Source organism: Zingiber officinale, chromosome 6A, assembly GCF_018446385.1.
Source record: "Zingiber officinale cultivar Zhangliang chromosome 6A, Zo_v1.1, whole genome shotgun sequence".
NCBI classification, from domain to species: domain Eukaryota; kingdom Viridiplantae; phylum Streptophyta; class Magnoliopsida; order Zingiberales; family Zingiberaceae; genus Zingiber; species Zingiber officinale.
Window position 1 is genome coordinate 60,729,770 of NC_055997.1, and position 72,089 is coordinate 60,801,858.

At 39.1% G+C, this 72,089-nt stretch overlaps 3 protein-coding genes, 1 long non-coding RNA gene and 1 pseudogene across 6 annotated transcripts; 3 read left to right on the forward strand and 2 right to left on the reverse strand.

Annotated features, from left to right (window-relative positions):
* Positions 1–12,380: 12,380 nt before the first annotated feature.
* On the reverse strand, positions 12,381–15,240 carry LOC121996427. 2 transcript variants are annotated; one of them, XR_006116078.1, is made up of 3 exons: positions 14,582–15,240; positions 13,471–13,620; positions 12,381–12,440 (listed from the first exon to the last, which is right to left on the reverse strand). It is a non-coding gene; the product is annotated as an uncharacterized LOC121996427 (long non-coding RNA). The 2 variants fall into 2 exon arrangements; XR_006116079.1 differs by having other exon boundaries at positions 12,382–12,440; positions 13,474–13,620.
* A 5,695-nt stretch (positions 15,241–20,935) lies between these two features.
* On the forward strand, positions 20,936–23,234 carry LOC121996428. The gene is made up of 2 exons (XM_042550402.1): positions 20,936–22,573; positions 22,886–23,234. Exon 1 carries the CDS (start codon positions 21,091–21,093, stop codon positions 22,546–22,548), a length of 1,458 nt encoding a protein of 485 aa, XP_042406336.1. The 5' UTR covers positions 20,936–21,090; the 3' UTR covers positions 22,549–22,573; positions 22,886–23,234.
* Positions 23,235–25,058: 1,824 nt separating this feature from the next.
* On the forward strand, positions 25,059–25,206 carry LOC121999037 (annotated as a pseudogene).
* A 431-nt stretch (positions 25,207–25,637) lies between these two features.
* LOC121993997 (chalcone isomerase-like protein 1) lies at positions 25,638–27,292 on the reverse strand. Of its 2 annotated transcripts, none has more exons than XM_042548203.1 (4): positions 27,038–27,292; positions 26,705–26,948; positions 26,524–26,615; positions 25,638–25,997 (listed from the first exon to the last, which is right to left on the reverse strand). In XM_042548203.1, exons 1-4 carry the CDS (start codon positions 27,264–27,266, stop codon positions 25,870–25,872), a joined length of 693 nt encoding a protein of 230 aa, XP_042404137.1. In that variant the 5' UTR covers positions 27,267–27,292; the 3' UTR covers positions 25,638–25,869. The 2 variants fall into 2 exon arrangements, with proteins under 2 accessions (XP_042404137.1, XP_042404136.1); XM_042548202.1 differs by having other exon boundaries at positions 25,638–26,003.
* A 31,926-nt stretch (positions 27,293–59,218) lies between these two features.
* Positions 59,219–62,336, forward strand: LOC121993999 (alpha-humulene synthase-like). Its single transcript, XM_042548204.1, has 7 exons — positions 59,219–59,365; positions 59,558–59,801; positions 59,979–60,351; positions 60,525–60,743; positions 61,318–61,453; positions 61,544–61,792; positions 61,878–62,336. Exons 1-7 carry the CDS (start codon positions 59,240–59,242, stop codon positions 62,169–62,171), a joined length of 1,641 nt encoding a protein of 546 aa, XP_042404138.1. The 5' UTR covers positions 59,219–59,239; the 3' UTR covers positions 62,172–62,336.
* Positions 62,337–72,089: the final 9,753 nt, after the last annotated feature.

Genomic DNA, 72,089 nt, shown 5'->3' on the forward strand with positions numbered 1-72,089 from the left:
CTATTGTAAATTAGTTTAGACTCGAATGTAACTCGAGTTTCACTTTTGTAATGTACAAAATGGAGCGGTGGAAGCTCCACTCGAGACGGAGTTACGAGGAGGGTGCGAGCAACACAAGGTGGTCAAAGGAAGGAGCTTGAGAAGCTATTGACCTTAGGTTGACCATCCGATCTTCTCATTGGCTTGAGAAGATCGTAGTAGGGCCATGACTAATTACAAAATATTTAATTAATTTCTTGTGTATGTATATGTGATGCATGCTAGAATAGTAATTAATTAGCGCCTTGACGATTAGATTAGATCTAAATCGCGTACATGATGCGCCCTAACGATTAGATTAGATATAAATCGCGTATATGATACACCTCGTCGATTAGATTAGATCTCAATCGCGTCAACTCAAAATGCCTATCATGCCGTGATACCCATCACTACCTCGATCGCATGTTGTTGTTGAATCTGCCAAAGCAAAACAACGTATACTATCTTGGTAGGGTGCGGAGGGACAATCTTGGCCCCGCTTATCAACGCATGGGTGAGTACAACTCAATTAGATTGAGTAACTAGTTAACTTAATTGGACCGAGTTTAACTATAGACATTTTCCAATTGTTGGTAGATAGGACAAAATCCTGTTTATATTAACTCTTGGGTGTATTAGTCAAAGCTAACTCGAGTTTTAATATAAATGCGGATCTTGATCCTATAAACAAGAGTTGCATAGAGATGTAATTGGTAATTAGTTACCTACAGATCATACTAAGTCTTGGGCGATTTAGCCAAAGCTAACTCAGGGCATAGTATGATGTGGATCTTGTCCCACATAAATTATAGAATTCAGTGGGAGCATCATTTAGTTAAAGGTCTAATTAAATGATTAATAGAATATTTATTTTTTTCTGCATTTTTCTGTTGTAGATTACCATGTCGTCAAACACGAACTCCTTCTCCCTACGTTCTGTTCTCGATAAGGACAAGCTCAATGGAGCAAACTTCCTAGATTGGTACAGGAACCTGAGAATCGTTCTCACACAGGAACGTAAACTGTACGTTCTGGAGCAGCCCATTCCGGAGACTGCTCCTGCCAATGCCACGCGAGTAGACAAAGATGCTTACAAGAAGCATCAAGATGACGCATTAGATGTATCATGTCTAATGCTCGCGACCATGAACTCTGAGCTTCAGAAGCAATATGAGTTAATGAGTGCTTATGATATGGTTGAACATCTTCGTCAACTATATCAAGGACAAGCGCGACACGAGAGATTTGAGATCTCAATGGCACTATTTCAGTGCAAGATGTCAGATGGGGCTCCCGTAGGTCCATATGTACTCAAAATGATTGGGTATATAGAGAATCTACAGAGGTTGGGATTCCCACTTGGCCAAGAGCTGGCCACTGACCTAATCTTGCAGTCTTTGCCAGAGAGCTACAGTCAATTTGTCATGAACTACAACATGAATGAAATTGACAAGCCACTGCCCGAACTGCTTAGTATGTTACGAACTGCTAAGCTCAACCTTAAGAAGGTTAAGCCCAACACTATTCTGATGGTTCAGAAACACAAGGGCAAGGGCAAGCCTAAAGGCAAGGGAAAGTCCCAAGCCAAGGGCAAAGGCAAGGCACTGAAGCCTAATGGAGGGGTCACCAAGGATGCTACCTGCTTCCACTGTGGTTAGACCGGACACTAGAAGAGGAACTACAAAGTGTACCTGGAAGATCTTAAGAAGAAGAGAAGTGAGGCTTCCACTTTAGGTATATATGTTAGAGAAGTCAATCTATCTATTTCTTCATCATGGGTATTAGATACCGGATGTGCTTCTCACATTTGTACTAATGTGCAGGCGCTGAGAAATAGCAGGGCATTGACAAAGGGTGAGGTGGACCTACGAGTAGACAATAGAGCACGGGTTGCTGCTGTTGGTGCAATTTCCAGTAGGTCAAGGTTGACCTAGTTGACCAAGCGTAAACCTTGGTCATGGTTTCGATGTTTGACAATACAGAAAGACATGTAGACATGGACAATGCAGGTGCAGTTGTCCATACGGAGAGATACTGATCAGGGTCTGATCAGGTTGGATGAAGAAGAGTCAAGTAGGTCAAGGTTGACCGGATACTTGACTGGGAAGTCCTAACTGGGATGTTAGGCAGTTCGGAAAGTCCTGGTGAGTGAAGCCAGGCAGTTCGGAAAGTCCTGGTGAGTGAAGCCAGGCAGTCGGGAAATCCTGGTGAGTAAAGCCAGGTGAAAATCCTAGTGAGTGAAGCTAGGTGAAAGTGAAAGTCCTGGTGAGTGAAGCCAGGCAGGGGAAAGACCTAGTGAGTGAAGCTAGGCAGTTTGGAAGTCCTGGTGAGTGAAGCCAGGCAGATGGAAAGTCCTGGTGAGTGAAGCCAGGCAGTTGGAAAGTCCTGGTGAGTGAAGCCAGGCAGTTGGAAAGTCCTGGTGAGTGAAGCCAGGCAAGGGAAATCCAGATAAGTCAAGGTTGACCAGACATCTGGTGAAAAGTCCAAGCAGGGAGCTTGGCACGAGAAAAGTCCAAGTATGGAGACTTGGCACGGAAAAGTCCAAGCAGGGAGCTTGGCACGGGAGAAGTCCAAGTATGGAAGCTTGGCATGGGAAGTTAGAGAGGGCTCGGTAGCTCGTAGCTCGACAGCTCGCTCTCCGGACTAGGTCAGAGAGGGCTCGGTAGCTCGTTCTCTGGACCGGATGGAGTCAGAGAGGGCTCGGTAGCTCGGTAGCTCGGTAGCTCGGTAGCTCGGTAGCTCGTAGCTCGGCAGCTCGCTCTCCGGACTAGGTCAGAGAGGGCTCGGTAGCTCGTTCTCTGGACCGGATGGAGTCGGAGAGGGCTCGGTAGCTCGTAGCTCGGTAGCTCATTCTCTGGACCGGACGAAGTCGGAGAGGGCTCGGCAGCTCGTTCTCCGGACTAGGTCAGAGAGGGCTCGGTAGCTCGGTAGCTCGGTCTGGTGACCGATCAGTAACCAAACAGAATGCTTCTGTGGATTATCTGATCGGTCTGGAGACCGATCAGAAAGCAAACAGAAGAAGAAGAAGAAGGAGAAAGGCTGATCGGTCCAGGGACCGATCAGACTCCTCCTGGACCGATCAGGACATAGCCTGATCGGTCCAGGCTTAGCCTGATCGGTCCAGGCTTAGCCTGATCGGTCCCCAATACCGATCAGAACACTCCTGGACCGATCAGGAGTGTGCCTGATCGGTCCAGGCCCTAGCCGTTGCGACACAACGGCTAGTTTATGTGTCTTCTTCTTCGCAGGTTATATATCGAGATAGAGGGCCTCTATAGAAACAACACTTCTTCTTCCTCCTAGAGCTGCTGTTCTTCTGACTGCTGTAATTTGAGCTTTGCTGAGCTCGCTTTTGCTTGAAGCTTCGTGTGAGCTTCATCGGCTGGTTCCTGCTGTTGTAGGCGTCCCGTGAAGTTGCTGCTTCATCCAGTCGACAAGAAGGCAAGCTAGGGTTATTACTTTTGTATTGTACTTAGTTTCTTGCTGTATTCTTGTACACTCTGATCTTGCTGTTGCAAGAAAGTATTGTGGCGAGGTTTCTCCACCCAGAAGGAGTTTGTTTTAGCCGGTTTTCCGGGGACTCATCCACCGACGGATTGATAGGGCTCGTCCACCTTACGGACACGCCGAGGAGTAGGAGTTTCATCTCCGAACCTCGTTACATCGTCGAGTTCGAGTTTGAGGTTTGCTCTTCCTTATTTTCGTTTTTATTGGTTTATTTTCCGCTGCGCTAACCTGGTTTGTAGAAAGAAACGAACGATTTGGGGCGGCTATTCACACCCCCCTCTCTAGCCGAGGACCATCGATCCTAACAGCTGCTGTTGCTATAGGGACTTATTTTCTATCTTTGCCCTCTGGGCTTGTACTAGAGTTGGATGATTGTTGTTATGTGTCTGCTTTGACTAAGAACATAATTTCAGTTTCTTGTTTGGACAAGAAAGGTTTTTCATTTATAATAAAGAACAAATGTTGTTCAGTTTATTTAAATGATATGTTCTATTGTAGTGCACCTCTGATGAACGGATTCTATATTCTAGACCTTGAGAGCCCTATCTATAACATAAGTACCAAGAGGTTCAAGTCAAATGACATGAACCCAACCTATCTCTGGCACTGTCGCTTAGGTCATATAAATGACAAATGCTTATCCCAGCTCCATAAAGATGGTTTGCTGGGCTCATTTGATTTTGAATCATATGAGACATGCGAGTCATGCCTTCTTGGCAAGATGACCAAGACTCCCTTTAGTGGACACAGTGAGAGAGCGACTGACTTGTTAGGTCTTATACATAGTGATGTATGTGGCCCTTTTAATGTCACTGCTAGAGGTGGTTTATAGGTACTTCATTACAGTAGATATGGTTATGTGTACCTGATGACACATAAGTCAGAATCCTTTGAAAAGTTCAAAGAATTCAAGAATGAAGTACAAAACCAGCTTGGCAAAAGTATTAAGATACTTCGATCAGATTGAGGTGGTGAATACCTTAGCCATGAGTTTCGTGACTATCTAGCTGAGTGTGAGATTCTATCTCAACTCACTCCTCCTGGAACACCACAGTGGAATGGTGTATCCGAAAGGAGAAATCGTATCTTATTAGATATGGTACGATCTATGATGAGTCATACAGATCTTCCTATGTATCTTTGGGGCTATGCTCTAGACACAACAACCTTCATTCTCAATCGAGTTCCATCTAAGGCTGTAATAAAGACACCATATAGGATATGGACTGGGAGAGATGCCTAGGTGTCTTTTATGAGGATTTGGGGTTATGAGGCTTACGTTCGACGTCAAGTCTCAGACAAATTGAGACCCAAATCTGACAAGTGTTATTTCATTGGATATCCCAAGGAAACGAAGGGATATTACTTCTACATTCCCAGTCAACACAAGGTGGTTGTGGCTAAGACTGGGGTATTTCTAGAAAGGGATTTTGTTTCTAGAAAGACTAGTGGGAGTATGTTCGATCTTAAAGAAGTTCAAGATGCGAACAATAGCACTAAAGCCTCGATGGAAGTTGAACTGGAACCACAAAGTGTTGTGGATGATGTTGTTCCACAAGGAGTTGAGGAACAACAACCAGTTCAAGTAGGCATACCTCTTCGCAGGTCTGATAGGGTACTTCGTCAGCATGAGAGATACTCATTTTTCTTGTCTGGTCATGATGACGTTGTTCTCATAGAGGATGAGCCCACCTCCTATCAGGAAGCTGTGATGAGACCAGATTCTGAGAAATGGCTAGAAGCCATGAGATCCGAGATGGAATCCATGTACACTAACCAAGTCTGGACTTTGGTTGATCCACCTGAAGAGGTAAAACCCAGGGTGTAAGTGGGTCTTTAAGAGAAAGACTGACATGAATGGACTTATCTATAAGGGTCACTTGGTAGCTAAAGGTTTCAAGCAGATTCATGGTATTGACTATAATGAAACCTTTTCTCCAGTAGCGATGTTTAAGTCCATTCGGATCATGCTTGCTATTGCAGCATACCATGACTATGAGATATGGCAGATGGATGTCAAAACCGCGTTTCTGAATGGAAACCTGCTTGAGGATGTGTACATGACACAACCTGAGGGTTTTGTAGATCCACAACATACTAGCAGAGTATGCAAGCTGTATAGGTCCATTTATGGACTAAAGCAAGCTTCTCGGAGCTGGAATATTCGATTCGATGATGCAATCAAACAGTTTGGTTTCATCAAGAATGAAGATGAACCTTGTGTCTACAAGAAGGTTGTTGGAAGCACAGTTGTCTTCCTTATATTGTATGTGGGTGACATACTACTCATTGGAAAAGACATCCCTTTGCTACAGTCTGTCAAGACTTGGCTAGGGACTTGTTTCTCAATGAAGGACTTAGGTGAAGCATCCCACATTCTAGGCATACAGATCTATAGAGATAGATCTAAGAGATTGCTTGGCCTAAGTCAGAGTACATACATTGACAAGGTACTCCTTCGGTTTGCCATGCAGAACTCCAAGAAGGGATTTCTGCCGATGTCACATGGTGTGAGTCTTTCAAAGACTCAAGGTCCCTCTTCTAGAGAGGAGAGAGATCGCATGGATCAGATCCCTTATGCCTCAGCCATAGGATCTATCATGTACGTCATGCTATGTACTCGTCTTGATGTCTCGTATGCTTTGAGCATGACGAGCAGATACCAGTCAGATCCAGGTGAAAGTCACTGAATAGCGGTCAAGAATATTCTTAAGTACTTAAGAAGTGTTGGAGCAATCTGGGTACCCTAAGTTTTGGTGTTTGGGCAAAGGTTTAAGTTAGGTTTATTATTGTATTTGATATGCATTGTGAGTGTGCAGGATACAGGTACAATAAGGAAAGTCCAGGTGTGATCTTGGCAAAGGAGGAAAGTCCAAGGATGAGTCTTGGCGGTGCAAGTCCAAGCATGTAGTCTTGGCAACATAAGTCCAAATGTGACTTGGTAATGGATGAAGTCCGGGAGGCGCGACCTCTTGGCAAAGGAAGACCCGACAACAATGACAAAGTCGATGGAAGCTCTAAAAGGCAAGACGTAAAGGATGGGGAGGCATCCGAGGGACGCAAAGCTGATGGAGGAGGCTAGAAGGCTAGGTCTAGGTTGGTCGGGCAAGAACGAGTGCTGAGTAAATGTACTCGGGGTAAAATCCTAGAATTAGGGTTACTGTAGTAGTACTGTAGCAACGCTGTAGTGTTACTGTAACAGTACTGTAGCAGTCGACTGGTGGTTTCATCAGTCGACTGATGCAGTCGACTGGTGCAGTCGACTGAGAGCGAACAGAGTATTGGTATCGAGTCGTTGGGCTGTAACGGTCAAATTTCCATGAAGGGCAGTCGACTGCATGTTTTGGCAGTCGACTGGTAGGCGAGGTTTTTCAACCCGTGGCCTATATAACCAAGCAGTGGAAGCTTGGTTAAAGTTAACGAAATAGAGGTGGTTAACCCCTATTAGTAGTCTACCAGTGTCCTAACTTCTCAAGAGTCCTTGGTGAGAGTTTGTGGCGAGGTTTCTCCACCCACAAGGAGCTACATGAGCTAGCCGGAGGTTTTCTGGGGAGTCATCCACCGACGGATCGGGATCGTCCACCTTACGGATAGCCGTGGAGTAGGAGCTTCATCTCCGAACCACATTAAACAACGTGTCATTGGGTTTGCTTCTTGTTTATTGTTTTCTAGGGTTAGCTTTGCTTTTGTTTGTTAGTATTTTTGTTTCCGCTGTGCACTAACAAGCGTAGGAAGCGACGATTTGGGTGAGACGCTATTCACCCCCCCTCTAGCGAACGTTAAGGTTCCAACAAGAAGGACTAAAGAATATTTCTTGATATATGGAGGCGATGATAAGCTAGCTGTAAAGGGTTACAGTGATGCCAGCTTCCAGACCGACCAGGGTGATTATCGATCGCAGTCAGGGTTCGTGTTTTGCATAAATGGTGGTGCTGTGAGCTGGAAGAGTTCGAAGTAGGACACAGTCGCTGATTCTACTACAGAGGCCGAGTATATTGCTGCATCAGAAGCAACAAAGGAGACAGTTTGGATCCGCAAGTTCATCACTGAACTTGGGGTGGTTCCTAGCATCGCTGACCCCATTGAGCTCTATTGTGACAACAATGGAGCAATAGCACAGGCTAAGGAACCTCGCTCACACCAGCGGACCAAACACATACTACGACGCTTCCATCTCATTCGAGAGATTATCGATAGAGGAGATGTGAAAATTTGCAGAGTACCCAGAGAGGCTAACATCGTAGATCCCTTGACCAAAGCTTTGGCACAGAGAAAACATGATGGTCACACTAGGTCATTAGGCCTTAGAGCCTACATTGATTGGCACTAGTGCTAGTGGGAGATTATTAGTTAGAGCCCTAGAGCCAATCATTTGATGATTGTTGTATGAACTCGTTGTATCATATTCTTGTATATAAATAAAGGCATTTGTTTTGGTTATTATACTTACTTGTATTGGTGTCAAATAACTAAGTATAATAGCGTCCTTGAGTAGAAGGTTCTTACCTATATCAATCGATTGGTTGAATCGATAGTGAGATGATATAGGGAACACTACTCTTAATCATTCCTAGTTGAGTATTAACATTCAGGGACAATGTTAATGCGACGAGACTAGCATGTAGGTCAACTCGATGACTTGATTTCATAAGTCATGGATATGGAGATATCAAGTTGACACATGGGTATGCATTAGAGAATGCATACTGAATGACTCGCCATGAGAAAGTATCATGGATCGTTATATGAGTGTCATATACTTTCTCATGTGACTATTAGTATGACTACTAGTACTTGGACCTGAAGTCACCATGGTTCCCTACATAAGGAGTTACGTACTTTGGCTTCGTCAAACGTCACCCGTAACTGGGTGAACTATAAATGTGATTACTGGGTATGTAACAAATTATGTGGAGGGATGTGAGTGATGTAGATGGGATCTATCCCTCCTATATGACGGGAGTGACATCGATATTCTTGATAGAGTGAGACCACTAAGTGCATGGTCATGCCTAAATGAGTCAATATGAGATATTGAGCTCATTTGATTGAGTGAGTCTACTTGGAGTTCAAGATTTAGATTGATTAGAGGATCACGGTCTATGCCTCACATTGATCAATCTATATGTCAAGGATAGAAGGACACTTGTCATATATTGTGAAGAGTCACAATTAGTAGTCACAAGGTGATGTTGGATCTCAACATTCTTGTAACTTGGGTAGTAATGATGTGTTGCTAGATACTACTCATTACTTATGCTCCTAAATGGGTTTAGAAGCATTGCCAACGTTATAAGAACCTATAGGGTCACACACAAAGGGCAATTAGATGGAGATTAGGTTCATTTGATGAACCTAAAGGATTAGGATCATGTGATGAACCAAATTGGATTAAGAGTAATCCAAATTAGGCTAATTGAGTTGGACTCAATTTGGTTCATGTATTAAATGAGTCTAATTTGGATTTAGACTCATTGAATCAATTTAATTCAATGAATAGGGATTCATTAAATTAAAATTGACTTGAACCAATGATTAGATTTGATCAACCATGGGAGAGAAGTGGTCAAGTTTGACTTGACTTGAGAGGAAGATGAAGAGTCAAGTTTGACTTGACCATTTGCCACCTCATTGGTGAGTTGACAAGAAGTGGACCAATGATGATGCTCCACATCATCATGGTTGCTTAAGTGAGATGCCACCTCATGAGAGTTACCAAGAGTTGTGACTCTTGGCATCCCATGGAGGTTACATTCTCTCTTAAAGTGGCCGGCCACTTTAGATGAGGGAGTTAGTGCATTTTGTGTGCTTGGTGAGTAACTCCTTCTTCTTCCTCAAACTCTTCTCTTCTCTCCCTCTCCTCCACCATTACTGATCTTCTAAGGTTGCTAGCACATCCTTAAAGGTTCTCTCCATCGAGTTGTTCGTGTGTATACACATAGAGGAGTATCTACTTTGATACTCTCGAGATCCGGCGATGAACCTTGGATGAGCGGGATTGCGAAGGGCTTCGCATCAAGGGTAACCTTTTTCTTTTGTAGATCTAATGTAGATCTAGGAGTAGAAAACATGTATATGAAAGTTTTACATAATTTTATTTCTTTGCGCGGATCCGTGGCATGGGGGTTTCGGGGTTTCCGTAACACAAAAAACAGTTTTTGCGGCCCGAAAAACCCAACAGAGGTCAAAGGCAACCAACTAGCCGCTCAACGTTGCTATGTGGAGATGGTCAAGACTGAGGCAAAAGCCGCTCGGAAGACTCCGCGGCTAGAGGTAAACGCTATCACTGAGAAGCCTCCCACTCTGGTATATGAAGAAAAAGAGGAGGTCCAAATCCATTCCAGCCGAGCGAAGGCAACAACCTTCATCGCCATCGATCTGGAGGACGAAGAGGGAAGGCAATTCGAGAGACCATGGAGCGCGAACCATCCCCAACCCTACAGGACTGGATGAGAGGTATGCAAGTGAATACTTTTTGTATCTTTTGTATGTCTGCCGAACACAGGGCTAAGTTTGAATAAAAAAGCAAATGCCTCTTGAAGTACATCTTTTTCAATGGTCAAGCAGTGACCTTAAATTAGGGATTATGTAAATCGTCGAGCGACAACGTTAAATGCGAGTCTACATCAAATCGTCGAACGATGACGTTAAACGCAGGTCTACATCAAATCATAGAGCGGTGACGTTAAACATGAGTTTACATCAAATTATCGAGCGGTGACCTTAAACCCTTGTCTCAATTGATGGTCGAGCAGCGACATTAAACCCTTGTCTCCATTGACTGTCGAGCGGCTATCTTAAACCCGAGTCTTTGCATATTCTTCATCAGCAGTCGAGTGACGCCCTTAAACCTTTGTCTCCATCGACGGTCGAGCAACGACCTTTAAACCCTTGTCTCCATCGATAGTCAAGAAGCAACATTAAACCCGAGTCTTCGCATATTCTTCATCAGTAGTCGAGCGATGCCTAAAAACCCTTAAGTTAGAGACTCCTGCGTCGATCAACCAAGTTTGAGTTATATTAAAGCCACGAGCTCTGGAAGTCGAGCGGCAACTATAAACCCTTAAGTCAGAGACTCCCGTGCCGATCAGGCGGGTTTTGAGTTATATTTAAGCAATGGGCTTAATGTTAGAAACTCTCCTATCTCCCCCATTCGGGGTCGAGCGGTCTTCACTAATCTCGGACTAACTTATCAAATCTCATATCTCCCCCGTTCAGGGTCGAGTGGTCTTCACTGGTCTTGGGATAGCTTATCGGATTCCTCGTCTCCCTCGTTCAGGATCGAGCAGTTCTCGAAAGCTCAGTGAGCGGGCAACCGTCGATGAATATCCAACCGTGGACCCGGACTACGAAGTCTTCAGAATATAGCGAACGTTCGACGCTATTCTTTAAAATACTCCCAGGGTCGAGCAGGAGATCACGAAATCATGGACTCCGAATACTAGAGGGGTCGATTGGCTGATAGAATAATTATGAATGAGGCCAAGAGCTTTTGCAAATAATCAGAAGGAGTCGAAAAACATGTAAAGAGGTAAAGCTCGTCCGAACGGACGAACATGCATTTAAACTTCAAAATTTTTGCATTTTACAGGAACACTCAACCTCACTCAAGGAGCATTTGACCTCACTCAAGATAGTCCAGAGCATTGTCAGGCAAAGCGACAGCGAGCTTGTCCTAGCTTATGACATTACTGGCCAGGTCAGCCGGCAGATGACCTCCCTCGCAGAGCTAATCGATCGTCCCGTCAATCGTCAAGTCAAATAGTCGAAGGGTTTGGTCGGCAACTTTGTCGTACAATGCATCCGAGTGGATGTAGGTTTCCTTCCTATTCTCAAACCTATTCGACTCGGTGTCTTGGTAAATCTTTAGAGCCGCTCGGGAGCCCTCTAGCTCATCCTTGGCGACGGCCAGTGTAGCATCCTTCGAGGTAATTTAGCCGCAAAGGGTCGTTTCTTTGGCCAAGCGACTGTTCCGCTCGACGATCAAGAAGTCCTCAACCTCCTTGAGCTTTTGGGCAAGGGCCCGGGCCTCTTTATTCTTCTCACCGAGGTTGATGATGGCCCGGTTCTTTCGCGCATTCACCGACTCGATCTTATTATCGAAGGTGGTGACTTGCTTATTGAGTCGCTCCAGGATAGTGGTCTGCCTGGCGCTCTTGGTCTGTTCGGCCTCAAGCAGTTTGTCGCTCTTCTCCAGAGCGACTTGAAGCCTAGCCACCTCAACGCCTGTCTTTTCCTGAGCGGTGGAGGATTGACCGCTCAATGCCTTTAACTGCTTTCACTACAAGAAAAAAGCTAATAGACAACGCTTTTAAAGCGTTGTCTTTGTGTCTGAAAAAACGTTGTTAAAGGCACTGTTGTTAAAAGTCTGCTCAACGACAACACTTTTAAAGTGTTGTCGTTTGTAGCAAAGACAACACTTTAAAAACGTTGTGTATTTTTTGCAAAAACATCATTATTACAATGCTTTAAAAGCGTTGTTGTTTTTGGCAAAGACAACACTTATGCAACGCTTTAAAAGCGTTGTCTTTTTTAAAAAAAAATAAAAAAAAATCTATTTACAAAATTATTTTTTTATATTTACAAAACTATTAATTTTCTTTTACCATGTCCAAATTCGAATTTGACATATAAAATAACATTAATTAGCTCAGCTAATGATTTCAAACTCGTAGCAAACAATAGAATTCAACTACAAAGTATTAGTATTTACAGGAGAATTCAACTATACACAAAGACTGAATATTTCTGTTTCAAAGTAGATAGTGACATTCAAATTTAAAATAAAAAAAAAAGCACAAAATAGCTAGCTGGCCTCGAAGACAACGATCTGCATGCTTACTTCTACTAGATATATTGATCAAAATGGATTGACGGCTTGAGACTGGGACAAAACACCTACCACTTTGTATCTGTCACAGAAAACAATACCATCAGTATTATGCAAAAGAAATTTTCGGTGGTAATAGCTGAAAATAAAGGTCACAGTTCACACCATACAATAATTTTTAAGAAAAAAGAATTAAGCATAAAATAACGGGGAATAGAGCAAATGAAAAATGCATGTGCTACTTTGTTTCCGCCATGGAAATATAGCAAAAAGAATAGCATAATTGGAGATGCTAGGGAAACCATTGTGAGACGTAAATACATAATTAGAGATGCAGTGCAAAAAGAACAGCATATATTTCATTTGAGTTCTTACACATGAACTAAAGTCGAAATCAGCATATGTTCTGATTTCTTTGGTTTGCAGAACTTGTAGCTTTATCAAACACAATTTGACTTGAAATTTTTCAATAGCAAATGTAGTTTTCCGATGTACTAAACTATACATATAAAATATAGCTTTGATTCAAGAGTGCAAAGAAAAGATTTAAAAATTCAACATGTCAACATGAAGATAGCAAAAAACCATTTTTGAACCAGTAAATATGGTATTTTCTACAAGATATTACCATGTTTACTGCTACAGCTAATAGTTAGATATGGTTGGTAAGATTTTGACTCTGTATCATAGCCATCCAAAATATAAAAGCAGTGCCGTTAATTTTCATCATGATTATGGTATTGTCTATGGTTAATAAGTAAAGTTATGAATGTAGTACTAATATTTGGATTCGTATTTGATTGAAAACCATTTCTTATCCAACCCACTATCTCCTTTTCCATCAAATCACTAGAAGGAAGCTAATTAACATGCAATTCGGACCGCAACCCTGAATAAATCGAAAATCTTAATTATTACTTGAAACTCATGATTCTTTTGCACAAAACAACATCCATATGCTTGATAAGATGTCGTTCTTCCTTCTTTACACATCAGTACAACAGTCATTTTTAACCAGTAAATATGGTATTTTTGAACCAGTAAACATGTTAACCATAGTAAATCATGTGAAATATGATATTATTACCACCTATATACTATTAAATACTCACCACCTTCAGAATTGCCATAGTAGCCCTTTTCAATCTTCAGAATATAAGGTCACCAATGGCGGAAATGACTTGTGCCGATCCTAAGCCATCTGTGGATGCATGGTTGAACCTTAGACCAATGAGGAACCCACCACATGTGAACTTAGTAACCTGTTGTTTTAATGCAAGCACCAAAGTTACTTAGGAGCAGATAACCGCAGCATTGCAACATCCAATTGATCCTATTATTCTCTATGATGACGCAGAAGTCATGCTTAAAGCTAAGAGAGTTAGTTACACAAATGGTAATCTCCATGATTGAGGCATAAATAAATTAATGTAAGCATGGTCTGATTTCTTTTCTAGCATCAATGTGGATTCTTGTTGAAGAAGATAAGCATAAATTGGAGACAAGAACAAGACATGAGTTTCAACTACTCGAGTCTGCAATGCTAGTCGGAAATACTCTAGCTCTTGTTCTGGCAAAGAGAATGTCTGAATTTGAATGCAAAAACTAAGTTGATTTAGAGCTCACGTTATTTTTTTCTCTTTTCTAAAAACAAAATTCCAAAACAGGATATATTTACGAGTAAATCTTGATGATATATTAGAGAAGTTGGATGATTTGGATAATCTCTCAATTAAGACTACAAGGTTGAACTTAGATGGTTCGTTCAACAGAACTAATGGTTCGTTGAGGAAGAAAAGAACAAGCTAGTCATCAAACCAGTTGGGTTCCACTGTTCTTGTCATTTCTTCAAAAACCTTACTGCTACAGTTTCAATGTTTCAGCGGTGGATAACCACTGTTTCAGCAGATTATCATTAAGGATAAACAATGTAACTTAGATTGAAATTTAGGATGAGTTATGAACTTTGACCCGATCGAAGTCCTTCTTGCTTCCAAATCTAGAACTAAAGATCCAGGGGTTTGAATCTTTCTAGCAATAGATCGATTTGAGAAGCAAACTAGTAACAGATCTGGAGCATTCAAGTGAATCAAACAAAGATTTCAGGTTATTCAATTTCTATTCCGCTTGATCTAGCAAGAATGAAGCCGCGGGTTTGTACAGTCCTAAATTGCGTTGGCTCTCTGTTTTTTTTTCATTTCTAAATATAGTAAAATTGCTTACCTGAATCATCATCAAGGTATTGGCAGGACTGGTCTCGAGTTCGGTGTAGGGTAGGATGTCGTTTTGCTCGAGCATCATGGGGCGCTCCAGATAGTTGACGTCGGCGAGGCTGCAGTTGGCGAAGGCGGCCACGAACCAGATGCCCTCCCCGGTGCACTCGATTCGAGGCTCGCAACCTTCAATCTACATGATCCGGCCGGCGATCGGGTAGTACGGGACTAGGGCCCAGGCCAGCGCCTCGCAGATGACCTCGGCGGGGTTCTGGCCGTGGTTGTAAATGTGGAGGGAGTCGACGAGGCCGCGGTGGGTCGGGTATAGTCCGATCCAGTCGAGCGTCAGCGATCCCGGAGGCGTAGGCTCCGCCGGCCGAACATAGCCCTCAGAAGTCTTCGTGACGGTGAAGGTCATGTGCTCCGCCGCGGGCTCTCCGACCTCGGCCTTCCCCGCGACCGTGATGGAGAAAGCCCCCTCGCAACCTCCTCCCTTAGCACCGAGAAGAATCCTTGCTTCTTCTCCCCACGACCGTGATTAGGGCATTTGCGTGAAGGAATTCAGAAGAGAGGAGGTTCGCGGAGAGGAGTTCGCCGGAGAGGGGTTTGCTGGAGAGGACGTGAGAGGAGGAGTTGGAAGGAGAGGGCGTGAGAGGGGTTCGGGAAGATAAGGAGGAGTTGTGAGAGTAAAACCTAAGGGTACTTGATCCAACGGTTTGTATTATCCCAGATTTAGATGAGGGTTTAACAATACACAACGCTTTTTAAAAATCGTTGTCGTAGACACTAAAAAAATACTAATAGACAACGCTTTTCGAAAAGCGTTGTGTTTGACCCATAAAAATCACTAATAGACAACGATTTTTAAAAAAACGTTGTCTATTAGTAAGAAAATAAAGAAATAGACAACGCTTTTCACTAAAAGCGTTGTTAAAAAGAAAAAGACAACGCTTTTTAAAAAAAGTGTTGTCTTTTAAGTGTTGTAAAATATCAATTTTCTTGTAGTGTTTACTTCCTCCTCAAAAAACTCGAGCCTGTGGCACATGGCCAGACTCTCCATCTAGTACTGCGGACAAGCAAGAAGGGGTTAGCGCCGAGAGGAAGTAAGTTAAGAAAGTACAACAAAGGGAACACTTACCCCAGTGGACATCTGGGTGTGGTTGTTCGCGAGCACGCCCGGAGGCATCATCGCCGCACGAGCTCGGGCGTCCTCCCAGATCTTAGTGAGTGGTCCCTAGATGATTATCTGATGCTCGGGGCCTCGAGACCCTGCGCTCGGCTCGCTATATTCTTCGATGGGCAGATGGAGGATCGCCGTTATGTGGCGTTGGCCCCTTGAGGTCGATTACGACGAGGTCACCCAATCGGAAGGGCGAGACGCGGACGTCGGATGGATGCGAGACTTCTGAACCTTGGAGGGCTTCGAAGGTGGTAGCATGAAGACTACTGGAGGTGCAGTGAGGGTTCCCTACAGTAGCTCAGCTAATGAGGGAGTCCAGTCAGATGATGTAGCAGCCACAGTTTCTGGAATGGGGGTCGACATCTCAACCTGCTCTACAGTCCTCACCCCCGAGGAAGCGGAATGCGACGCCTTTTTCGGCGAATCAACGACTCTCTTGAGGAAGCCGAGCCTGACTCTCCCTCAACTTGGACAGATTTCAGCCACTTGGGAGGCTGTTGCGAACCCTCAGCCGCCCCAATACTAGGAGTCCGGCTGGTCGTCCCTTCGCCCACCACAACGGGCTTCTCCTCGCTCACGCTGAGCGGATCTCCTGTGAGTCGATCGCCTGCAGGCCGCGGCTCGACAGTTCTTTGATGACCACCGCATTGATCACGACGTCTTTGAGCTTCGCCCTACCGGCCAAACGTGCTCGCATCATGACTTCGGCTGCAAAAGAGAAAGAGAAATCAGTTAGCAGTAAAGGAGGAATTAGAGAAGCTTCACACCTAGGCTGGTCGGTAGCCGGGTGCGGATCGGACTCAGGCTGAAGATATAAAAAACATCCTCCAACAGCAGCTTATGGATGTCGTATTTCTTACCAGCTAGCATAGAAGCTGCGTTTAGGTAGTCCGATCGGCTCTTGTAGCTCTTCAGGGGAGGTTGAGGCGCCACTTCAAGCTGCCAGCTAGTCGGGAAGTCTGGCCGCTCGGGAAGGCGCATAAAGAAAAAATATTCCTTCTAGTGCTTGTTGGAGGTTGACATCTTGTCGAAGAATACTGAACCGACTCGAGACTGGAAGAGGAAAGTCCCTGGATCGGACAGTTTAGAGTGATAAAAATAATGGAGGATCCAGGGGTAAGAGGAATGTATTGCAGACGGAATTGGACGATGACTCCGCATAGCAACCGAAAGGAGTTCGACACAAGTTTTGAGGAAGGGAAATGCTAAAATATTTACAAACTGCTGGAATAAAAGGATGAAGGGGAAACTGCAGACTGACGATAAATTGGTCTTGGAAGAAACAAAGGCAGTCGGTCGGTGGAGAATTGGGCCGAGCAGACGGAGAAGGCAGAACGATCTGATGGTCAGGAGGGATTTCAAAAATATCTTGCAGGCTCTCAACGTCGCCCCATCAAAGCTAGACTCCATGAATGTGTACCAGGGTCCAAGGACAAAGGCAGACGACTGCGAAGAATTTGTCATCACGAAAACAAAAACAAAAAAAAGGTTAAGGGGGAGAAATGCGATCGAAGAGAAAGGTTGCTGGAATGTCGCCGGAACAGAAAAAAAGGTCGAAAAGCACGAAGGCGACCGCGATTGGAAGAAAGCTTACTGTGAAGGAGGTCGTCTCGGAGCGAGGGATGTATCGGAGCAGAGGATTGCCGGAGAACGAAGAAAACAAGAGCAGATGGGCGTTGGAGAACTCGAACTCGAAGAAGTGTGTGAAGGAAGCGATGCGGCGGGCTTCTAAGCCTCAGGCTCCGCTGACTGGAGCCGTCTAATCTAGGTCACGGAAACCCAGGCCAAGATCTCACTTTTGAATTCAAACAGCCAAACATCACATCACGCCTGTCACGTCAGGCGTGCGGCGGTAGCGGGCATGACACATAGCACACCACCACGGGTCGACAATTAATGCAGGCATGAGAGGGTGCTCATCCTTAATGAGCGGGGATTTGCACGGTTCCTAAGAAATTTGGATGACTTTAGCCTGGCTCGCACTCGCCTGAGATAACCCAAGGAGAATTTTTACAAGTGCAAACTTTCGTCGTGCCGATCGGATTGAGGGAGCATACTTATGCTCGAGCGACAAGCTTCAACAGGCCGATCGACGAGGATCGGTCTTATCCCGATCAGGAGATCACCACCCCGTGTCAAAGGCCGATCGGGAGGAAACCTACTTGGATAATTGTCCAGTCAGTCGGATTACAACCTCTTTCGACTAGATTTGAGGGGGAGAGTTGTGATGCGATGATGATGAAGGGTCCCATCCCGCTACCACGGTGGAGGTCAAAATCAAGGTGGTTAACGCGCATAGGGCATCGGTTGGTCAAGCGAAGCACGCCCCCGACAGGGAAGAAGGATCTGATCCACTGTCGCCCTCGACACGGGGAGCATTCAAAACAACCGACGCTCAATGGAGAACGACGCGCAGAAGCCGAGCCGAGCGGCTATCTCGCTCGATAAGGCAGCAAGCCCTAGTATCGACAGACTTCAACTTCAGCAGAGCGGCTATCCCGCTTGACCTGATAACAGAATCGACATTAACCGAGAACGCGGACAGTGGACTTCCGCCTGAGTGGCCATCCCGCTCGACCCAGCAATAGAGAATGTGGCAGTGGACTTTCGGCCGAGCGGCTATCCTGCTCGGCTCGACAGCAGACAACATAGGACAATAGAATTCCAACCGAGCGGCTATTCCGCTCGACCAAGCAACAGACACAGCAGACTATCTTTTGATATCCTTTTGGGAGCTAGTGTCGCTGACAGGCGGCATGGTCATATAGAGGATAGTATGGTGGAAGCTTCCACTATTATTTCAGAGATATGCTCGGCCCGTTAAGGTACTGTGTTGGGAACACTTTACGAACATGTCTTTTCAGGGGGAAGCTTCGAGATGCGTGCTCACATGGGGAAGTGTGCACGTGCGCTACCGAAACTTTATATAAAGGGGAGTCCAAGTATCAACGGAGGTACGCGTTACATGCGATATTTACGGTTGCGCTACAGTTCTCGTTGCTTATTATTATTGCTTTACCGGAGACTGACTTGAGCGTCAGAGGGCCATCGCTGGGGACCTCTTCCTTGTCTCGGTACTGACGTTAGCTATGTTGCAGGTCGGAGTAAAGTCCACAAGAGGTCAGCGAGAGCGCTATATCCCAGCATCTATCTCAACGACTTTCAGATAGGATCAAAACCTAATCAATCACCCTTAATGAGACTAACTGAATATATCATATTTATTTATACGTCCACTCATGTCTATTTATAATTTTATTTACTCTATATATATATAATATTAATTAATATTTATAATTATATTAGTATTTTAAATTCTATATTTTTATTTATATAAAAATAATAATTTGATAAAACATAAGTAAATATTTAATAAAAATATAAATAAATAAAAACATTAAACGGGACAGGGGGCTTGCATATCAAGAGGAAGAATGTAAATTATCTTTACCGTTTATTTTTTTTAAAAAATATAAATCCGATTTTAAAAATTTAAGATTAATTTATAAAAAAATTATAAACTCATAGTATAACCATGTGTTATAAACTCCTAAATGAACCAAGTATTCGTTAACAAGTTTGGTGTTCGGTTTGATAATAGCTTGTTTATATTCATTGAATATACATAAGATTAATTAAACAAACAAGTTTGAACAACTCGTTAAGTTAAACAAATAAACTTGAATACATATGTGTTCAATTTATTAACGTTCGTGAACAACGTTCATGAATAATGTTCACGAACCATATTCATTAATAAAATTTTTTTCAATACGCTAAATAAATAATAAAATAAAATAAAATAAAATATAATAAATAAATTTAAATTATCAAACTCAATAACTAATCAAACAATTAAAAGTTTCAAACAATCAAACAAGCTTAAATTGAGAGTTTGATAATATCTAAATAAACTAAGCTCGAACCAAACTTAAACCAAACTTGAATTGAGAGCTTGATAATATTTAAACGAATCAAACTCAAATCAAGTTTCAAACAAACTCAAGTTCATAAAAACTAAATCAAGTTAAATTTAAATATTCATTTCAAAAATTTAATTCATTTTAAACTCGATCCGATTCAATTCAATTTAATTATCAAATTAAACAAACTTAAACCCATCAAAACTCGACCCAACTAAGATTTATTTACCGCCCTAGGGCATCTCCAACTGCGGTTAATTATATCGTGGTGTGTAGAGTCTGTAGACGCTGCTGCACACCGTTCAATTACCGCCACAGATGCACATTCTGACATATTTTTTATTTTTTCTAATGCTAGCGGTTATTAAATGGTGTGTGGACAGTATTGTACAACGGTGGGTGGATTTTTAACTCTTTGTTTGGCCCCATAAAAAAATGGAGTAAGACATGAAGCTGATTTTGATATTTCGAACTCAGTTTTTTAATTTTTGACACGTAACAAAGAGAAAAAAAATGAAGAGCTGAAAAAACCTACATTGTGGATGCTGTTCGATCCTACCAAGCGGAACTCCCTCTGGGTCCCACCTTTGACTGCCCAATCATATCGTAGAAACTGGAGTTCGGATAGCTGACAACGCACGCGACGTGAGAGGATTATCGATAGAGCGGTTAGACGGATCAATCCGTGACGAAACGGGTCGGTCCATGACGGACTAACCATTTGGTGGGACGGGACGGATTAATCCGCTAACTTGACGGGTTGAGAAATTTTCAATCCAATCCATTCTAAGACGGATTATGGATTTGACGGATCAACCCGTAAGATAATAAAAAATTTTAAAAAAAAATTAAAAAATATTTCATATCTTCAATATTTTACTTCGAAATTTTTTTTTTATAATTAAATGTACACATAAACATGTATTTTAAATATAAATAAATAACGAGTACTTATGTTGAATGAAAACTACTATTTTTATTTTAAAATTATAACAAAGAAAAATAATAAATTGACTTAAAACTTAATTTATATGTATTTTTCAACACGCGGGCCAACCCAAACCCGAGCGGGCCAACCCAAACCCGAGCGGGCCAACCCGAGCGGGCCAACCCGAGCGGGTCGTGGGTCTAGGCGGGTCGGCCCACGATAGACTTAAGTTGATAAAATTTTAATCCAACTTACTTAAATTGTTTGACGGAACGGACCAATTCGACGGGTCCAATCCAAATTGACCACTCTAATTATCGGCAAGCGCATAAGTCCAGCGCGAGGCGCAGGCAGCGGCGCTTGTGGACCGCATAGCGGTCGTGGTGGGGACGCCCCCCATCGCGTTGCCCTCTGCTGGCCTTTCGCGTAGAAAAGCGGCCCGGGGTGGGGGAGCCCGCAGAGAAAGAGGGCGGAAAGCGGAGACGGCGATGGATGTGGTGCTCTGCGATGAATTAGTGCAGGAGATTCTCCGGCGACTGCCGTCCGCCGACGCGCCCTCCGTCTCCCTCGTCTCCAAGCGGTGGCTCTTCCTCCTCCGCTCCTCTACCACCTCCCTCTCTCTCTCCGTCCCCCCGAATCTCCCTAATTCGCCATCGCTCTCCTCGATCCTCGCCCACTACTCTTTCCTCTCCGAGCTCACCGTCGTCTCCAATCGCAAGGAGGAAGAAGAGGCGGAAGGCGGCGCCGATGACCTATTGTTCGCTATTGCTTCCGCCGCTTGCTCCCGCCGCCTCACCCGATTAAGATTCATCCCTGCCGCTCCGGTTTCCCCTTCCGCGCTTCAATCCAGCGCCACCGCCTTCGCCTCCCTCACCTCCCTCCAGATCGCCTCCCTCTTTCCCCTCTCCTTCTGCTGGCTCTCCTCCCTCCCCTTTCTCAAGCGTTTCTCCCTGGTCCGCTCCCGCCCCAAACGCCGCCTTACCCAAGAACCCTTTCCCGATAATGATGACAGCGGCGGCAAAAACCCTATCGTCATGCTGCCGATGGAGAGTTTGTCGTTGTCTGGCATCTACGCCACAGATCGCGGGGTCTCCTGGCTTTGGCGCCGCTGTGGCAACCTCCGGTGGCTGCAGTTACGTGCTTGTGAAGGAACCGGCGAATGCGCCTCCTCCCTCGCCTTCCCCCTCTGCCTCCCTGGCCTCCTCGGCCTAGAGCTTCGCACCTGCCGCTCCATCGCCGACCGCATCCTCCTCCTGGCCGCCGACCGATGTCGCGACCTCACCTCTCTACTCCTCTACGATGGCGGCAGCCGCGATGCCCTCCACCACTTCATCCAACGCCGCGGCGCCGCACTCCACACCCTCGACCTCCGCCTCCCTCTAGACCTCCACAACGACCATCTCTTCGCCATCGCGGTTGAGAACGGCTACAATTCCGACCGCCTCCGCCGCCACTGGCTCTCCTCCCTCCGCCTCCACAGCTGCTGCCTGGTAACCGGAGACGGGCTCCGCTCCCTCGCCCTGTCTCCTGCCGGCGCGGCAATTGAAGAACTCGCCCTGGTGAACTGTGACGTGGTGGAGAGGGAGTCCGGTCTGCTCACCTTCCTCAGCCAGAGCATGCAGCGGCTCCGGAGGCTTGACTTGTCGCACAACGAGACGCTGACAGATAAGGAGGTGGGATCAATGCTGGCTTCCTGCCGGAATCTAGTGGAGATCAGACTCAAAGGTTGCAGAGCACTAACAGGCGATTCCTTGAATTCCTTGCTCAAACACCGTGGCAAGCAAGTGCAGTTGCTAGACATTTCTCGATGCCCAGCCATTGGAAACGAAGCTATTGAGAAATTTGCAACCAACGCCAGCCGACTGTGTCAATTGATAATCGAGGAGGACAAGCTGACTGAAGCAGCTAGAGCTTGGGTATCTCGAAAGGCCATTAAAATTGGTTGATCTTGCAAATTTCAACCTCAACAAGGTACACTATTCAAGCTTAAAAAGATCCTAATTTATCTTTCCTAGAGTTGTCTATTCTGTAAATAAAAATCTCAGCTTCATACAATGAACTTGATTTCTATGAATATATTACATATCACCACTTCAATTACCATACTATGTTATTAAAGTGTTAGAAACAATTATCTTTCTTGTCTAGGAACCTTGATTCTCTTTAAAGATATTATAAGTGTGGCTTACAAGAAAGAATTCTACCTTATTGTAAATTGAAGTAGTCGTTCAGATTATCTGATAGACATAGCCAAAGAGTTTCCAACCTTCTTGTTCTTTGAAGGGAAAAAAAGAAGCAATTTTGCTCTGTTGGCGATGAACATAGTCTGCTTGAAGTTGACTTTGGAAACTCAAATCGTAATGTTTCCTTGATCATGAAGAGAGCATGATCTTGAAAGCATTAGTTGGAGTTAATTTGGATCAAGAATAGTAATGATAATGGAGCGCAATTAGAAGCATGGTGCAGGAGTATATGGTGAGAAGGAATAAGGGAGAGCTGTGGATAAAGACAATTGACTTATGCTTTAATATCACTTTTGTTTGGTTGAATGTCACACATTTCCTTAAGTCCCAATTCATATGTAGATATGAACAGAGATTTTTTAATATTGGTAATTATCATTTAAGGACAATATGAACAGAGATTTTTTGATACTAAGTTGAGTTAATCTTGGTCCACTTCGACAACATTATATCAATGGAGATATACTTAAAACCTTGTAAAAAGAAAAACCATGTGAAATTTCAGCCAAGTTTATCTGTGATTTGGAAGAAGTTTCATCTTCCATATTTAAGTTCGTTGCCCACATTCGAAATGAATCTGCAAAACCGCTTGGCATTGTTCTTTTAGGAGTTCTTTTGTTTCTAATAGTTGCAATGCTTCATATTGTGAACTCGTATTTGTGTTTAACCTCTATTGCTAATGTTTGTTGAAACTTTTATTTAATTTATGTCATATCAAACAAGTAGAAAATTTTCCCAATAGCTCCCTTCTCGTCTCTTAAATCTTGCAATTGTCGAACTTCGATTTCTCTTTTATTTCATCTTTTACTAAGCAGAATGTTTTTCTTGACGATACTCTTTTTTTTTTTTTTGTTAGTTTTCGTCTATTGCCTTTGTCAAGCCTAGTTCAGATCCTCTGTTCTTATTTCTCTCTGTCCCCGTATCCCACTGCCGATCGGACGGATTAGATTAAATCTCAAAGATGATTTACACATCACGAGTATACTGCATATATTTTAAAGATACAAATCATCTTTGCGATTTAATCTAATCCGTCCAATCGACAGTTGGACACGGGGACAGAGAGAAATGGGGACAGAGGATCTGAACTATTGTCAAGCCTCACTTGCAGTGGAGTTTAAATTTTAACTCTTTTAATGACTTTTGAATAAAAATTGAGTTATCTTTCTTCATTCTTTTCTTCCAATAAAATAATTTTCTTTCCTCCACAAAAAAAGGTAGAAAATTTTTCTCTCTTACACACACACATATATATATATATATATAGAATCTTGATCTCCTGCGCGACGCGCACAGTACGCGATTGTGCGCGCGCGTCGCGCAGGAGATCAAGATTTGTTTTTTAAATTTTTTTTATTTTTTAATATTTTAAACTAAAAAAAACAATTAAAAAAATTAACATTTCCATATATAAATTTCTAATACATTAATATATCCCCTTAACATATTACAATACTCAATAAATACTTAAATTAATTTTATTTTAATTTTTTTTTAAAACCAAACACTATAATCTAATTGGGAAATCTGAACCCCAGAGGTAAAATCTAAAAAATAAAATTGCTTTGATACTATAACCCAAAGCTTGAACCCTAGAGGTAAAATCTAAAAAAAAAATGACTTTGATATTATAACCCAAAGTCTGAACTCTAAATAGCTTTGATACTATAACCCAAAGTCTGAGCCCTAGAGGTAAAATAAAAAAAAATAACTTCAATACTATAACTCAAAGCCTGAACCCCGAAGTGTTTTTATTGGTTTTCGTTGTAATTTTTATCTTTTGTAGAAAACAAAATTATAAGGCGGAAAAATAACACAAAAAATGGGTTTTTTTTATGATAATTGTGATCTTTTTATAATTTTTTGTGATTTTTAAATTATATCTTTCTTCTGATTTTTTAAATAAATATAAATATCTTATTATTTTATTAAGAATATGCCCCTCTACTAATTAATTTAAGTGAAACCCAAAATGAAGTTATATCAATATCTTTTTTTCTTTTCACATCGAAAATAATTTCAAGGTTTATTAATAATTTTCATAAATGCATTGGATCTATTACGGTGTATTATTGGAATTTTTTTCATTCATTAATTAGTGATCTAGAGCTCGATATTCAGCTGCGACGTATTATTGAGAATTTTTTTTTTATTAATTAATCCGGAATCTGGAGTTCGAGACTAAGTTCGACGTATTATTGAGAATTTTTTTCATACTTTTCTTGACTTTTTGGCTAAGATGAAGTATGATATTAAAATAATTTTTTTATATGAGGGAGTATATTACAGTAGCTTGCTGCTGAGATTCTTGAGAGTCATCTTAGTATTGCATTATTGTAGCTTGGGTTTGGTTCATCCTTATCCAATTTATGAGCGATCTTTTGACTAAGATGAAGTGTAGTATTAGTTCTTATAAATTTAATCTATGATATAAAAAATTAAATTATTTTTTTTACGAAGGAGAGTTTGTTATCTGCACATGTTCCTATATTATATTATACATGCAACTAGGGGCAGAACCACGTATAGCTTTGGTGGAGTAGTTGCTCCACCTTAATTTTTTGTAAGTACCCTTAGAGGTATATAAAATTATAAAAATATTAGAGTCTTGTTCCATTAAAAAAAATGAGTAGGGGCAATATTTAAAAATTAAAATTATATTCTATATGCCAAATTTTCTTTCCTCATATCTCTCACTGCATTGACTCACTTGGTATAAGGGGTCTAGCTCATGTAACGTGTGTGCATGATCGCTAGTATATAATTAAAAATCATGTCAGCATACCTGGAAATAATTTTAAATATTATCTTATTTATAATTGAGTGGATCATTATTATCAACAACAATCTCAAGATATATATATTGGAGCAAAATATGATAATGCTCCTCCAGGTGGGCCCAGTATTGCTGGTACCTCGGTTAGATATAGGCAAATAAATTAAGAGATATTTTGCCCATTAAAATTATTTATCCTCAATGATCTCCAACTCCATTAATAGATCCAGTAATTTAACATTATGGTCTCAAAAGAGAGAGAGAAGGGATGCTCCAAATTTTTCCTTGGCCTCTTTATCAAATGCATCATCTCCTAAGTACATGTGAAAGAATGCCCTGCACAACAATTCATTCTTCACCTTGCTCACCAACTCATCTGTCACTGCATCAAATGAACAAAACCCACACATAAAAAAAGGAAGCAATTATTAATCAATACATTCAACTAGAAGGGATTAGTTGGATTTGGGAGAGTGAAATGGAATAATTCATTCTTTTTGATGATTTATTTCAATACTTGGATGCATAAATAATTTGAGTGAAATGACTTATTTTGGTTCTAGTTGTTCAAGAGATAGAAGGTCTGGTCTCCCTCCATCTTTATTCAAATATAATATAATAGTATTTAATAAGTCATCATTTGGTAATTAAAATAGGAATAAAGAAAATAAATTAATGAAGTAAATTGATCAAATCAAGCAAAGAAATAGCTGGGTCAATTGAGCTAGTTGGATAAGAAACTAAGTTAAGATTGAGCAAATCAATAAAGACAATGCGGTGGGTGTGTCAATCAAGAGAAACGTGTTATTCGAGTCAACTTTGTAGGTCGGGATGGACATGCCAATCAAATTATGTTGAGTATCAACCAAGTCAGATGCCTCAAGTGTACAGGATGACTGGACCTTTTGTTTGCAGCACATAATCAGGGAACCTAGTGATTTCGATGACTGTTCCAGCAGGCAACTTCATGCTATCCTTCGCAGCTCCCAGAACCCTGTAACAAAACTGTTTATGATCAGTAAGTAGTTCTAGAAATAGATAACTGTCTATGTTACTCGACTTCGAATACAAACATCCTCATACATAGTTATTAGTTCCTCATCGGTTCGATCGCTGGTGAGCTTCTTTAGTGATGCTCCAAGTCCTTCATCAAAGTTCTTCTTCACAAGGCTCATGGTGAGGCCACCAAAGACTATCACCAGCCTCACAACCATGCCAACATCACTGTTGATCACTGATTCATACATTTCCTTTGTGGCCATCTCTGTCGCCTCCCCATGTTTGGGCCTTAGCAGTTGCTTCAACCCTGCAATGTCACCATAAATTCCTGCAATAATAACAAAAAAAAGTTCCAGTCACTTCACATGAAGCCAAAGTTCTGAAGACAAATTGTCATAAAAATGCATTTAATATCACCGAAGGCATAGATGTTTAATCCAAATCCCAGAATCTTCTTTCTCCTCAACCCAGTGGCTTGCAGCTGCATGCCATTAGGCAGCTTGACAGGGAATGGGACACCAGTTTTGGGCTCCACTTCCATACCATCCTTCTCCTTCTCCATTGTTAGCTTTGTTGCAGCCTCATCTCCTGCCGTTTTCTGCTCATTCTCCTCTCTGGTTTCTTCTTGAACCAGCTCAGCTTCCATTGTTGTGGGAGTAGTGAGGGAAGGCATGCAGATGAATTAATTTATAAGGAGGTAGTGTTCAGATGGGGAGTGGGGAGGAGTTTAATTGATTGGAAAAGCTTAACTGATTATGGTTGGGATATGCCTAGTCTGTTGACTCATTGAATGCGCATGGACATATCAAATTTAAGTTTCTGGTTGGGAGAATGATGGGAGAGTTTGAAAAGTATCCTTATGGCTCAGTTTACTATTGCCGGAGTTTGGGATGAAAAGTTAACGGGTTCAAGAGGAGGCTGCAAGTTCATGGTAGGCTCGCGAATAGGTTGCAAGATTGTGGCTATGCGACCAATGGGCTCACAAATAAGCTGTGAACTCATGGCAAGATGATTGACAAACTCGCAAGCTCACGGCCAGAGTTCACATTAGGAGCTCGAGTTCATGAACGATGGAGATGGTTGAAATATTTGAATGAAAGATATGGTGGGAGGAGACAAAAATAGTAAAACATATACATAAAGATTTATTGCCATTGAACCGCAATTGACTGCATGGTCAAACCTATACAAAGAAGTTTTATCAATCGATTTTTTCTGTTCGATTAGGTCTCTTAGGGGGATCATGAGTCTATTTACACACATATTACTAAATTGAACTAATACTATCACTAAAAGTAAAATATTATTAGGTAGATTTAATGTATTTTATATCGATAAATATATATCTATCAATTAATATTAGAGCATAATTGGCTCAAAGAAAAATTATTTTTAGACCAGATATATGTTTGAGGGCGTCCATGAGCATGCGGGGCAAAGATGTTCAGGCTAAAATTTCTCTCTATATATTTTCTTGGCATTAATTGTGAGTAATGTTTTTTCTCTTCTAATCAAGTGCAATCAGTAACGGCTAATATTAATCACATTCCTACACTTGATCAAATTTTTGCCCAATGGAAGGAGTACATCATCATTGTCTTAGATTGCATAGATTTGTACTATGCATTGAGTCATGATCATCCTATACTCCTGACTAGTGCTAGAGGGTTGAATTTGAAAAGTGGTAGATATATAATCGCACGAGTCTAAACATCATGAAGTTATCAATTCCAAAACTAATTAAGGGTTCCATAACTGAAGCTGAGGATGTTAAAACTTTCCTGAAACAACTTGCAAACCGTTTCACTTCAAATGAAAAAGGTCAAGACAACTTTAGTGTTATCAAGTCTTGTCTCTAGGGATGTAAACGAGCTGAACTGAGTCGAATAGTATTAGGCTAGAGTTCGACTCGTTTAAGTTATATTCGGGCTCGAGCTCGAATCGAGCTTATCACAAGGCTCGAGCTCGGCTCATTTTGGAATTACCAAGCTCGCGAATAGTTTGAACTTGGCTCGTTATTAGCTCGATTATCTTAGTTAACGAGCCTAACTTGTTAAGCGAGCTCGAGCTAATTTTAGAGCTCATTTTTTAGCTCGTTTTAGATCTCGTTTTGCAGGCTTGTTAAGCGAGTTTGAAAACTCATTTGAATAAATATTCAATAAACCTAACAACTAAAATAATATAAAGTCAACACATCATTGAACATGTTCGCTAGCCCTTTAATCGAGTTGAGCTTGAACTCGAGTTCATGAGGTTATAAACGAACATGTTCTTGAGCCCTTTAAACGAGCCGAGCTTTAGCCCTTTAAACGAGCCGAGCTCGAACCCTTTAAACGAGCCGAGCTTGAGCCCTTTAAATGGGCCAAGCTCGAGCTTGAGCTCGCGAGCCTATAAACGAACATGTTTGCAAGCTTACTAGTCGAATGCCCTTAAGCTCGAGCTCGACTCGATAAAACTTTCGAGCTCAAACTCGGCTCGATAAGATAAACGAACAAACTTGAACGAGTTTTTTTATCGAATCGAGCTCCAAATAGCTCGCGAACCGTTTGGTTCATTTACATCCTTACTTGTCTCAATGCGGTACAATGGAGACATTATGGAGATGTCTAATCTCGCTACAAGATTAAAGACACTAAAACTCAAGATGTCCGAGAGTATATTAGTGCACTTTATCCTGATGTCACTCCTGCACAGTTCACTCTTTTTAAAATTTCTTATAATGCTCAAAAGGAACAGTGGATATTAAATGAATTTATTGCTCAATGTGTACAAGAGGATGATAGATTGAGGAGTGAGACATCTGAAAGTATTCACTTAACATCCGCTTCTCAAGGTTCAAGCTAGAAAAGGAAAAAGATCAACATTAAGGGTAAAGATAAGCAAATTTTTGGGTTTCTGGCCATAAGGAGCAAAAGAAACAAGATCAGGAATCTCCTTGTTTCTTTTGCAAGAAAGATCATATAAAAAAACACCAACTAGCGTACTAAGAAAGGTAAGCTTCTCAATCTTGTTAGTTCAGAAGTTAACTTAGCAATTATGCCTAATAACACTTGGTGGATAGATACCAGTGCTACTACTTACATAAGTATCACTATATAGGATATTTCAAGAGCCTGTCGCTTAATAGTGAAAGATATATCTATATGAGAAATGACAAGAAAACTAAACTAGAGTCCATAGGTATTTTTAGGCTCTATTTAGGAACTGATGTTTTTTGATTTGGATTTGGATAATACATTCGTTATACCACCTTTTAGATATAGCTTAATTTCTATATTTTGCATCTTTGGACAAATATGATTATTCTTGTTCATTTCAAAATGATTTTTTTAGTATTTTTTTAAAATTTAATGTTGGTTGACAATGATTCCTTGGTTAATAAGTTATGTAGATTATATACCTTAATTTCTAACAATGAAATTATGTATAACATAAGTATAAAACACACTTTGATTAACAAGAATTCATCCATGTTGTGTCGTAGATGCTTATGACATATATCCAAATAATGTTTAGAAAAATTAATATCATATGGAATTCTCGATTTCCTTAATACGTCATACTTTGATATTTGTATAGAGTGTGTTAAGAGAAAAATAACTAACAAAAGAAATGCAAGTACATGCCGATGTAGTGATGTCTCAGAACTAAGGACCGTTCCCTGAGGGATATTAGAATGGACATACATATTTTATTAGTTTCATAAACGACTATTCATGATACAATTATTTATATCTTATTCATGAGAAGTCTCAATCCTAAGACATGTTTAAAATTTTCAAAGTCGAAATTGAAAATCAACTAGGTAAGAAAATTAATATTGTGAGATCTGACCGTGGTGGTAGATACTATGGTCGATATGACGGATTTGATGAATAATATCTTAGATCTTTTGTGAATTACCTTGCAAAGTTTGAGATTATACTTCAGTATACCATGCCTAACACTATGAGGTAGAATGATGTAGCTGAACGATTAAATCAAACCTTAAAAGATATGGTAAGAAATATGATGGTCTTTTCTTTTTTATAGGAGTTAAGACACTCAAGACCACAATATACCTTCTTAATAGAGTTCCTAATAAGACAATATCTAAAATCTCAAACGAGATGTAAATGGATAGGAAGTCTAGCATTAGACATTTGTACGCATGGGGTTGTCCAATTGAGACTAGGCCTTATATGCATGATGAAAAAAAACTTGATTCAAGGATTGTTAACTATTATTTTGTAGGTTATTCTGAAAAGTCTAGGAGAATTTTATAATCCCTCAAATAGGTCCTTTTTCCAGAGGGTAAATGCAAATTTATTGAGAATAGTGGGACACTAAGATTAAGAGCATATCTTTTGAGGTGGAAAATATTGGCGATCTTATTGAGGTTACTACTAGTGCAATGAGTAGCAGTATATATATATATATATATATATATATATATATATATATATATATATATATATATATATATATATCCTACATTTGTGGACATTGTACATCCACTAAGACTAGTACATCAAGATATACTCATGTCATCTATAATGCAATTGGAGGAACCTTCCACTCAGGTTGAGATATTGCCTTATATGGATGAGCAAGTACCTCCACCATAAGGTCTTTAAAGCAATCCACTAGGGAAAGGAGATCCACAATTGTTTGTGATTATGTTTATCTTTAAGAGCATGATTTGACAAAGAGTTGGACAATGATCCTATATCTTTCTAATAAGTCAATCAATGCTATAATTCTGATAGATGGATCGAAGCTGTGAAAGAAGAGTTGAAATCTATAAAAGACAATAACATTTGGGAACATATTGAATTGTGTATAGGAGCAAGACGTGTTGGTTGTAAATGGGTAGTTAAAATCAAATGAGATTCGCTGGACAATGTTGAGAAGTATTAAGCTTATCTTGTTGCCAATGGATTTACTTAGAAGGAGAACATCGATTATAAAGAGACTATCTTACCTGTTTCGACGAAAAACTTTCTTAAGCTAATCATGACACTTGTAGTTTATTTTGATTTTGAGCTACACAAAATGGACGTAAAAACTATATTTCTCAATGAAGAAATTGATGAAATTATATAATGGTGTAGCTAGAAACTTTGAGTCTGAGGATTCAAAGCACTTAGTATGTAGATTAAAGAAGTTTATTTATGGTATAAAGTAGACATCTTGTCAATGGTATCATAAATTAATCAAGTGATTATTGTATTTGGTTTTAAATATAACCCAATTGATTAATGCATATATACCAAGTTCAGTTGGGGTAAGTTTGTATATTTGTCCTGTATGTAGATGTCATTTTATTGGCAAATAATAATAAAAGTCTACTGCATTAAATTAAGTCATTTCTATCGGATAATTTTGAAATGAAAGAGCTTAATGAAATGTCCTTTGTGTTAGGGTATTCAGATATGTCGTGATCATTTAAGGGATATTCTTGAACTTCAACAAAATACCTTTATTGAAAAGGTATTCATATGGTATGACATGCAAAATTGTGTATCCAAAGATACACCAATGTCTAGATGTGACAGATTCAATTGTAGTAGTGTCCACGATTTGAACTTGAGATAAAGAAAATGTAAAAATTTTCTATGTATCAACTGTAGGGAGTCTCATATATGCATATGTATATACGCATCTGGATATAACGTATATAGTGGGGATGTTAGGCCACAATTCTAACTTTTGACTGTGATCAGAGGCCACAATTGATCACAATTTGATGCTAAGTTTATATTTGAATAAAGTGAAGCTCAAGTCTGGATGATCTACCAATGTGGAAATGTCATATGTATGTGGTATTTTTTATCTAACAAAATTGGAATTGTGAATTAAAGTGATGTGACTTCTGACCAAATAATTTAGTTAACTGATTGAAAGTGTGGTCTTGTGAATGCCAACAAAGTCTTTGACGTTTCAACGGAAGAAACTTTAAAATGACTTGGAGTACTTTGAATCTCATCAGACAGCTATTAATCGAACAAGTAGCTGAAACAGACTTAATTGAATTTTGTTGATAGCAAGCTGACGATGCATAAAAATAATATCAACTTACATTGGCATTCATAAGACGACACTAATTTCAATCAATTTTCTAAATTGTTTGATAATAAGTCCCTTTGCCACTAATTCAACTAGATAAAATCAAGAATTGATAAGAATGAGTAAGAAGGGCTTGAATTTATGCAGTGTTTATCGGGTTAGTGAATTGGTTTGGAAATGGAAGAATTAATTTAAAAAAGAAGAGAGAGATAAAAAAGGGAGTATCAATATCATGTTAACATTATCAGGCAACAGTTCAAGTTGATTAGTGGCTAAAGGGACTTATTACCAAACGATTTAGAAAAATGATTGAAACTAGTGTCGTCTTGTGAACTCTTATCAAACAGGGATTCAATAATAAAAAAATGCCTCATTGGCTATTTTTAATGGTCGGTTGTTTTATAAAATTTTTTATCGATCATTAAGATAAATAATTAGAAAGCGCGTAATTTACTCTCCATTTAGAAATTTTTTTTTTACAAATATATCATAACTGAGAATCGAATTATAGATTTCTAGATGACAACCTAAATATCTTATCATACCATAACTCCAGACACACCTTAACTATTCAATAAGCAATAACTATTCATGGTGATAATGACTTAGATCTATTATTTGATGAATGATTAAGTATTCAACAACATACTGATTAGCAAAGATATTTCGCATCTGAAAATATTTATAAAATAATCTAAACAATTCAATACGCTTAAACAAATTTCTCATGATATATTTAAAATGGGACAATAATCAAAAGGACATCCATTATTTAACAAATCATCATAAGAGTTCCTTTTCTAATTTATGTCAAATGGCTACTCCATTAAAAATAAACTATCCAAAATACCTTTTAATTATGGTATGGTCTAAATTTTGCCTTTATGAATCGGGTTTAGATTTTAGAATGTGAACCACAATCGACCAACTTACCTTGTTTAGGGTATTAGTGTTTTCCTTAACTCAGACTAATTCCCTACCACATTTAGTTTTTTTACAGGGATCACACGTCGACAATTCATGAAAACAAATTCGAAGGTATGCAATAGGGTGTCTCGAATAGAAGGTGAAATCAATATATTGTCATTCTGAATCTCTCATTTAAGGTTGAGAGTTTTTACAACATTAAGGGTTTAGTTTGTTACCCATTGCTGCTTACTACAAGATAATAGCAAGTTTCATGGTGGATGCTTCTACTTTGTGGGAAGCAGGAATGTTGTTTTTGATGCTCCCATAGAACCTGCTATTATCTTGTAGCAAGAAGTAATAATTATTCAATGTTTTAGTTGTCCAAATTCTTTGACTATGAACACATTAGCGATTACAAAGGTAGTTGCTACTTACTAGCTTCTATATGTTGTAGTAGCTACCTGCTAGATTCTACACATATCATCAAGGAATGGATTCTATTTTGATACCTTGGTAGCTATTATAAGTTCAATTCACGTGGTTGTAATATCTAATGTAGGTCCGTTGAACCAGCCAAGGGAAGGGGGGAATAATCTTGCAATAAAATTAGCACTTCTTTTGTTGTCTAACTTAGTAAGGACAAACACATATTAGTCGGACAAAATAAATGAGATAAAGTAAAGCAAGAGGCAGAGAGTTACTTGATCACAACTGTAACGACCCAACTTTCCCTATTTCGAGTTCTTAATGTCCTTAAAAATATTAGGAAATGCTTTTAAAATATTCTAGAGATTTTTAGAATTTTTTTGAGTATTTTGATGTAATTTTTGGAGGTCGTTTGGTATTTTTACAAAACGAAAAAGATTTTTGACAAAAAAATGTCCAAGTCAAGATTTGAACCGGAAACCTCGGGTTAAGTAGAGATTTGCTTAACCAACAGACCAGTCACGGGTTTCTTAATAAAATTTGAACCAAATGGTATTTAAGCTATAGTTGGAACATTTAAAATAAATTGACATAAAAAGGGGCATGGCTGAGAATCGAAGCCTAGGCCTTTGGCTCGATCAAAACCCAACCAACCAACTGTTCCGCAATTGTTTTATGATTAAGAAGGGAAGCGAATATATTTAAGTAATAGTTGGTGATAGAAATTTTAGGTATTAAAAGGAGAACTTAGGTTTTAGCCGAAACCTAATTTTCCTTCTCCCTCACGCGCGCGACAGCGATTTCCTCTCGGGCGAAAACGAAGACGAGGCGAAGGCTTTGTCTCCGGCGGCCGGCCAAGGGGTGAATCGGCGAGCTCTTCTCGGATTCAAGCTCGTCTCGTCAAGGAGGACGTGCGGACACGAAGGGAACGCCAAGATCGCGAACTAGCCGAAACCCTAGAAGCTTCCCTACGGTTGTAAGTCCAAGAACAGCGAGGTAAGTACTACTCACCTGTGGTAGGAGTTGCTCTGAATTCCTTTTTGGGTTTCGTTTCCTTGCTTTCGGATCTTGCTGTGCCGAGTAGAAGTATATGCTAGGGTTTGCGTTGCTGTTCTAAATTGCTGTGCTAAGGTGTGCTGTACCGAATTTGCCATGTTAGGGCATTAGGTTTTCGGATTTCTATGCTAGGGTTTCCTTTTTGAATAAGCTAGGGTTGCTGTGTTGAAATTTCTATGTTAGGTTTCCTTTTAGAAGTTGCTATTTAGATAAGTCACTATTAGATTCATCTGCTAGAGATTCTTTTATAAACAAAACTTTGGATGAAGCATGCATTTTAATTGAGCAAGTGACACTGAATCTCAAAGAATGGTCAGACAAAAATTGGATGAAATCTCCCCTCTTAATTCCTGATTTGCAAGCCAAGGATGCAATAACAACTATCATACAAGAGTTTGTACCACTGCCCATGAACAGAGATGAAACTTTATCAACTCACAGAAATTTCATCAAATCACAAAATGAGGAGTCAAAAAGAATAGAGAAGTCTAATGTAGAATATAATGTCATCAATTTGAGAAATGACAAGAATCTTAATGAACTTATGAACAAAGATCTATATAGAAATAAGGAGAAGAACAATGGATGACCACAAAAACTCAACTCCAATACTCTAGTAAGTGTCTATAGGCCACGTGTACCTTTCCCTCAATAGTTGATCACACCAACATTGGACAAGCAATTTGAATTTCTGCCACAAACTTAAAGTAAATTTGGGGAAAAGACAGACCGATGCTTTCCAAGACCTCCAATAAAGATTTCTTTTCCACAAAGGCTAGTGGGGGCTAATAACGATAAAGATTTTGGCAAATTATGTGGTAATAATTTAGTTGAATGCAAATTTGTTGACGTACTTGAAAATGTAGATTTATCTAATGATGATTGTGATGATGGAATTGATTATAAATTTTTAGACTTGCCTATTGGGGTTAAAGGTTGTTACAGTGAAATAAACTTTTTTGATGATGAGTGTGTTGAGAATGATAATTTCAAAACTGTCAGTTAAGTTGTTGACTCTCTTGCTAATGATATTGATATTGATATATTCTTTGATGTATATGATGATGTTAATGTTTTAGAAGGAAGTGTAGGGAGTTGTATTGTGAAGCAGTATCTTAAGAATCACTTTTTTGTTCCCACAACCCCTTGATACTATGAGAGAGGCAACAATTGAACAAATTATAGATAAAAGTGTAGGGACTTATATAGAGATAACAGAACCCTAAGAATCACCACTTTTAGTTACACTACCACCTGAGCCAGAGCCAGAACCATCATTTGATCAAGAAGAAGACTCATCCTCTTGTTTAGAACTTTCAGGTACCTTTCAGCAATGCAAAGTTAGTATTTCTTGTGATCTTTTAAAAAATTTCATAGAGGTACCTGTAATTAATTTTGTTGGGCGTGATTCATTTTTTGATACATTCTTTGTTAAATTCAAAATGATTATAGTTCTATGTGGGAGGTATGATTTTCTTTTGGATGTGCAAGTTTTCATAAGGCAAGAAATTGGAAGTTCAATCTGAACTATATCCGACCGCCAAAAAGAACTTTCAAGGAGACGAAGATGGAGAGAGCGGTACTACACTATATTATTCTTATGACGACAGCTGTCTTCATAATAATATGGGTCATTGGAATAAAAGTTCGAAAGTATCTTACTCCGGCCAAAGCGAGATTTAGAAAAAACCAAATAAGGGGTCAAGCTAATGACCTAAAACAAGTATTTCTTAGGAGACAATCCAAGTTCTTTCTTATTTTCATTTAATTTTTTAGTTTCTTTCTAGTTTCTTTTCTTTCTTCATAAATAACCCAACTCCTTTACTTAATTTTTCTTATTTATCTTCTTTTTATATGATTCAATGTTGTGGAGGAATGCTAATGCCAGATAGAGAGGTATCTTAAGCACATGAATGGCTCATCCATTTATAGCTCATCTCTTGGTAACTTCACTTACCTCAAAACCTCCTCCATACTATATTTCTTATTTTCATTGGGATAATGAAATATTTAAGTCTGGGGGATGTATTGGGTTTAGATTAGTATTATTTTAGGGTTTAGATTAGTTTTTCTATATTTCTTTTATTTTTTACATAATAAACACCATACATCATATCATGATTGTTTGTTCCTCACTTCAAAATACTAGCATACTTGTTCTAGATTTCATGTGGTTTATTATTACTTATAGTGCTAATATGTTTAGTGATCTATCTTTTTCTATCCATGTTAGTATGAAGTGAGAAATTTTTTACTGTAAAAGTTTAAGTTTTTCCCTTATTTTAGGATCTCCCTAAACTTTGTCTAGTTTTGATGGTAGATAACTCTGAAAATAGTCATGATTCATAGAACTTGATTAGTACTAGTGTTTCCATAGTGATTTCTCAAACTACATTTTGGTTACTATATGAGGCTCGAATCTTGTCAGCTTATTTGAAAAAAATCAAAATATCTCTACATTTGCATTCATGTGCATTTGTGTTCAAGTGTTGCACCTGACAATCACTTAGAGAGAAAAAAATATGAAAAAATGAATAAGAGATAAAAAAAAAATAGTTGTCATGAGTGGAAACTAGTGAGTTACCCCTTTGAGATCAAGTTAGGTTATTGAAAAAATAACTACTATGTTTCTCTTGATATCAAGCACACCTTTAAGACTCTTAGTAAATTGAGAAAGATGAACCATGCGAGTGGCAAGTCAATGCCTATTGCTGGGATCACAAGAAACACGGCCTTATGACGACTTAACTAGGCTTATGAATTGAAACTTAATAAATTTAGGTTGCTATTGCACTAAGCATGGAGAACTATTACTTAGGTCGTACTCAAATAAATTTTGTATCTTGCTCACTAGTGAATTCATTTGATAGGACTAAACTAATTTGCTAGAGATTACAATATACTATTTAACCACGGACATCTATTGCAATATTTTCTTGACGAGAAACAAAGGTTTAAGTTTGAGGGTGCGATGTGCGTAAGTTATATATGTTTTTAGGCAATGTTTGACCTAAAATCTCTGAATGATATGAAACAAGCACATCAATCTCCTAATGATATAAATTGTCTCAAATATCAATTACACCTAATATATATATTTTTTTCATAGTTAAATCAATTAGATGACTTTATAAATCAAATGACTTAGTGAAAAAAGTTATTGTTTGAAAATGTTAAGGTCATTTTGATATTAAACAATTATTCATCCCAGTATATTGGGTGAAATTCATGTTTGAGGTCATTTATATCATCAGGAGATCAATACAAATATATAGGAACTAGTTTTATGTTATTACAAGACCTCTAGATTTATCATTTAAATTTAAGACACATTTATTTGTATTTTTAAAAAATTACCAATTTACGATGAATCTATAAATTTGTCGCCAATTGGCGATGAATTTATAGATTCGTCACAAAAGTTTAATTTTTTAAAATATAAATAAATACTTACAAAATCAGGAAGATAGACCTAGAAATCTCAGAATGACATACAATAAGTTTCTATTTGTTCGTAACGATCTCCTAATGATATAAATCACCTCAAATATAAATTCCACCCAATATATTTTTTTCGATAATTTTTATAACATGAATGAGTTTGAAAATTTTATTTCTTATTAAAATAATTGTGAATCTTAATATATTGGGTGGAATTGATATTTGAAGTCATTTATGTTATTAGTGTTGGAACAATCTGGGTACCCTAGGTTTTGATGTTTAGGCAAAGGTTTAAGTTAGGTTTATTGTTGTATTTGATATGCATTGTGAGTGTGCAAGATACAGGAACAATAAGGAAAGTCCAAGGGTGAGTCTTGGCGGTGTAAGTCCAAGCATGTAGTCTTGGCAACGTAAGTCCAAGTGTGATCTTGGAAAAGGAGGAAAGTCTAAGGATGAGTCTTGGCGGTGTAAGTCGAAGCATGTAGTCTTAGCAACGTAAGTCCAAGTGTGACTTGGCAATGGATGAAGTTCCGGAGGCGCGACCTCTTGGCAAAGGAAGACCCGACAACAATGACAAGGCCGATGGAAGCTCCAGAAGGCAAGACGTGAAGGATGGGGAGGCATCCGAGGGATGCAAGGCTGATGGAGGAGGCTAGAAGGCTAGGTCTAGGTTGGTCGGGCGAGAACGAGTGCTGAGTGAATGTACTCGGGGTAAAATCTCAAAATGAGGGTTTACTGTAGCGTTACTGTAGCAGTACTGCAACGTTACTGTAATAGTACTGTAGCAGTCAACTGGTGGTTTCATCAGTCGACTGGTGCAGTTGACTGGTAGCGAACAGAGGGTTGGTATCGAGCCGTTGGGCTGCAACGGTCAAATTTCCACGAAGGGCAGTCGACTGCAGTTTTGGCAGTCGACTGGTAGGCGGGGTTTTCTAACCTGTGGCCTATATAACCAAACATTGGAAGCTTGGTTGAAGTTGACGAAATTAGTGGTGGTTAACCCTAATTAGAGTCTCCTAGTGCCCAAGTGATCTAGCGTGCTTGTACAAGGTTGTGGCGAGGTTTCTCCACCCACAAGGAGCTACACGAGCTAGCCGGAGGTTTTCCGGGGAGTCATCTACCGATGGATCGGGATCGTCCACCTTACGGACAACCGTGGAGTAGGAGCTTTATCTCCGAACCACGTTAAACGAACGTGTAGCTTGGTTTGCATTTCCTTTCTTTGTCTTGCTTTTAGTTTAGCTTGTTTGTTTTTGTTTGTATTCCACTGCGCAAGCTAACAATAGTGTAGGAAGCAATCGATTTGGGCGAGACGCTATTCACCCCCCTCTAGCGGACGTCAAGGTCCCAATAAGTGATATCAGAGCTAGGTGAGCTCTTATTGGACTAATCGCCAAGAGAGTGGCTAGAGGAAGAAGATGGAGTCGGAGGGACCTCTCGGATGGGACATCCGAATCCCACCTCCATACGAGCGCGAGGACTTCGACTATTGGAGGAAGCGCATGGAGATGTGGTTTCAAATGAATTGGAACCAATGGATTGCGTTGGAGGAACCGTTTAAAGCTCCAACGGACAAGAAGGGAAAGCATCTCCGACGTCGATATTGGACCGATGAGCAAAGGGAGCAATCGGAGACGGACAAGGAGGTAACTAGAATTTTAATTAATTTATTACCTCCTAATGCGATATTGAATGTAGGTGAATATGAGAATGTAAGTGACCTTTGGAAAAAGGTAATTGCGCTTCATGAGAGTCTTACACAAATCTAAGAAGAGGATGAACCCAAGGAGAAGGACTCATTGGTCCAAGAAGAGAAGGATCAACCGAATGTTGACATGAGCTCAACATCCGAGGAGGAGAAGGAAGATGAGGAGGTATCATCCACATCTTCAAGGGAGGAAGAAGTGGAACCGTCTACATCTTCAAGTGAAGAGGAAGAAGTGGAACCATCTACATCTTCAAGTGAAGAGGAAGAAGAGCAATCCAAGGAAGAGAAGATCTTTGAAGCTCAACCCTCCACCTCAACTACCAAGAAGAGCACAAAGGATCACATCAAATACTTTGAGTGTGGTAAGATGGGGCACTACAAGAGTAGGTGTCCTTCGCTCAAGAAGGTAAAGGAGGTAAACCCTAAACTCACTAAAGTTAATTTAGAAACTAATGTAAGTTGTAGGAAAAAGAAGGAGAAGAAGCACATTAGGTGCTTTACATGTGGTGAGTGGGGTCACTACCACACAAAGTGCTCAAGGAGAGGAGAGCTCAAGAAATTGGCGCACTTGAAGAAATGGGAAAAGAAGAGGAGCACAAGTCAAGGGGGAGCTTCAAAGGTAAAAGGGAAGGTAATCCCTATTTTGAAGTTTAATCCAATCTCCAATTCTTATATGCTTGTTAGAAATAATGTAGATTATTTACCTAAGCATAATCATGGATTTAGGTATAATGATATAAATAGGGTTAACATGGTAGATAACCCTAAGAAATCATACGCTAAGGGTAGACCTAATAAGACCCAAACCACTTTGCCTAAGGGAAGGAAAGTGGGTGAAAACCTAAGCATTAATCCCAAAAGGGGAGACACATGCCTAGGAAGGGTAGGTCTAGGAATGTCCATGATGGACATGTTGATTCTAGGGTTAGAACCCTAGAATTGGAAAATCAAGCATTGAAGACAAAGCTTGAGGAAATGGAGAAAGTCCTAGAGAGGTTCATTATTGGACCTAAAGGACTTGACATGTATTTGGGTGGTCAAAGACTCAAAAATATCAAATTAGGTCCCTCCAAGACGAAAAGGAGGTCAAGTGCTAAAGTAGCACATGACATTGGTAAGGGAGGTGTGACCAAGGATAAGGGAGAGTCATCTAAGGCCAATAATAAGGAATATGCTAGGGTGACATATAATTATGGCAAGTATGGGATGCCCAAGGTGTTAGGATGTATACTAAAAGCCTAGCTTTTGGTATAAACATTTATCTAGAAATAAGAATCACATTAGTCAAATGTCTACATTTATGATAAATGTAATTGTTCAATTAATTTATATTGTAGATAACATGGTGTGTGGTGTCACATACAGAAGATTATGTTATCGGTTTCTTATAAATTATAAACAGTAGCTCACGACCAAGATGGAAAGGAACAAACCATTAGAAGGTCGTAGTGTAATTAGGTATTAGTTTATCTTAACTATATAATTACACTAGTACACTTAGAGTGTATTGAGTAGGACCATTTGAGGTCGTTTCTTTTATACTGACTTTATAAAGGAACAAAGACCTCAGTTATTATGGAAGTGTGTGCTCTTAATCCTAATATAATAACAAGCACATATATTTGATATTTATTTCTTTAATTTATCAATGGGTGAGATTTAGTTCGATAAATCAATAAGCCTGATAAGTTGGGAAATGATATCACTTATAGTGTGTGTTGTTGATTATAGAAGGAAACTGTGTCCTAGAGATACTAGGTTGATAATGTCCCCAAGAGGAGTTCATAAGGATTGTCATGTTAAACCCTGCAGGTGGACTTAGTCCGACATGACGATAAGGTTGAGTGGTACTACTCTTGGACTAAGATATTAATTAAATGAGTTGTCAGTAACTCACTTAATTAGTGGACATTCGATATCTTAAACACAGGGAGACTAACACACTCATAATAAGAAGGAGCCCAAAAATATAATTTGAGATTGGTGCGGTAGTTTAATAATAGTTCTCTAGTGGAATGAATTATTATTGATAAAATTAAGTTGTGTGTTCGGGGCGAACACGGGATGCTTAATTTTATCGGGAGACCAAAACCAATTCCTCCTCTCGGTCCCTATCGTAGCCTCTTATTTATAGAGTACTATACCCACCTATACCCACCTTCTATACCCACCTAAAGGGGGCCGGCCAAGCTAGCTTGGGAATCAAGCTAGGGCCGGCCTAAGCTTGGTTTATGGGTGGCCGGCCCTAGCTTGAACCCAAGCTAGAGAGGGCCGACCATAATAAAATTAAAAAGAATTTTAATTTTAATTTTTATTATGTGGAAGATATAATTTATTAAAAAGAATTAAAATAAAAATATCTCTCTTAAAAGGATCTACAAAAGATTAAAGAAAGAGATTAGATCTCTTTCCTTATTTGTAGATTGGAAAGATATTTTATTTTCTCTTTGAAAATTATTCACATGTTAAAAAATTAAAATTATAGAAATTTCTTTTTATCAACCATGAAGGGATTTTTGAAGAGAAATTTTATTTCCGGAAACAAATTAGGAAGTTTTAATTTGTTGATTGAAACTTGTCTAATTTTTTCTCTCTATGATGTGGCCGGCCATTATAAGTTTAATTGGGGAATTTTATTTTATTTTTCTCAATTAAATCATGTCAAGGAAATTAAGGAAATTTTATTGTAATTAAATTTCCTAATTTACCAAGGCTAAGGAATATAAAAGAGGGGGTTGGGGTGCCTTCATTAGTTACAACCTCTATTATTTTTCTCCCTCTCTTATTCCTTGATGTGGCCGGCCAACCTCTCTTCCCCTCTTCTTCTTTGTGGTGGCCGAACCTTTCTCTTGGCTTGGAGCTCTTGTGGTGGCCGGATACTACTTGGAGAAGAAGAAGAAGAAGAAGAAGGAGAGAAAGCTTGCATCCCTTGGAGCTTGGTTGGTGTTTTTTTTTCTTCCTTGGTGAAGCTTTCTTGTTTTGGCCGAACCTAGTTAGGAGGAGAAGAAGGTGTTTGGTGGTTTCTCATCTCGGAAGATCGTTGCCCACACAACGTCCGAGGTTAGAAGAGGAATACGTACGGTAGAAAATCAAGAGGTCTTTCTAAAAGGTATAACTAGTAATTTTTCTTTCCGCATCATACTAGTTATTTTTGGAAATAATACCAAATACAAGAGGCTTACGATTCTAGGATTTCGAATATGTTTCTCGATGGAGTGTTCTTTTGTTTTTTCTTTTCCTTGTGATTTGATTGTTCCTTTCGTTTAACCTAAAGTTATTTTAGGAAATTAAATATTAGCTTTCCATAAAAGGTTTTTTCTAGTCGGTGGTGGTTGCTCCCATATCCAAGAAGGTCATGTGCCTCGCCACGTCAGTACTGGGAACCAATTATGGAAATTAATATTGAATGGAATTAATAACTTAAGGTGACTTGGGTCGAACGTGTTAAGTTCCGCAGGAGATCCAAGTCAAAACCTAAAAGAACAAATAGATTAAGTTTTGGATCAAACGTGTTAATTTCCGCAGGCGATCCAAAATTTAATTTAAAAGAACACATGGTAGCTAGGAAAAGGTTCAGATCTTTGTACAAAATTTTTGTACAGTGGAACCTCTAGGTTTTCCGAGTAGCAACCAACAATTGGTATCAGAGCTAGAGTTTTGCCTCTGTGTATTTGGTATTAGTTTAATTATGCACATGTCATACATAATTTAGGCAGGACAATAGTAGGATGTGCTAACTTTGTGGATGGAGGATCCAACTATTATGACTTATAGTTATTATGTGTGTGATTGGACCCTTGGACATGTCAAGGGCATTTTATTGTGTGTGCATGATTGTATTATAAAATACAGCAGGAGTTGTATTTACTTTTATTAGGATTTTATCTTTTGATCTAGTTACATGTACATTCCTTTTATGGAATATAGGATCGATGGATGTAAATTTTATTTTATGTTCGATCTAGTTTACATGTACATTCCTTCGAGGAATATAGGATCGAAAAATGTAAAATTCTATTTATGTCACGGATCGAATCTTGCAAGGCGTGGAACCTTTTGAGGACCAGAGGCGCAGCGGAACAAGGAGCAAGATGGATACGACAACTAGACCCAGTGGCGGTGGCCAAAGATGGCAGCAGCTAGGGTTGGCGACACACGGAGGACAACAATAGATAAAAGTCATAATAGTTGAAAATTAGTTTTTCTATTTATTGCTTTTTATGCTGTGTGTGCTTGTTAGTATGCATGTTAGGTAGACTAGCATAGGCAAAATTCCTCACTTTAAATAACTAAGTGGGAGAGGGATTTATTTTTAAATAAATTCCACGATCTCCATTACTGGTTTATAAGTGATGCAACAAGCTTGCGCGTTGGCTCTGAGTGCCTTCCTCCATATCGGATGAGCTTGTTTGCGGATCACTAGCTTAAACTTCCATTTTGGATGACTATAGAAAGTTAATTAAGAGCGTGTGATCTTCCCCATCGGAAGGGACACAATCTTATTAACAGACTTAGTGTCAAGTAATGATATACACTTAGGCACGTCTAATAGTATCCTCCCCATCGGAGTCACTGCTATTATTTGTGTGACCGAAGAAAACTAACTATTGATTTGTCAAATAAATAAGTTGACAAGATAATAAAATTAAAAACCCCTCTTACAAATGTTTGATTTTGTATACGTCCACACTATCGTGACATACAAAATTCACGGTGTTTGAGTTAATTTTATTTGTCATAAAGATTTATTAACAAAGATAATTAATGGGTAAACCCCTCCTCTTACAAATGTTTAATTTTGTATACGTCCACACTATCATGGCATATAAAATTTACGGTGTTTGAGGTGTTGGTGAATTTAAATAATATTATTTGAGGAATCAATGTTATTTTAAATTCAAATGTTTTGACCAAATATTTGATCAAGAACAGATCAATTATTTTTATTCGTCATAAAGTAAAGTTGACGAGATAATAAAATTAATGGATAAAATCTCTTATTTGATTTTGTATACGTCCATACTATCGTGACATACAAAATTCATAGGGATTTTAAAGAATTGATCTTGACCAAATATTTTTGTGATTCTAAGGATTTAAAATGTTTGTCAATCCCCTAGTTGTTATATTATAGAAAAGACTTAGTAGTCCCAATTGTAATGATTGGAAATAGGATTTGGACATTAAGATAGACTATCTTCTTAGAACTAAGAACAATTTAGGTGTATTTAATTCATTAGTTGAAACATGTCTAGTGGTGTTATCTACCAGAACCTGGAGTGTAGATACAGATGCCATTAATCATGTCTGCAATTCATTGCAGGGTTCTAGGAAACTCGACAACTAAATGAAAATAAAAATGACCACTACTGTAAAAGTAGCAGCTGTTGCAGTGGGAGAGGTTTATTCTCTAATAGGAATAAAATTTGGATTATTAGAAATTGTCTTTACATACTAAGTTTAGAAAGAACCTAATTTCAGTTTCTAAACTATTATAGAATAGATATCGTGTCTATTTTGATAACAAAGTTGTTATCAAGAAAAATAGGGAAGTTATCTATTCTGGTATGTTGGTTGACAATTTATAATCCAATAACTCCCACGATGCAACAAATGGAAATTAGTAACACATCTTCTAACTTTAAGAGAAAGCAACCTTCAGAAATGAACCAATTATATCTTTGACATCTAAGGATAGGTTATATTAACTTAAGTAGGATTCATTGGTAGCTGATGAACTTTTGGGTTAATTAGTAGTGGAAATCTTTCCAACCTGCGAGTCTTACTTGGAAGGAAAATAACCAAGAAGCTTTTAAGTCTAAGGGGTATGGAGCCAAAGATATATAGGAATTGGTTCATTCTGATTTGTGTGATCCTATAACTATCCAGACAAGAGGTATTTTCAAATATTTCGTCTATTTTATAGACAATTATTTGAGATACGGATACATTTACTTGATGTACCGCAAGTCTAAGTGCTTTGATTAGTTCAAAGAGTACGAGGCTGATGTGGAGAAACGTCAAAGTAAAACTATCAAGGCACTACGGTGAGATCGTAGTGGCAAGTACCTTTTTGGGAGAATTTAGGAGTCACTTATCAGAAGTAGGGATTCAATCCCAACTAACTACACCTGGTATGCCCCAACAGAATGGTGTAGAAAAAGGAAGGTATAAGACTCTTATGGAAATAAGTAGATTGATGATGAGTTATTTAGAAAATTACCAAATTCATTTTAAGGATATACTCTGGAAACGGAAGTGAACATAGTACCTTCCAAAGTCAGAACTCTCTACTCATATAGAATTGCTTAATAGGCGTAAGCCTATTCGGATTCGGGTAGTCCAACACATATGCTGAAGAGAGACAATGATAAGTTGGACAGGAATTCACTTGTTTGTGGGTTATCCTAGAGAAATGAAAGTAGGTTTATAGTCTTAAAAATCAGAAGGTCATTGTTAGCATCAATGATCGATTTTTAGAAAAGGACTATATAATAAACCACGTGCCCATAAGAAAATTTGTTCTTAAGGAAATAATAAAAGACATGTCTAATCTAGTACCAACTGTACAAGATGAGATACCACAAGGAAACTGCAACACGTATCACAAATGATACACAATTGCAGAAAGTGTCTCGTCGTAGTGGGAGGGTTATTAGGCAACCTAAAAGGATTCATGTTTTGGGAGAGTTTTTGGACTCGATCCCTGGAGGATATGAACCTGATCTCCGGACATATAACGAAGCACTCCAAGATAAAGATGCAGCATCTTGGCAAAGAGTAATGAATAATAGAATTAGAATATATGTATTCTAATAAAATCTAGAAGCTTATAGAACCACCAAATGGTGTAAAAGCCTTTGGGTGTAAAAAGGTCTATAATAGGAAAAGAGGGATAGACAGGAAGGTAGAAACTTTCAAAGCAAGGCTTGATGAAAAAGGAAACTTTTTCATTGGCAGCCATGCTTAAGTCTATCCGGATTCTTTTATCTATTTGGCAAGTAGATGTCAAGACAACATTCTTTAATGGAAATCTTGAAGAAAGCATCTATATAAAGCAACCAGAAGGATTCATTGCAAAGGGCTAAGAGCATCTTGTTTGCAAGCTCAATCAGTCTATGGACTGAGGCAAAGCTTCAAGGTCTTGGAACATCTGGTTTATCAAAGTAATCCAAACCTATGGATTTATTTAGTAACCGGATAAGTCTTGTGTATACAAAAGGTGTGATGGAAACGTGGTGGTATTTCTTGTACTATACGTAGATAACATTTTTGGTAGTTGGAAACAATATCAAAATGTTGTCAGAAGTAAGGGTATGGTTATCCAAACAATTCGATATAAAGGACTTGGGAGAATGTATATATTCTTGAGATCAAAGTAATAAGGGATCGCAAGAAAAGAATATTTTACTTATCCCAAGCTTCATATATCAGAAAAATCCTTGCTCGTTTTAAGCATGCAGAACTCTAAGAAAGGTTTCTAACCTTTTAGGCATGGAGTAGCTTTATCTAAAAGAGATGTCTCCGAAGACATTAAAGGAGATAAAGGACATGAAGGCAGTTCCTTATGCTTCGGCTCTGGGAAGCCTAATGTATGCAATGCTGTGTACGAGACAGAATATCTATTTTTGCCATGGGCATGGTTAGCAGATATCAAAGTTACCCTAGACAAGGACATTAGTCTGCAGTAAAGCATATATTGAAGTACCTTAGAGGCACTAGAGTTTATATGCTAGTTTACAAGGCAGCTATTTTGGTCCCTGTGGGTTGCATGGATTTTGACTTCCAATCGAATAAGGACAATAATAAGTCAACCTCGGGGTTTTGTGTTTACTTTAGGAGGAAAAGTCATAACTATGGAAGAGTGATAAGCATATGTGTTTTTCTGGACTCCACCATAGAAGCTTAGTATATGACAAGCCTCTGAGGTAGCCATAAAAGCTGAATGACTCAATAACCTCAAGATAGACTTAGATATGATTTCTAGTTTGTCCATAGATTATTACAATTTATTGTAATAATATTGGTGCAGTAGCAAACTCGAAGAAACCATAAGTCTATAAGGCAAGTAAACACAATAGAGCGCAAGTACCACCCAATACGAGAAATCGTATAAACGAGGAGTAGTTGTTGCTACCTAGATTGCATCAGATGATGACCTATAGATCTTTTCACTAAGGTCCTAAAGGCAAGAGCTTTTGATGGGCATGTTGAAGGGTTGGGAATCAGATGTAAGGTAGCAGATATGGCAGCTTAGTCTTTTAGTATAAGTGGGAGATTGTTAGGATGTATACTAAAAGCCTAGCTTTTGGTATAAACATTTATCTAGAAATAAGAATCACATTAGTCAAATGTCTACATTTATGATAAATGTAATTGTTCAATTAATTTATATTGTAGATAACATGGTGTGCGGTGTCACATACAGAAGATCATGTTATCGGTTTCTTATAAATTATAAACAGTAGCTCACGACCAAGATGGAAAGGAACAAACCATTGGAAGGTTGTAGTGTAATTAGGTATTAGTTTATCTTAACTATATAATTACACTAGTACACTTAGAGTGTATTGAGTAGGACCATTTGAGGTCGTTTCTTTTATACTGACTTTATAAAGGAACAAAAATCTCAGTTATTATGGAAGTGTGTGCTCTTAATCCTAATATAATAACAAGCACATATATTTGATATTTATTTCTTTAATTTATCAATGGGTGAGATTTAGTTCGATAAATCAATAAGCCTGATAAGTTGGGAAATGATATCACTTATAGTGTGTGTTGTTGATTATAGAAGGAAACTGTGTCCTAGAGATACTAGGTTGATAATGTCCCCAAGAGGAGCTCATAAGGATTGTCATGTTAAACCCTGCAGGTGGACTTAGTCCGACATGACGATAAGGTTGAGTGGTACTACTCTTGGACTAAGATATTAATTAAATGAGTTGTCAGTAACTCACTTAATTAGTGGACATTCGATATCATAAACACAGGGAGACTAACACACTCATAATAAGAAGGAGCCCAAAAATATAATTTGAGATTGGTGCGGTAGTTTAATAATAGTTCTCTAGTGGAATGAATTATTATTGATAAAATTAAGTTGTGTGTTCGGGGCGAACACGGGATGCTTAATTTTATCGGGAGACCAAAACCAATTCCTCCTCTCGGTCCCTATCGTAGCCTCTTATTTATAGAGTACTATACCCACCTATACCCACCTTCTATACCCACCTAAAGGGGGCCGGCCAAGCTAGCTTGGGAATCAAGCTAGGGCCGGCCTAAGCTTGGTTTATGGGTGGCCGACCCTAGCTTGAACCCAAGCTAGAGAGGACCGGCCATAATAAAATTAAAAAGAATTTTAATTTTAATTTTTATTATGTGGAAGATATAATTTATTAAAGAGAATTAAAATAAAAATATCTCTCTTAAAAGGATCTACAAAAGATTAAAGAAAGAGATTAGATCTCTTTTCTTATTTGTAGATTGGAAAGATATTTTATTTTCTCTTTGAAAATTATTCATATGTTAAAAAATTAAAATTATAGAAATTTCTTTTTATCAACCATGAAGGGATTTTTGAAGAGAAATTTTATTTCCGGAAACAAATTAGGAAGTTTTAATTTGTTGATTGAAACTTGTCTAATTTTTTCTCTCTATGATGTGGCCGACCATTATAAGTTTAATTGGGAAATTTTATTTTATTTTTCTCAATTAAATCATGTCAAGGAAATTAAGGAAATTTTATTGTAATTAAATTTCCTAATTTACCAAGGCTAAAGAATATAAAAGAGGGGGTTGGGGTGCCTTCATTAGTTACAACCTCTATTATTTTTCTCCCTCTCTTATTCCTTGGTGTGGCCGGCCAACCTCTCTTCCCCTCTTCTTCTTTGTGGTGGCCGAACCTTTCTCTTGGCTTGGAGCTCTTGTGGTGGCCGGATACTACTTGGAGAAGAAGAAGAAGAAGGAGAGAAAGCTTGCATCCCTTGGAGCTTGGTTGGTGTTTTTTTTTCTTCCTTGGTGAAGCTTTCTTGTTTTGGCCGAACCTAGTTAGGAGGAGAAGAAGGTGTTTGGTGGTTTCTCATCTCGGAAGATCGTTGCCCACACAACGTCCGAGGTTAGAAGAGGAATACGGTAGAAGATCAAGAGGTCTTTCTAAAAGGTATAACTAGTAATTTTTCTTTCCTCATCATACTAGTTATTTTTGGAAATAATACCAAATACAAGAGGCTTACGATTCTAGGATTTCGAATATGTTTTTCGATGGAGTGTTCTTTTGTTTTTTCTTTTCCTTGTGATTTGATTGTTCCTTTCGGTTAACCTAAAGTTATTTTAGAAAATTAAATATTAGCTTTCCATAAAAGGTTTTGTCTAGTCGGTGGTGGTTGCTCCCATATCCAAGAAGGTCATGTGCCTCGCCACGTCAGTACTGGGAACCAATTATGGAAATTAATATTGAATGGAATTAATAACTTAAGGTGACTTGGGTCGAACGTGTTAAGTTCCGCAGGAGATCCAAGTCAAAACCTAAAAGAACAAATAGATTAAGTTTTGGATCAAACGTGTTAAGTTCCGCAGGCGATCCAAAATTTAATTTAAAAGAACACATGGTAGCTAGGAAAAGGTTCAGATCTTTGTACAAAATTTTTGTACAGTGGAACCTCTAGGTTTTCCGAGTAGCAACCAACACAAGGTTAAGGACAAGAAGAAATTAACCAAAGACAATGTATCTAAGGTTAAGAAGGTAAGTTTTGTAGGCCAAGTGTCACCCGAGGTGCACCGAAGTGGCCTAGCCATAGTGGATGAGTCACCAAGGGAGGTGACTAAGGTTAAGATTCCTAAGGTTAGGAAGAGCCTTTGGGACCCATGGTAGATGGGTTATCAAATGTGCCAAGTGATTAGGAGACAGACTTAAGCCTCTAACCTAGTGGGTTGGCACAATTGGGATATGTTTCGTGCATGGAAATATGAATTGGGTTCATATTGCATGAAAATTAATTTTTGATGTATATATGTCATATAAACTAATGCTAGGGATGCATTATGGTTTAGTATGGGCAGATACATCAAGAGGAAGCCAAAACTAGGACATTAGGTCAAGGTTCAATTGAACCATTTAGCTAGTTTTGAATTTTGTGTCAATCTTGAGATCTGTGATAAATATATTTTTATATATATTTTTCCCAAGTAGACATGGATAAAATAGACCTCTCCACAAAATTTGAGATTTTTTTGGAGGTCTGTGGAATTTTTGGCACATTTCTGAAAGTGGGTAAAAAAGTCTTATTTTTGCCCAAAAAGAGTACCAGTCGACTGGTACAGTTACCAGTCGACTGGTAACAGTAATTTTCAGCACAGAGGACCTCTGTAAGCTCATTTTGACGAGGCCAGTCGACTGCTGGTTTTACCAGTCGACTGGTAACACTGTTCATGAGCACAGAATGTCTCTGTAAGCTCATTTTGACGATGACAGTCGACTGGTACTTATAGCAGTCGACTGATACGGTCTGAAAATGTTTTTCAACATTAGAAAATGATCAAAAGAGTGATGAACATGTATATAATCTTATGGGGGATTAATACATGATGTTTATGGTCATTAATGGTCAAAGAGTCCAATAATTGGGATATTATTGGAGCTCTTTTTGATGTATGGCAAAGGGGGAGAAATTTAGGTTTAAGTGGGAAACCTATATACCTTTGCAAGAAATCCTAGCTCAAGGGGGAGCTTAGGTGAAGGGGGAGTGATTGCTCATTTATTAGCAAAGAGAGAGAAGTTTACCTTTGCAAGAAATCCTAGCTCAAGGGGGAGCTTAGGTGAAGGGGGAGCCTAGGATTAGGTTCCATGATTTATGCATGTGTAGATTGTATATTTATTTGCATTATTATTGCTATATTGTTTCCCTAACTTAAACGGGTTGCCAAACATCAAAAAGGGAGAGATTGTTGGAGCAATCTGGGTACCCTAGGTTTTGATGTTTGGGCAAAGGTTTAATTTAGGTTTATTGTTGTATTTGATATGCATTGTGAGTGTGCAGGATACAGGTACAACAAGGAAAGTCCAAGGGTGAGTCTAGGCGGTGTAAGTCCAAGCATGTAGTCTTGGCAACGTAAGTCCAAGTGTGATCTTGGCAAAGGAGGAAAGTCCAAGGATGAGTCTTGGCGGTGTAAGTCGAAGCATGTAGTCTTAGCAACGTAAGTCCAAGTGTGACTTGGCAATGGATGAAGTTCCGGAGGCGCGACCTCTTGGCAAAGGAAGACCCGACAACAATGACAAGGCCGATGGAAGCTCCAGAAGGCAAGACGTGAAGGATGGGGAGGCATCCGAGGGATGCAAGGCTGATGGAGGAGGCTAGAAGGCTAGGTCTAGGTTGGTCGGGCGAGAACGAGTGCTGAGTGAATGTACTCGGGGTAAAATCCCAAAATGAGGGTTTACTGTAGTGTTACTGTAGCAGTACTGCAGCGTTACTGTAGCAGTACTGTAGCAGTCGATTGGTGGTTTCATCAGTCGACTGGTGCAGTCGACTGGTAGCGAATAGAGGGTTGGTATTAAGCCGTTGGGCTGCTACGGTCAAATTTTCACGAAAGGCAGTCGACTGGTAGGCGGGGTTTTCTAACCCGTGGCCTATATAACCAAACATTGGAAGCTTGGTTGAAGTTGATGAAATTAGTGGTGGTTAACCCTAATTAAGTCTCCTAGTGCCCAAGTGATCTAGCGTGCTTGTACAAGGTTGTGGCGAGGTTTCTCCACCCACAAGGAGCTACACGAGCTAACCGAAGGTTTTCCGGGGAGTCATCCATCGACAGATCGAGATCGTCCACCTTACGGACAGCCGTGGAGTAGGAGCTTCATCTCCGAACCACGTTAAACGAACGTGTAGCTTGGTTTGCATTTCTTTTCTTTGTCTTGCTTTTAGTTTAGCTTGTTTGTTTTTGTTTGTATTCCACTGCGCAAGCTAACAATAGTGTAGGAAGTAATCGATTTGGGTGAGACGCTATTCACCCCCTCTAGCGGACGTCAAGGTCCCAACAATTAGGAGATCGATAAGAATATAGAGAAACTTGTTTCATATCATTTCGAGCTCTTTAGGTACATATATTGAATTTCGGACACATTTATTTTTGTTTTTAATTTTTGTGCCAATCTACGATGAATCTATGGATTTATCGCCGATTTGCGATGAATCTAGGGTTTTGTTATAGCATTGGTTGCATTATGTCTCATGCTTCTACGACGAACTTTGTTTTTATTGCAGAGTTTGCAAATATTGCAATAAATTTTAAATTTTGATGTTGATTGGTAACGAAATTTGTGATAAAATATTTTTGTTGCTGTTTTGATTGGCAACAAATGTTGTATTTGTTGGTAAGTAAAGATCAATATTAAGTTATTGATGCTTTATAGTAAATTCAATATGAGAGATGTGCTATAAAGAAAGAGAATTCCCCTCACTATTCGGTGTTTTGTCTGACACATTGGTCGACTCATGTACAACATTAGGGATATGCTAAAACTTCATAGCTCAATTTTAAGATATAAATATACCAAAAGTATTTATTTTTAAATATTAATTTTTTATGAATATTTTAGATACATTTTGATGCTCACGCGAGCCTTTCTTCTATACACAAAGCATCGCGCACATAATCTTATCTCAAATGAATAAATAGATATTCATACTTTAATTTCTATTCAAATTCCTGTATGTCAAGGATCTATTCTTTTAATTTATTTTCATGTGTATGTAGAGTATGTGAGACTACCTTAACAATACTGTTTATGTGATTTAGGACGACCAATAATATGATTCTTTAAATTTAGAAGGATCCTAACTTTTAACTCATAATCCGAATCAGATTTTATTAGTGGTCACGTATATAGAATTTAAAGATTTACTTTTATTATAGTGGAACTCGTAACCGTTAAATTTCGGGCCTAAAAAGTAATATTTAGGTCCTTGTCAAAGTCTTCAAAATCTTTTTTACTATTTTTAATCATTTTTATTTTTTATTATATTTAGGTTAATTTTGATATTTATGGATTAGGTTTGTCTATATTAGTGTCATATTTTAATAATTTAGATTTCTGCTTTCTTTATAATATAGGAAATGAGTTTCATATATTGATATTTTTTTCCTTTGTTCATCTAAGATTTAAAATTTATATAAATACTATTTAGTTGTATGAGCATTTATTCCTCAAATATATATTAACAATGTTCTTTTTTAGCCAATGGCAGAGTTTTCTCGTTATTTTCTTCATGTTTTCTTCTCCTAAATTCTCCCTTCTCATCTATCCGTAGGATAATCACTATCCTTATTGATAGTATTATGGCATTATAAGCACATTCAATTAAATTTTAAAAGAAATAATTAAGATTATTCAATTCAATTTCTAAATTAAAACAGTTGTTTGAAATAGTTGTTTAAATTATATTACTTGATAGATGATCTTAGAAAAGAGAGAACATGTATTAGAAAATATTAAATATAATAATTAATTTTGAATTCTATAGTTAATTTTATCTATTACAAACAACAAATCAACTTCTTTGTACTTATCAAATTAAACATATCCAATTACATATTTAATATCAGCAACAATAATTAAAGTTTTTTATATACCAATTTTTTTTAAAAAAGTCATTTACTAAATATTTTTTAAAATTTTAAATAAGCATTACCTACTCGATATAGATGGCGACGAGGAACACTTAGTTATAATATTATTTGACGAATGTTGTAACTACTTAAATCTAGTGATATTTTGCATCTAAAATATTTAGGGAGTCAATAAATTAAATTAAATTTACGAAAATCATAATATAAACAATTTAATATGCTTACGTGCTTTAAAAAATTATCATCGTATATTTAATATTGTAAATATATTTTATTGGAGCAAATGGTAATAATATTCATCTAAGACTCTTTAGCATCGTCAATCACACCCATGTTTAGTGCCAAAAATGGATAATCAACCTTTCAACAAGAAAAAATTATTTTTCTTTTCATAATCTTTGATTATATATTACCAATCTAGAGTCTTAGAAAGATAAAAATGAATCAGAAAAATATAGGACAAATTTCTTATATCATTGGTTATATCATGGAGCGGCGAATTTTTGGGCCGAGTTGGATTTGAACCAGCGTAAACATATCGCCAACGAATTTACAATCTCCAACTAGATATAGACAAACAAATTACAAAGAATATTTTATCCTATTATAATGATCCTTTGTATAGAAAATAGACATCTAATAAGATATTTTTTATCAGTTGAGGATTGACCTTAAAATTCATTAGAATTGATGCGGATGTAGGTGGGACTTAGGTGGAATTAAGGAGATGGAAGAGGGCATTCTCGTCATTGGGCAGGTTAGGGCTTTAAGAGGAAGCATTGTTCACCAGTGAAAGAGGTCCGTTTCTAGGTTTGGTCTGCTGCCGCCAAAGAACCTGCTTCCTCTTTCCTAGCTGGCATCGACGCCGATCGCCGACCACTCCTCTCTTCTCCCACCTTTCCTCCAACCTACTGTTGAAAATGAGTGAATGGAGAAGAGAGTGAAGAAGAAAGAAGCTCCATTCTGAAGAAGATTTTAGTCCCATATTGGAAGTTTCAAGGCTTGATGGTTGGTTTATATTGTTTCACAAGCATGTGTGTTGTGAACAAATAAATGAGTGGAAGCTTGCTCTTGTGTGTGGATGCATAGGGAGGGTGCAAATCTAGGGCCCGGATTACACTGAACCAAGTTTGCTTGTGTGCGAGCACGACCTATGCACACCCAAATAAATTAATCGACATTTTGCCACTTGGATTATTCTTTTTTCATTAACGCTTAAATAAGAAACGCATATTAATATAATGCATATGACGTTTCTTTAGCAAATGGAAAAGTAACCTCATGCAAGGCATCCTATAAAAGGCCTTGAGCATGAGAGGAAAAGAAATAAGGAAAAGAAAGATTAAATAATCTTTCCATCCACCTTCTTTTCCCTCTTCTTCTTCTCTGTCGTTTCTTTCTTCCACTCGACAGAACCCTGGTGATAGCATTCGGGTATTTCTCAGTTCGCCGCAACCATCAGTGCTAGGTGGAGATTGCGGTTTCACCGTTGTATCCTGGGAAACAGACGACCCGAGTAAGCCTCGAAGCACAGCCGGAGGTGGACGAATCTGTTTCAAGGAAACTGCGTCATTCGCAGGCCTCGGTCAGCCTCTTCGCCTGTTCGGCTTGTCTCGCTGTTCGCTCGACCGGCCATTCTGCCTACCCGACCTCGCTGCTCGGTCGGCCCCTTCGTTCGCCCAGTCAGCATCTTCGCTCGCTCGGTCGTCCGCCCTCGGTACACTCGGTTGGTCTCACTACTCGCACGATCAGCCTGTTTTGTTGCTCGCCCGGTCGACCACCTGCTCGGCCCGGTCTACCTTCAGTCCACGCGGACTTTGCTGCTTTGACACTCTGCTCACTTAACCACTCCGTGGTCAGAAAACCAGCCCCTGCTGGCAGCCTGAGATTATCAGCTCAGGTCATTTTAACAGATAAGTGAATTTAAATTCAGTATATTTAAATTCAGCTAATACCCCGTAAAATCTCCGGCTACAGATTGATTGTATCCAACACCTACACCTCAGCGCCACCAACAGGAGGAGAAGCCGCCGCCGCCGAGCACAGTGGGTGCTTGGGTTCTCCACCACCGCCGACCACAGGGGGGCTCGTTCATGCTTGTTTTCGCCGCCAAGGGTTTTCTCCCTCTCACACTCTCCGCCGGTGTCGATGAAGCCGCCGGTGCTCCCCTCCTCCTCCCTTCTGCTCCCCTTTCTCGCTGCCACTTTTCTTCTAGCATGTCATGCCACCGCTGGCCATTTTGCCTAGCTCTTCGACGATCGTCGGGCATGACGCCGATCGTACCAGCACTGGTCAATGCGCGCGACCTGGTCGCCTGCCTCGTCACCGCCGACCTCTGCCTCGGCTTCATCGGCTATGATCTCCAGCTAGCTCTCGCTGAGCTTGCCCTCTCCGTCATCATCTTCTTAGGGATTCTCCTCGGCTTTCCCTCTCCGCCACCTCCTCCTCTCGCCGACGCTGAAGTCACTGAGGAAGATCGCCGCTGCCTCCGGTGGGCGCCATTGCCAGCAGCCGCCGTTGCCTCCTCTCATGGTCGTCGCCGCCGCTTACAGCAGCTACTGCCGAGTCCAGCGGCCGCCGCCGAGTCCAGCGGCCGCCGCTGGGTCCACCGGCCAATGTTGCCCCCCGATGTCACATCTAGCGACAGCCACCATCCACCCCCCGACCGCTTTCGGGCGAGGAGCTAGCCCTTGAGCCATCATGGATTTGACCTTTGGGCTACTGTCTTTGCACTATCTTTATGACTTGTGTCTAGCCCTGTGTGTTGTGTTTCGGCCACCGAGCCGCTGTATTTTATATTGCTATTATGATTGTAGATTATAGCATTATCCGACCTGCGTGTCGCGCCCCGGCCTGCGAGTCGCTGTGGTATCCCAGATTAGGAGCCGTCGCTATATTTCGACCAACTTGCCGCTTCCTGGATCCATGCTGCACCGGAGTCCATGTCATCACCCCTAGAGTCGGCTCTTCAGCTGCCTCATGTTCGTCCACTCTTCAGGGCCGAGACGACTCGAGCCGCATCGCGACCAGCTCACCGACCCATCCGAGGACGCCCCCCTCCCCCCCGGGGCCAGGGTACGTCATTGTACTTATCTTGCATTTAGTTAGTTGTTCTACTATTATTCGATCACTCATATATCCGTGGGATCTTCCTCGAGCATCGGAGTATTAGAGACTGGGGAGTCCCGATCGCTGGCTGCAGGTAGCATTGACCGGAGGGCTTCGGATGACTTGGTCAGCGCAGAAGATAGCTCACCACCTGGGTCAGGGAGATACAGTCAACATTCCAGACGCGTCATCTCGATATCCCCATCTTCCCAAATTTCCGACAGGATCAAGAATAATCATGCATACAGATATCGACTTTTATTATGTTAATCGGTCATTTTCATTATGTTAATTTTTTTCTTGTGGCTAATGGTATTTTATGAATATAATATTTTTATGTTCAGACTATCTTAAGGAGGAGATATATCATAATAATCACTGCATGCAGAAGGTTCTAATAAAAAACAAGTGATCACATAAATATTTGAATGATTAACTTGTTTGCTCCTTCATGACAAAACAATAACTTAAATAATTGATTAATTAAATATCTCTTACACATTCTCTTAAAAAAAAAAAACTAACACATGCATCCCGACAATTATTAACAAATGGTTCTAATATTATAAATTCTTAAAAAGACATTCATGAAAAAGGAACCAACTTAAATAATTAATTAAATAGCTCTCCCACATGTGTCATACTAATGATTAACAAATGATTATGATATCATATGCATAGAAAAAACATTTTAAAAAATATTTCATTAATTAAAATTAGGGCTCCAAAGGACTTCATTCCTATAGAAGGAATAACCCATTTAATGTTTATTTATCATAATAAAGAAAGTGCTTATTTTCATCTCGAACATCCCTCACAGTTTATCTGTAGATTATATAAAGATAAATAAATTACATGATCGAATTTTTTTTTCCAAGGACTCGATGAGAAATAGATCTCTATTTCATTATAGTAAATTTATAATCTTATAATTAACTGGACACCGTATAAATTATTTAATATTTATTTATGTGAATATGGATCAATGCATGCAATATACCCATAGCTATCGATCATTTTTATTTTGCCGTTTTCATTATAAATGTATCATTAATTCAATCCGGCCAGTTTATTATGCCATTTGCTGTGTCCAATCCGTCTATGAAATATAATATTTTTTAATATATATAGTTCTTGCACCAGCTTTAAAAAATTATAAAGCAATTAATTAATTAAATAGCTCTTGCACCAGCTTTAAAAAATTTTCCACGTGCATTAGGTAAGCTTATAAATAGCAAGAGAAAGCTATGCATCAGCCACAAACCTCTTGATCAGTTGATCTTCCTAAGTTTCTAATTAAGATGGAGAAGCAATCAACCACCCCGGTTACTAGCAATGAAGATATAGTAATTCGTAAAATATCAAAATATCATCCGAGTATTTGGGGCGATTATTTCATCCACCGCACTACTACTGCTCTCACAGAGGTATTTTATTATCTTCTCTCCACATTTAATTTATTCATTATTTCTCACTCAAAATTTTTCATTAATAAACACCTATTCATAAAATATATAATCGTCTTAAAGGAAATTGAAAAGCATTGAATTATTTGTTTTAGTTATTTAAAGGTAATATATATAGTTGTTGAATTTCATGTTTCATGTTTCATGATGTAGGTGTCGGTTAGAGCGGAAGAGCTAAAGGAGCAAATAAAGAACTTGTTTCGAGAAACCAGTGACATATTGCAAATTATGAATTTGATTGATGCAATTCAGTTGCTCGGATTGGATTATCACTTTGAGAAAGAAATAGATGCGGCGCTGAGTTTAATTTCTAAGCATGATGCTAAGAACTATGAACTTTATGAAACTTCTCTATGGTTTCGATTACTTAGGCAACATGGTTTCTATGTGCCTCCAGGTAGTTAACAATATAAATAAACAAAAATTATTACACTATATGTATATATATATATATATATATATATTATCCTAATACAAGCTCAAGAAAAAAAACTAATCAAATAGTTTGGTCTATATTACAATGTACTATTTGATTTGTTGTGAGATAATTATTAGTATTTTCCCACTATTGTAGATGTTTTTAACAAGTTCAAGGATGAGGAAGGAAACTTCATGTCAACCTTGAATGAAGATGTGAAGGGATTATTAAGCTTATACAATGCAGCTTACCTTAGGATTCACGGGGAATATATACTTGATGAAGCCATATTGTTTACAAAGAATAGACTTGCATCATTGTTGGACGAACTTAAACAACCTTTAGTGATATTGGTGTCTCTTTTCCTTGAAACACCACTATGTCGGAGAAATAAACGACTCTTGGCAAGAAAATATATCTCTATTTATCAAGAGGAGGAAAGGCGAAATGAAGCAGTATTAGAGTTTGCAAAGTTGGATTTTAATATGCTACAATCTATTCACCAAGAGGAACTAAAGAAAATTTCAAGGTAAGTATATTGAAGCTTCTTTTATGAAGAAATATTAGAGTACCAAAGAAGTTGAATAAATGATTTTAAACTCACATATTATAATAATTCACATGATTTCTTTGTCTAAATAAATGTTTTATTGTAGTTTAAATTAATTACCTTATCTTTCTTTTGTTTTTACATATTTGAAGATGGTGGAATGATCTAGCTCTTGCTAAATCACTAAACTTTGCCCGTGATCGAATTGTGGAATGTTATTATTGGATACATAATGTGCACTTTGAGTCTCACTATTCTCGTGCAAGATTAATTTGTACCAAGGTTATTTCATTGGTGTCACTTATGGATGACATATATGATAATTATAGCACATTACAAGAAAGTCAACTATTAACGGAGGCAATTCAAAGGTACCTATTGCAACCATTATTTTGCTAATTTTTGTTTTTCTTAATATTGCAATTAGTTGAGTAGTCTACATAGCTGATAAAACATCATAATTAAACTAAATTCAACTCAAAATAAACAAAAAATTGAAAGTTATAAAATGATAAATTACTGATCTAATTATAAAAGAATAATTAAAAACATAAGAAAAGGAAAAAAAATTATGAGCTAAATATTGTAAGTTATTATAACAAATAGCAAAATGCATTTTTGATATTCCTTTAAAATAAAAAACAATGAAGACTACTTCTGATTAAAAAAACACATTAACACCTACTTTATTTCTCAATTAAAGGAGATATGAACATATCTTCTGACTTGTCAAAACAACTTTAAAATACCTGTAAGTCAACTAATATTTTGATCATTATCTAAAGATTAGATATCAACAACAAACATGTAACAATATAACATCAAATAAGTATGTAGTTATTATTTCTAATTTATTTCAAAATAATTTTGATATTCTTTATAAAGCTTTAAGATATCATGACAATATAGTTAGTCAATTATGCATGTTAAGTTTGCTCATTTCAGGTGGGAACCTCAAGCCATTGATGAAGTACCAGAATACTTAAAGGATTTCTATCTCAAGTTACTAAGGACTTTCAAGGAATTTGAAAATGAACTAGAAAGTGATGAGAAATACCGCGTATCATTTCTTCAAGATGAGGTATATTTAAGGACATCGTAAAAATGATTAATGTCTCTTTTTAACTTGTCAAATATAAACTAATTAAGTTTATCGTTTCCTTTTATGTAGATAAAAGCTTTATCAAGGTCTTACTTCATAGAAGCCAAATGGGGCATTGAAAAATATGTGCCCACACTAGAGGAACATCTAAGTAACTCACTAGTCACCACTGGATATCGTTTGCTTATATGTGCCTCTTATGTAGGCATGGATCAGGTGGCATCAAAGGAGGTATTTGAGTGGGTTGCCAGCTTCCCCAAAATCATCAAAGCCAGCTCTATGATTTGTAGACTCATGGATGATGTAACTTCACATGAGGTGATTATTTCAAACAATTAATTTATTTGGTAGATATTCAAAAATATATTTTCTTTTTCTTAAAATTTCTTTTGGAATTTTGCAGCTTGAGCAACAAAGAGAACATGCAGCTTCAACTGTAGAATGTTATATGAAAGAGTTTGCCACAGATGAAAAAGAGGCTTACAAGAATCTTATGGAGATGGTGGAGGATGCATGGAAGGATCACAACAAAGAATGCCTCAATCCAACACAAGTACCTCGACTTTTAATTGAAAAAATAGTAAACTTTTCAAGAGTAATAGAAGAATTTTACAAGTACACTGACACATACACCGATTCCAAAACTACAATGAAAGATAATGTCAATATGTTGTTGGTTGAATCTGTTCTTATTTAAGAGTGTCATGTAAGAGGAAGAATAGGGAGAGAGGAAGGAATAAGATGAGAATAATAAAATCTATTGTTCATTGATATTTGTCCTAAGGACAATACAATATATAATGTTCAAAAGTACTTGGTCAAATAACTAATTAATAAATAACAGAATTATTCTAAGAATAATTCTGAGAATAATTATAACAGAATTATTAGAATAATCCAAATACTAATATGATTTGATTTGGTAATTTGATCCGGTTAATTTGGATAATTCTGTTATATCTCTTTTACCCCCCCGACAAACTCAGCGGGAGATCTCTGACGTTGAGTTTGCTTGCTAACTTGTTGAAACGTTGTCTGCATAGTGACTTAGTAAAGATGTCAGCGATTTGATCTTCAGCAGAAATATAAGAGACGGATAACTGCTGAGTTGCCACACGTTCACGAACAAAATGAAAATCAATTTCCACATGTTTTGTATGAGCATGAAAGATTGGATTTGCTGTAAGATATGTTGCTCCAATATTGTCGCACCAAATTTTTGGTGCAATATTTGATGCAAGATGAAGTTTAGAGAGAAGTGATTGAAGCCAAATAATTTCTGACGTTGTATTTGCTATAGCTTTATATTCTGCCTCAGTGCTTGAACGAGATACCGTAGGTTGCTTTTTCGAATTCCATGAGATAAGATTTCGTCCAAGAAATATTGCATATCCACTAGTAGAGCGTCTATCTTCAGGAGAACTGGCCCAATCCGAATCACTATATGCATGTAAATCTCGAGATGATTGGCGATATAAAAGAAGACCATGTAGAATAGTGCCTTTGAGATAGCGAAGTATTCTTTTTATATTATCCCAATTTTGTTCGATTGGAGCATGCATGAATTGACAAGCACGATTTACTATAAAAGTAATATCAGGACGTGTGATAGTGACATATTGTAAGGCCCCAACAATACTTCGATAAATTTGTGGATCAGATAGAGCAGGAGAGGATGAAGTTGGAGAGTTGTTTATAGCAATTGGCGTAGAGACCGGACGTGCTCCATCCATTTTGGCTTTTTGAAGAAGTCCAGTAATGTATTTACTCTGAGAGAGAAGATAGCCATCCTCATGTGGAATAAGCTCAATACCAAGAAAAAAATGAGCAATACCCAAATCTCTAGTAGGAAATTCTTGATTGAGAAGACTTAATAAAGTTGTGATACCCTTGTGATCATTGCCGGTTATCAGAATGTCATCCACAGAAATAAGAAAAAATATCATATTTTCATCATTATATTTGTGAAATAGAGACGAGTCAGTCTTTGATCCAGAAAATCCTTGAGCTTGTAACCAATTAGATAGTCGATGAAACCATGCACGAGGAGCTTGTCGAAGACCATATAAGGATTTCTTGAGTTGGCAAACATGAGATGGAAATTGTGGATGAATGAAACCAGGTGGTTGCTCCATAAATATAGTTTCCTCAAGATGACCATGGAGAAATGCATTTGAAATATCCAATTGTCGTACAAGCCAATTAGAACTAACAGCTATTGATAATAATAGTATGACAGATGTAATTTTGATGACTGGGCTGAAAGTGTCATTAAAGTCAATACCTGGCTGTTGACTAAATCCTTTAGCTATAAGTCGAGCTTTGTATCTTTCAAGAGAACCATCAGCTCGATGCTTAAGACGGAATACCCATTTAGAGCCCACAACATTCATTGAGGGAGTGTGCGGAACTAGAGTCCATGTTCCATTGCGAAGAAGTGCATCAAATTCTATAGCCATTGCACTACGCCAGTTTGGATCCTTGTTTGCTTGTGTAAAACAGGTTGGTTCAATAGATTTGGAAGAAACCACTAGAGCTCGTGGAAGGGGATATCGAGTTGCATTTGGTGGGCAACGCTCATAAATATCACTAATGGGAAGCATGCGATGAGGAGCATTATCATCTGAATCACTTGTTAATGACGACGAGGAAGTAGGCTGACATGGTGATGTAGATAACGGACTTGCATTATCCGAGGAACCAAAGAGCATATTATCTTCGATCGGCGAGACTTCTAAGATTGGAGCAGCAACCGGAGGTGATTCTGATGGTATAGGAGAGTTATTAGAGAGCTCCGGAGCAGGACCTAGAATTCCATCACTTCTGATAATATTAGGTGGCATTAAGAAGGTGCCACTTGTATCTGGAGGAGAGATTGAAGAAGCTACCGAAAAAGGGAATAAAGACTCATCAAAAGTAACATGTCGTGAAATATAAATTCGTCCTGTTGTTATATGCAAGCAACGATAACCATGGTGCAAATTGCTATAACCAAGAAAAACACATTGTAGTGAACGAGAGTCAAGTTTGTGCTTAGAATAGGGGCGTAACCATGGATAACATGCGCAACCAAAAATTCAAAGGAAAGTGTAATCAGGGGTTTGATTATCAGAGCCATCTCTCTCTCTCTCTCTCTTTTTTTTATCTTCCCTCAATTTCTTGAGGCGGAGATCGTATAAACGGCGAATTTTAAATTTTTCCCTCAAGCCTCTTATTTTCTCCTACGTGTTTTAATTTTCTTATTCTTCTCTATTTTTCAGAATAAACGAAAAATACTTATTTTCTTCCGCTGCCAACCCCTTTGCTTCTCTTTCCTCTTCCTTAATCTCTATTTTTTTTCCACTACCACCGGACAAGTTATTTTTTACTTTAGATGTCAAATACTCGACGACATCAAAGAGGACAAAAGCAAAGTCAAGACCGATGTCAAACTTGTCACATCGTTGGTCATACTGGAAATATATGCCCTAAAAGACTTGATTGGTCTAGGGTAAAATGTCAAATTTGTCTTGGAATTGGACATTTTGGTATTCAATGTCCTAGTCCATTTGATTCAAATTTCATTGGTGGTCCTACAGCCTCAAGACAACCATCTATTTCACAAGTATATCCTAAAGTTCTTTCGTCTGTGCCTACTTGTGGTAAAAACCCAGAGTTCTCATGCATCTACTGATTGGTATATTGACACTGGAGCAACTCATCATGTCACATCAGATTGTAATATCCTTACAAACGTAATGTCATATTATGGCTCTGATACCATGTAAGAGGAAGAATAGGGAGAGAGGAAGGAAAAAGATGAGAATAATAAAATCTATTGTTCATTGATATTTGTCCTAAGGACAATACAATATATAATGTTCAAAAGTACTTGGTCAAATAACTAATTAATAAATAACAGAATTATTCTAAGAATAATTCTGAGAATAATTATAATAGAATTATTAGAATAATCCAAATACTAATATGATTTGATTTGGTAATTTGATCCGGTTAATTTAGATAATTCTGTTATATCTCTTTTATGTCACACCCTACAAATCCTAGCTAGTGACGATAATCAGAGGCCAGATCAATCACAATTTAAGGTCGTTTAATCTACATTTGAATAAAGTGAAAATCGAGTTTGGATGATTTATAGTATGTTATTGAAGTACTGGAATGCCTTAAGTATAAGGCGTATATTGTAACACGCATGTAACATTGTAGTAAATAAAATAATTAAGTGCTTGATTATCATAGTCTATAATCATTTTATTTTATTGTCAATCTAAAAATCAAGATTATTCAGTGATAACAATGGTTGTAGATTCGACTTAGATATATGAGATAAAGGGACCGGACTGTACGCTAACTATAATCGACTGGTTCTTGTAGGCACTATTCAATGATATCTAGGGAATCATAGGAGGGTATTGCTAGACTCTCTTACCATGATTCGTTGGGTATTAATCAGAGTTAATTATGACATCTTATAATTAAAGAGTAATCATATGATGGGACTATTAAGGGCATCCTTGAATAAAGGACGAGTATCATCTTGAATCTAAAAGCATTGTAAACCCACGACTAGATGTATCTCTGAATCATTGAGGGTCATATAAGTATTGATTTCTCTATTTTTGGTTGAGAAAGTCAAATTCAAGTAATTGAATTTAGCGAATAAAGTTTGATATGATCAAACAGTGTATTGATAAATAAAGTTTGATATAATCAATGCTAGAGTAATTTCCAATCAATAGAAACAAGGAAAGTGGAAGACTTCTACATAAAATCTATAAATTAGATTTATATTATTGTAATAGCGAGCAAGTGTGTGTTGGTGCAGCTGGGCCGGCAAGAGGGGAGGGGTGAATTGCCTGCAAATAAAACAAAACCCTCCTCGTTCTTTCAATTCAAGAATGACAACAATAATAAAATAAAATAGAAATAAAATAGTAAGAGAAAAGACCCAGACTTTTGACTTGGTTACAACCTAGGTGATTGCTAATCCAAGGCGGTTGGAAAGTGCACTAAGAAAGTCTCCTTCTCTCAAGGCGGAGAAGCCTTTTACACACTAGAAGCTCAAACAGTTGCAAGGAAGTTGATATACAGTTAATTGAATATTTTCCTAGCTTCAAGGACCTTTATATAACTCCTAGAAAACTTATCTCGAGCCTTGAGGGTGCCTCCAACAAGGTTGAGGGCGTCTCTAGCCGAGATGAGTGGATAAAACTTTATCCGCGCGGAAACGGTTGAGTTGACCCAGTTGAGGGCGCCCTCAACAATATTGAGGGCGCCTTCAATGTTAAGGGCGCCTTCAACACTGTTGAGGGCGGCTTCAATGTTGAGGGTGTGAGCAAATAATCCGGATAAATTCAAATAAGTTGGACATGATAAGTTTTAACGTTTCGTTTAATATTTTTGATAACTTAGCCTTTCCTATTTTATAGCTTACGTGGCATTATTTCTATGGTTTAAGTGATGTAAGATCTTATCACTTGTGGTGTATATATACAACACAAATGTGAATGGAAACAGCAACACAGCAAGATTAATTTTTCCCAAGTTACTACGTTCCTTTTGTTTTGTTTTTTTATCTTCTTTATTGTTTTTGTGTGTATTGTCGGGGTGCTGCTCATAGATTCTGAACCAACAATTGGTATCAGAGCCTTGGTAGTATAAGACACCCAATAATCTACAATTCCACAAAAATGTCTGGCATCCCACAAGTTGCTGCAAAGGAGAACGGCGGAGTGCCATTTCCCTATCCGATGCTAAGCCCACACAATTACACTGTGTGGGCAATCAAGACAGAGGCGATTCTTGATGCCCAGGGAGTCTGGGAGGCGGTGGAGCCAGCGGAAGGAGCCCAGGTGGATGCAAAGAAGGATAAAAAGGCACGTGCATATATCCTGCAGTGTGTCCCCGAAGACATCCTTCTCCAGATCGCAACAAAGAAGACGGCGAAGGAAGTCTGGGACAGCCTCAAGACGAGGTACCTTGGTAGTGATCGGGTAAAGAAGGCACGTGTACAAACATTGAAGAGTGAGTTTGACGCTCTCCGGATGAAAGAGACCGAAACGATTGATGAGTTTGCTAGCAAACTCAGCGCCCTAAGCAGCAAGTTCTCCACCCTTGGTGCCACGCTTGAAGTTTCCTCGTTGGTAAAAAAATTGCTCGATTCTGTCCCTGATAAATTCTTTCCTATTGTTGTTGGTATTGAGCAATTCTACGACCTTGAGTCTATACCATTTGAGGAGGCTATAGGGCGACTAAAGGCGTACGAAGAACGAACGCTACGACTACGCAGCAACACCAACGGCACTGAAGGTGAGCTCCTATTAACTCATGCCGAATGGCAAATGCGACAGAAGGGGAGCAACGTGGACACCTCGTCAGGAGGAAAGGGGCGTGGGTTCAGCAGCCCCAGTCGTGGCAACTGGCGTGGGCGTGGCCGAGGGCGCGGTCGTGGTCGTGGTACACAGCGCCAAGATAGTGCAGGAGGGACTAGCGGCAACAACAGTGGCACTCGTGATAAGAGACACATAAAATGCTTCAATTGTGAGAAAATGGGGCATTATGCGTCTGAATGCTACAGCAAGCGTCGTGGAGATGAGGCTCACCTCACTTGCGCCACCGATGAAGAGCCAGCACTAATGATGACCATGTTCCACGAAGAATCTCAGCGGCAGGATACCATTCTGCTCAGTGAAGAGAGATTGCTACCGGAGGTGTACCGGGGCGTCAAGAAAGGTGAAGACAAAGACGTTTGGTACCTTGACAATGGTGCCAGCAATCACATGACTGGACATCGCGAGAAGTTTCAAGAACTAGATGAAACTATCACCGGGAGGGTGAGGTTTGGCGATGGATCAACCATTGAGATCATGGGCAGGGGGACGACTGTGTTCGAATGCAAGAACGGCGATCAGAAGACCCTCCACGAGGTATACTACATTCCGAAACTTTGTAGTAATATCATAAGCCTTGGTCAGTTGACAGAAGCTGGGAACGAGGTGCACATGGAAGGAGATACCATGAAGGTGATTGATAGGAGCGGGAAGCTCTTGATGCTGGTAAAGCGAACGCAAAATCGCTTGTACAAGATAACCTTGAAGACATTCAAGCAAGTCTGCCTCCAAGCAAGTCTAGAAGACCCCACCTGGTTATGGCATGCAAGGCTCGGACATGTAAACTTTCATGACTTGAAGCTGTTGGGGGAGAAGAAATTGGTGGTTGGTGTGCCACTATTGCCCCAGACGAACAAGCTTTGCGAGGTGTGTGTGATCTCCAAACATGTAAGATCGTCATTCCCGCACCAAGCAAACCTTAGAGCGACGAAGCCGTTGGAACTTCTCCATGCTGATATCTGCGGGCCAATTTCACCAAGTACACTTGCTGGTAACAAGTATTTCTTTTTGATTGTTGATGATTGCACAAGGTGGATGTGGGTATTTGTCTTGACAGCAAAGAAAGATGCATTCCAAGCATTCAAGAAGTTCAAGTCCGTGACGGAGAACACGACTGAGTACAAGATCAAGACACTTCGGACAGACCGTGGCGGTGAGTTTCTATCCACGGAGTTCACTCGATTCTGTGAAAATGAAGGAATTGAGAGGCACCTTTCGGCTCCCTACACACCCCAACAGAATGGCGTTGTGGAGCGTCGTAACCGCACAGTGATGGCTATGGCAAGATCTCTCCTCAAGGGTACACATATGCCGGCAAGGTTCTGGGGAGAGGCGGTTAGGCATGCTGTCTATCTGCTAAACCGTCTCCCAACTAAAGCGCTAGGAGAACGTACTCCATTTGAAGCTTGGATGGGGAGAAAGCCACATCTTGCCCACTTGAAGGTGTTTGGTTGTATTGCCTATGCAAAAAATACAACCCCTCACCTTAAGAAACTTGACGACAGAAGCTCACCTATGGTATACTTAGGAGTCGAAGAAGGCTGCAAAGCTCATCGTCTATTTGATCCAAGGCATAACAAGCTACAAGTAAGTAGAGATGTAATATTTCAAGAAAATAGTGAATGGACATGGAACGCAGGTGCTGATAAAGAAGACTTACCTGAGTTTGTGGTGGTGAATGCATTCAACACCGACGAGGTGATTGTTACTGCAGACATTGAGGCAGCGGCGGAAGATGTCACACCATCATCAAGTCTATCTACCCCATCTTCGACAAGAGCATCAAGTCCGTCTACACCATCATCGAGCACCCAAGCAACTACCTCACCCGAGTCTCATGAAGGGCCAGTCCGTTATAGGTCCATTGCCGATATCTATGCCAACACTGAGGAAATAGTTGGTATTGATGAAGAGGAGAATGAGGTAATGCTGATGATGTCAGAAGAGCCGACCTGTTACCAAGAAGCTGCAACCGAGGCTTGCTGGTACGAAGCAATGGAGGAAGAACTGAAGACTATTGAGATGAACAAGACCTGGACCCTAACTGAGCTCCCATTAGGCCACAAACCTATCGGCCTAAAATGGGTGTTCAAACTGAAGAAAGATTCAGCTGGAAAAGTGATCAAGCATAAAGCAAGATTAGTTGCTAAAGGCTATGTGCAAAAACAAGGCATCGACTTTGAAGAAGTATTCGCACCTGTCGCTAGACTTGATACTATTCGAGTCATTCTTGCACTTGCAGCAAATCAAGGCTGGGAGGTACACCATCTAGACGTGAAGTCGGCATTTCTGAACGGAGAGCTGGAAGAAGAAATATATGTCACTCAACCAGAAGGGTTTGAAATACAAAATCAGAAACACAAGGTGTACAAGTTATCCAAGGCCCTCTATGGACTGCGGCAGGCTCCACGAGCTTGGAACATGCGGCTGAACAGGAGTCTGAAAGAGCTCGGCTTCAAAAAATGCAATCAAGAACATGCAGTATATACAAGAGGTAAAAGAGAAGCTAGTATACTTGTTGGAGTGTATGTTGACGATCTCATCGTGACAGGAAGGAGCACAGAAGGAATAAACAAGTTCAAACAACAAATGATGACAGAATTTGAGATGAGTGATTTGGGTCTTCTCTCCTACTACTTAGGAATTGAAGTGGAACAACAGAAGAGCCGAATTTTACTTAGACAATCAGCCTATGCCAAGAAAATTCTATCTCAATTCCAGATGGCAGACTGTAATGCCACAAAGCAGCCGATGGAACCCAAGACACAACTGCATAAAGACCTGGAAGGGACTCCAATTGATGCCACGGAGTACAGGTGCGTCATTGGCTGTCTAAGATATCTGTTACACACACGGCCAGACCTATCATATTCTGTCGGCATGGCGAGCAGATACATGGAAAAGCCTACAAGCATGCATCATAAGGTGGTCAAACAGATCCTCAAGTATTTAAAAGGTACAATCTATTTTGGACTTGCTTACACAAAGGGACCCCAGGAAATTAGTATATTCGGCTACTCGGACAGCGATTTAGCCGGCGATCTCGACGGGAGGAAAAGCACAAGTGGAATGGCTTTCTATTTTAATGAAAGTCTAGTGTCCTGGAACTCACAGAAGCAGAAGACAGTGGCGCTTTCATCTTGTGAGGCAGAATTCATGGCAGCCACAACTGCAGCCTGTCAAGCTTTGTGGTTAAGAAGCCTTGTCAGTGAATTAACCAGTGAAGAGCCAAAACCGGTGACTTTGTTTGTTGACAACAGATCTGCTATAGCTCTCATGAAGAATCCTGTCTTCCATGGTCGAAGCAAGCATATAGATACAAAGTTTCATTTTATCAGAGAATGCATTGAGAAGGGACAGATTGTGGTGGAGTTCGTTAATACCGGAGAACAGCGAGCCGATGCGTTAACTAAAGCATTGCCAGGAGTGAAGTTAGCTGCCATGCGACAACTACTCGGCGTCCGTGATTTACAATCATGTCCGGATTAGGGGGAGTAATGTGAGCAAATAATCCGGATAAATTCAAATAAGTTGGACATGATAAGTTTTAACGTTTCGTTTAATATTTTTGATAACTTAGCCTTTCCTATTTTATAGCTTACGTGGCATTATTTCTATGGTTTAAGTGATGTAAGATCTTATCACTTGTGGTGTATATATACAACACAAATGTGAATGGAAACAGCAACACAGCAAGATTAATTTTTCCCAAGTTACTACGTTCCTTTTGTTTTGTTTTTTTATCTTCTTTATTGTTTTTGTGTGTATTGTCGGGGTGCTGCTCATAGATTCTGAACCAACAGAGGGCGCCCTCAACACTGTTGAGGGCGACTTCAATGTTGAGGGCGCCTCCAATGGCTTCTTCAGCTTTTCTTCATCTTCACGAAGGCTATCGAAGTTCCGATCACTTGGGTGATTGCGGCCAATCGAATTAGGGTTCACCCGAACCCAATTTCTGGCCTTCTTCTCGAGCAAGCTTCCGACTCGGCTTCTCGTCCCTCGAACGCCGCTCACGTTCTTCTCGTCCACCGGTGTACTCTTCCGCAGCTCTTTCGTCTTTCGGACGCACTGAGCCCGTCGACTCCCTTCTCGTGCCATCCTTTTCGCTAGCTGCGTCTTCCGCTCGACTTCCTGCACTCCTATGCTCCTGCAGACTTAGACACAGGGATCAAATAACAAACAGGACTTAACCTAACTTCGTTGATCACATCAAAACAACCACA

What these genes read in the sequence shown, in the direction of transcription:
- LOC121996428 (XM_042550402.1), top strand. Translation starts at nt 21,091, where the DNA reads ATGGATGTGGTGCTCTGCGATGAATTAGTGCAGGAGATTCTCCGGCGA.
- LOC121993999 (XM_042548204.1), top strand. Translation starts at nt 59,240, where the DNA reads ATGGAGAAGCAATCAACCACCCCGGTTACTAGCAATGAAGATATAGTA. An exon ending in GAACTAAAGAAAATTTCAAG is followed by an intron (nt 60,352 to 60,524) that starts GTAAGTATATTG and finishes ACATATTTGAAG; the next exon opens with ATGGTGGAATGATCTAGCTC. An exon ending in ATGATGTAACTTCACATGAG is followed by an intron (nt 61,793 to 61,877) that starts GTGATTATTTCA and finishes GGAATTTTGCAG; the next exon opens with CTTGAGCAACAAAGAGAACA.
- LOC121993997 (XM_042548202.1), bottom strand. Translation starts at nt 27,266, where the DNA reads ATGGAAGCTGAGCTGGTTCAAGAAGAAACCAGAGAGGAGAATGAGCAG. An exon ending in GATGAGGAACTAATAACTAT is followed by an intron (nt 26,616 to 26,704) that starts GTATGAGGATGT and finishes GTTTTGTTACAG; the next exon opens with GGTTCTGGGAGCTGCGAAGG. An exon ending in TTATGTGCTGCAAACAAAAG is followed by an intron (nt 26,004 to 26,523) that starts GTCCAGTCATCC and finishes CATTTGATGCAG; the next exon opens with TGACAGATGAGTTGGTGAGC.